Genomic DNA, 54,536 nt, shown 5'->3' with positions numbered 1-54,536 from the left:
TCTCTCTCAGTAGCGATTTGCCAAGACTGAAGTGACCAGGCTGCTGCTCCCTTTGTTATAGGAAAGAAAAAAAAAAGTATTATCATATATAATAGAGTATCCGTACAAATGGGATCCATTGCACAGTCGCGAGCTAAATCCATAGTCGTTCTTATTAGTAGTCCAGTTACATGATCACGTACATTTCGGTTTGAGAAAGTATTTTTGTAGGAGCTAGCTAGGCAAATGGGGGCTCCTTCGCTACTGTCTTGAATCCCATGCACGCCACAGAACAGCACAATTGCAGCTTAACCCTTGATATACTTTGATCGCCACCTCGCCAGTTAATAATCTCCAAATGAAATAGGGTAGGCAGAAATGAATAGCATGTTACAAACTTCAAGCAAAAAGACATGCACCATGCACCATGCACCATGCACCATGCACCATACTGGTTGGCTGGATGATTTGAAGCGAAAATATTATGATAATAGTAATTGTGAAAGATTGTTTTTTTATTTTATTATTATTTTTTGTTTATTCGTCAGTCTCTTGGCAAATCGTAAGTTTATCAGCCTGGTCAGTCCGTCTTGGCAAATCGTGCAGCAGCTACTATCTCTCTCTCTCTCTCTCTCTCTCTCTCAATGCAAGACGACTGCAAAACGCATGGAGAGGAAAGGACGAAAAAAGCCTTTCTCTGTGCAAGCGGATCAATCCGTTCAAGTGTAAAATGGTCATTTTCTCAATAAGAAAGAAAAGATTGTGCTCAAAGGATTGCGAAAGAACAAAATAACACATGAGAAAAGTCTTTATTCCTCACAGACCACCAGCTGGCTAAGTAATTCAATTAAGGGCAAAATCGTCATTTGGGGTGCAAAAGAAAACATTCTGCGGAAAGGCTCGCTAAAAGGAGAAAAAAAAAATCTCACTTGACCAACTGACAAAGGTAATTTAATCAAGGGCATAATGGGCATTTCTCGGTTCAAAACAAAAGGAGTTCACCGTTTTCCAGGTCCAATCAATCATAGCATTCTTGTTGTATATAATAAAAGAAAATAATGCAAAATCAGTTATACAATTTATCTGATTTACGATTAATTCTTAATAATATCAAAATCAAATTGAGTTTATTGAAGTATGTCAAAAACACAATTTGTTTCTTGAACTTAACAAATTATGTCAATATAACACTAATTTAAATACGACACATATCACAAAGATACATCTCTCTTTCTTTAATCATAACAATCCTTTTTTCTTCATTTTACCTTGTTACCTTAAAATACCAAACTGACCTTTTTATTCTTTTTTAATTCTAAAATAATTGAAATACTACCACATATCAAAGACAACTTTTGTAAAAGTAAATTTTTTTTTTTTTTTTTCCTATGTACTCAACTATCGTATTATTTGGCTAATATAGTAGTGTCGATCGGCCTTATTAGATAATTAACATCTAATATAGTAGTGTCGATCGGCCTTATTAGATAATAGCTCAATCCCTCCCCTCGCCCCACCTTTCTTTTTCTTTAGGTATCAAACAAATTTTTTTTTTTTTTTTTATCACATAAATGATAAAACCTAAACTTCATTCACACATAAGAGACACATGTCTTAAGAACCTTCAGGTATCAAATGATTTTTTTTTAATGATTCCTTATTAGATAATTAACATATTATCTTCTATAGTCTGCGTTCAAAATAGCTAAATTTAGAATTTAAATTAATTTTTAACACAATCTTTTACCAGACAAATAGAATATACTATCCTTGTGTTGAAGATATGTGGAAATATATATCACGTTCAAAACTATTAGAAGTTCCAAGTATAAGAATAAATTACACTATGCTACTTGAGGGAAAAAATAAAAAAAAATAAGTTATGTGGATGATGTTGATGAGAATCGAAATTTAACTCCAAAGTTTACAAAGTAACTAAGTAGTTGAATCAGAATTTGAGCAGCCTTCAATTTTCCGGCCACACTTTGTGCAATTAATAGTTGCAGACAATAATAACTGATCTCTCTTGCATACTTATTCTGCAAAATTAGCTTTCCAGCCGGTTTCTAATGAAAGAAATAAAAGGGTTCATCAACAAATTTCAGTAAATTGCAACCACAGCATTACAACTGACAAGATGAATACAAACCAGTATAATAAAAGACCATCAGTAAATGACAAACAAGAGACCTGTTGCTTACCCAACAAACAAAATAAAGCACCTAACTTCAATGTAACAACTATTAATGGGGGGGGGGGGGGGGGGGTGGGCGCTTCCTGACGAAAAACCAACAGCCCCCATATGCGGCACTTCAACAAAAATCAATGCCTTCCAACACCTATTCCTCTCGTAAGCTCACAAGAGATACATTCGTGGACCGTACACGTGTGAGCGAGCAGAACACCAGCATTTTCAAATGGAAAAAAATTGCTCCTTGAACCAGATGGATGAGTTCCTTTAGTCTTCTTTTGCGGGGCTGGAGTATTCAGATGAAGTTACTTCAGATGAAGCACTAGATGATGTTTCACTACTGGCACCTACTACATTCCTAAAGCTTTTTGATGCTAGTGCAGGGTTTCTTTGTGGATCATTAGTTGCAGGCATTTGCCCCTCCTCTGCTAGTCTTTTAAGAAGATTCATGACAGTGGGAAGGAACTTGGAAGACAAGGAGATAAGCCCAGGAAGCTGTTGAGTTGCACGGTTACAAATCGACTTTATTAGAATCTTTTGCAAAAACATAAAATGAATAGTTAAAGACACTCAAATAAACTCAAAAATGAGTTTTCTATGATAATCTGAAGGAAAATGAATTTAAATGTGACTTTATTGGTATATAGCAGTCCTCGCTTTCTAGTGTTGCTATTGTATACATCTCATGTATTTTGTGCTCCCTACTGCTTTATCCAGAAAAGAAAAACGTATTTATTGTTTTACTTTTTTTTTTTTTTTGATGAGTTTCTCTTCTTAAACGAGGGGTGCAACACGAGGACTTCCCAGGTATTTATTGTTTTAATACCAACTGCATGAGCTTATAGCTTTCTTGAATAAAATACTGCTTGGCCCCAAACGGTATATGCATTGATTAAAGTATATAGGGATTAAAATATTATAGATTTCTTAAGATAACTCCAAAATGGAGTTCTTAAAATCTTAATCATTATTTCTAAATTAAATGGTTTAGATTTTATTACTTCAACACTTAGCTGTAAGTGAGATACAATGAATTAATGAAAAAGTAAGATCTTCTACATGTGGAATTGTTGAGATGACATAATACGAAAAAATAATTTAAAAATAATGATTAAGATTTTAAGAACTCCATTGTAAAGGATACCTAGAAAATCTGGTGGATCCTGATCCTTGTATATAGGGTGATTAAGTAGTTGAATTAAAATTTGAGTTACAAGTTCAATTTTCCACACACGTTTTTGAACACAATTAACCAGCTCTAGAGCTTCTTAAAATCTATCTTCCTTGAATTAGACATCAATAGATAATAAAATGGCTTAAAGAAACATAATATAATTTGATACTCACAGCACCGTTGCGAAATTCACCCGAAATGTCCAACTGCACCCATAAGGCTTTCAGGAGTAGAAAAACAACAAAGATTATACCCAAATACAAAGGATTTCTGCCATGAGGAAAAAAAAAAAAAAAAGTTAAACTACTGTACATCTAGATATTCGCATGAAGCCCAACAAAATCAAATTTCAGAATACATGAAAAGAATGTACCTGAGAAGTGTCATAAACTCATTGAAGCCCAAGACTATCAAGGCAACAATTGCCCATGGTGGTGGCAACCAGTTGTTACTCCGCTTGTGGGCTTCCTGAAAAATCATATACAAGTGAGACAGATTTGTGAATCATTTCCTACTAAAGAGAAGATGATCAAGATATTCATCTGTTACATGCATTTATGTACATCTTCAACTATAATATACACAGATTTGAATGAAATAAAAGGCAAATCAACATATTGAATGATGTAGAGCTTGTAGAGCCGATTTTATGAGGCATACTGTACTTCCAATTCCTCGAACAATAATACAAAGCCAGGAGAGATTAACCCTAGTACTTTTCTTTTTAACATCCTTATCCCTTCACTTTTAACATTATTATATCCCACAGGCTTCCCATTACCCAATCTTATAACCAATCACAATAAGAAATTAAGGCAGAAAGAAATCCAGTATTCGGTAATTTTTGTTCTCATCTTTTTAAGAGAATCAATATTTAAATATAAAATGAATCATCAAAATCATTAATATGTAAAATATCATGCCTGTGCAGCAATGGCCTGAGAGACACTATATTCAGTCTCTGCCTTGAATTGCCTCCACAAAGATTTGCACTGGACAGGTGTAATCAATGTTTTTGAGGGTGGAACCTGTATGGAAGAAACCAATCACATTAACTAATTAGAGATGAAATGTAAACATGGCTGTCAAACATTGTGACCGTGCAATAGTGAGAGAGAAGTCGAATCATAATCAAGCATCAAGTCCAATCTGGCAGATTAGTGGCCTAGATTAATCAATTTCTGAAATCAAGACTATATTTGTATATGCAGTACTATCTGTTTTATTTTCCTTTTCCTAATTAGTTTCTGAGAAGCAACCCTTCAGGTGTCACATACTCAACTCTCAACTCAAACTAAGGCTTAATCCCAATTAAATTGGGGCCTGCTCTACGAAATCCCTGTCAACTAATAGGAATTGGGATCGGCCTCATGCAATTTTTTTGCCTCCATTCTGTCCTATCCAACATTTATGTGCACATGTCCCATGTACTAGGCTTGCACCCCTTATTGTGCTTTTTTTATGAGATTTATTGCTTAATAAAAATACACGTCAAATTTGTGCCAAACCAGATCAACCCACTTGCTAGCATAAACCTGTTGACAGATTCCTTTGGGGCTACACAGGTTCAGAAGATTTATGCTTGAGAAACTTCCTTAGAGAAACCCTGTTGTTTCATTCAATTACATCTGTTTTTCAAGAACAAGATACAGTAATAAAAATTTATATACTTCAGAAGAAATAACTTCAGCATAACCAAAAATCACCTCTTCCCAAGTGCTTGATGCCAGTGGATCAAATGTTGTGATGCTCCTATCCTTAACAGCAGCATTGCCGGAATCCACCAAAGCAACAAATAGTGTTTTCTCGATACCATCATTATCATCATCATCCATACGGATGGCAGCCATAACTGACAGCAACTTTAAGGACTGGACAAGTTCATACAAATAATTAACAGAAATGCAATACAAACTTAGAATACAACAAACGATAATGAGGCATACCGCAGAGCGAGCAGTTTTGGTGATTGCTCGAATGTCTTCCTTCCCAGTCCAAACGCGTGGCATTGAATCAGAATCATGACTAAACAATGTTGAAAACCTGTTTGCAACTTAAAGTCAATCCCCACAAGATAAACTGAGAAAGACCAAACAATTGGACTCGGATATGGCCAGCAGTTGCTACCTGTCCTTCATACGGATCAGGGCCCTTCCAGCTTCTTCTCTTGCTTTTGCTTCAACTATTCCTCTTGCATAGTCCTCTATAGTTGCAAGCATTTTATCCTTTGTTTGTTCATCCATGTCAAAACCGGAAAGTGCACCAGAGAGCCCAGAGACAGCAGCTTCAGTCTCACGTCTAAGAAGTTTTCTTATGGCCGGCCAGGTCTCATTACTAGCTCCATCTAAAAGAGCTTCCACAGGCGCTGATAATGCCTCTTTCAGTTTTGCCTGCAAATTTACAATTATCATCAGCAAGGCTACCATAAACTGCTTATTTTGCCAACTCTGTATATCTAAGGACCGAAGACAAAGACAAAGTTCTCCATATTCCATGAAATCCATAACCATGTGAAATAGAGTCATTAAGCATGTAGGCACAACTAGTTTTTATAGGGATAACGGCCTACTGAAGTTTGAAAGAAGGTAAAATTCTGAAAAGAAAAGGGTGGGGATTAATCTGAGATATCAAATGTAAAAGTCTCACGATAAATTTTTTTTTTTTTTAAAAAAAAAAAAAAAAATTGAGAAAATTCAAATATATCTCACAATCTTTAGAAGTACAAACCAAATCAATAGTATTCTCACAAGCACACACAGGAAGACCCTAGAGATGCATTCTAGTTATCCAAGAAATTAACTGTTTGTCTGAAAATTATGCTTATTAAATTGAGTCCGTTAGTTTTCCTTATTTGCATTGGTTGACTTTAGTATTTCAAAAAAAATTCTTCATTTTAAAAACAGTGGTGCTTTGAAAATGAAGAATTTGAAATTATTTTTTGTGGATAAATATCAACAAATGCATCAGGCTTCTTTCAATTACATACAATGTTAAAAACATTGATGCTCTAAAGATAGGTGGGAAGCCAATTTTCGTAGTATTTAATCAAATTGATTATTGATATTACCAGTAACTTATTATTGACTGGTCTTAAAAAGTAAATCCTAGCTCAACAATTTTTGAGTCAGTACACATACAAATGTGGAGAACTTTGTCTTGGTCTTCAGTCCTTAGACATTATCACATCAGACTTGCATAATCTTTTCCCAGGGATTTTTTTTTTTTTTTTTTTTTTTGGTTCGTGTTGGCAAAGTCTTTCTTGAACTTATGATCAGCACTATCGACCAAACTATTTTACAAAATTCCCATCAACTGTAAAGTTACCAAATAGTGTAATTCTGGAATCTTAACATTGCCACTGATCTTCAAGAAGTCAGTTAAGAGTCAAAAAGGCTAATGTAATTATACCTCATGCAGAGTAATAATTTCAGAAAGCTTGGCAGCACGAATGGAAGCAATATGTGCATCTATATCACGTCGAAGTTTATCCCTGACTTTAGACATGTCCCAGTTTACTTGTTCAATAACAGCATCTGCAAGGCTAGCATGTCAGTATACTCAATTGTACTCGGGTGCCATACCTCTAAAGCCCATCCCCTAAAACAACCCTCTCAAACCCCTTCAGACAACCTAGTGTCCAAGTTTTATTGCTTTCATAAAATTGATTCATAGAATTTTTTTGATAAGTAAAAAAACAATTCTATGAAACCAAAAACCTCACGCTTGTGATCTAAAACATGTCTCAAGGGCTATAATTAATCTGTTTCAACTTGTTTTGTCCTCGTAGTCCCGATTTCTTTATTTCTTTATTTTGTTTTGCCTTTATTTCAGTTCATCTTGGGCCTCTTGGCTAATGGAATGGGAATTCAAATTTAAACATACCTGCACATCCTTCATCAAACAGAGCCATACAAAATTGTACGCTGTTACGAGAGGCCAAAGAAAACCCTTCCCCTCCATTCAGAGCTTTATCAAATACTTCCTTGAATTTTTCTAAAGTTCCTGACCTTATGTGTCCCAGCACAGATTGGAATGTCGGTTGGATAAGCTAATAAATCAGAAAATACAAGCAATGAGAAAATAGAAAACATAATTAAATAATTAAATAATTAAATGAATATAACCTGAATTAGAAGTTTTATTGTCCCAAAAAACATATAAAAAAAAAAAAGTTTTGTTGTCCCAAAAAAAAAAAGAAGAAAACTTCACATGTTCTGAGAAGACCTAGAAGCTCCTTTAAAGGTCCCGTCTAGAAATGTGCATCACAGGTTTTTTTTCTTTTTATTTTTATTGTCAATTTGATAAACATGCAATTATTGTTGACCAGCTCAAGGACATACAAGAGCCAATTTACCAACTCGACTGAAAAATGTACTGCAAATAATCAAAAGTCCTAAATTCAAAGTTTCACGTTGATAGTTCAGTCATCTACTCGACTGAATTAAGCCTTTATACCAACTAAATGGGTCACAAACGGTGGAGAAAATACCAAAGCATGCACAAGACTAGCAGAGACGAATTACCTGCAGCAATTTTTCTTCAAGCTGCTTCCGCTTTGCAGATCTGACACCTTCTTCAAAATATGTAGCTTCTGCATCATACCTAGAAAGATAGAAAGTAATAAATACTAAAAATATCATATTTAACAATATTTCAACAGATAGGCATGAGAAGATTGGGAGGGGGAAGGGGGCAATTATGATTTCAAATGATATCACAAGCTACAATTTTTGGCTTGAAGATGCCATGAAAAGATATAGCAACCATATTCGGTGGCCCAACCCGCTAAGGCGCAATCTAAGGGGCCAGGCCCAAATTGGTTTGAGTCCTGGGTTTCAACCCAATGCCAGTACAGGCATAAATCCACTTTCAAGTGGAAAATCAAATCAGGGAGTAGTGGGTTCTCGTACGGGCGAGGAAGCAGGTACAAGTCCCTATTCTGTCGTGCCCGCTGGTTCTTCGGGTGCCTCGCTGTCACCGCCTTCGATGCCAATCGTCCTAGTAGCAACCAGCAGGGGAGTCAAGATGTTTTGAGGGGGATGATTTTGCGACCACTGCCAGTGGTTCTTCATCAACTATGGTTCCCTCAATCACCCAACTGACGACACCACCATCTATCAGAGTTCCTGTTGGTGCGTCAGACCCCGCTGACGCGACTCTGATACTGGAGTTGCGGGTTTTAGCTTGCAATTTGATGGGCAGCTGGTTCTGGGTTCACCTCCGGACAACTCCACTGATGATGAGGCAGGCATTCCTCTTCTTGGAGCTACAAGACCCATGGGCTTTCCTAAGGTCATGGATTGGACATTAGATCTTAGAGACGGGAGGAGTCACGGTCCCAGGATTAAAACCTGGGGCATTTTTTTTCCTCCTTTTGGAAAGAGCTTGGGAGAAAGTAAGAGGAATGAGCAAGAACTTTTGTTGTATCCCTTGTCGGCAGGCAATGATGCTAGGTTAATCCTGGCTAGTTACCGTGGGGTCGAGATGTCTCCTTCCTGAGATTTGGTTCTCCATCCTAGGGAAGAGCCTAGGGATAGCAAGCCCTTGAATATTCACCCCCTTGCAATAATTGAAGAGCCAATTTTGCATGTTGCAGAGGCTTCAAATTGGGTGGTTCAGATGCTGCCCACAAGACTGGCATGTTCTGTCAATTATGACATTAAGGGAGGTCAATCTAGCAGAGGAAAAGACAAGGGAAAGGGTCTAGATGAAGCCTAAGATTTTTTACGTGGAATGTGAGAGGGTTGAATGAGAGGGATAAACGGTTCAGGGTCGAAAATCTTCTTAGAGAATGGAAGGCGGATATTGTTTGTTTACGGGAAAGCAAACTGGAGTTTGTGTCTAGGGCTGTTGTGCGCAGTTTATGGGGTTATATTCATGTGGATTGGGTTCAGTGTTGAGAAGCGGAAGAAGGCTCTTTTGGATAAACTCTGTGATCTTGATGTTATTGCAGAAGAAAGATCCCAATTAGGTGAGGAAAAGGCAAGAAAGGTTGATAGTACTAATGACTTAGAAAGACTACTCTTTTGGAAGAAGTGAGCTAGAGATAGAAATCGAGTGCCCTTTAGTGGTTAATTTGAACAAAAGGAACAACATTGTGGATTCCTTAGTGGTTAATGGCTGTCTCTTTCAGATTCTACATAAATAAGTGAGCATATTCTGAAGTTTTACACTTGTCTTTATTCCAAACAATTTAGTTGGCGGCCTAAACTGGATGGTCTTACTTTTAATTCTGTTGGAGCTGAGGAGATTACGTGGTTGGAAAGAAGAGCCTTTAAGGAGAGTGGGGTCTTCAAGGTGGTGAAAGTTCTAAATGGTGATAAGGCCCTCGCCCTCATGGTTTTTCTTTAGCTTTCTTTCCATCTTGTTGGTAGGTTCTAAAAGAAGATGTGATGAATGTCTTTCATGAGTTCCATGCTCGGGGAAAGTTTGAAAGCAGCCTCAATGCCTCTCTTTTATTGCCCTTATTCCCAAGAAAGTCAAGGTGGTGCATATTAAGTACTTTTACCCTATCAGTCTTGTGGGTAGCATCTGTAAAATCATCTCTATAGTCCTAGCTAAAAGACTGAAATCAGTATTGGATAAGGTTATTTCCAAGTCTTAGAATGCTTTGTATTAGGGGAAGACAGATTTTAGACTTAGTCCTTACTGCAAATGAATGTCTTGACAGTAGAATTAGATCAGGGGTCCCAAGTCTGCTCTGAAAATTTGACCTAGAGAAGGCTTACAATCATGTTGATTGGGACTTCCTGTTGTATCTGTTGAAGAGATGTGATTTCAGGAAGATATGGCATGAATGGATGGCACATTGCATCTCTACAGCGCGCTTCTCTACAGTTCTCGTGGCTTGAGACATGGGATCCTTTATCCCATCTACTGATTGTTGCTGTCATGGAGGCGTTAAGTAGAATGTTGTCCACCACTACGGATAGGAGGCCTTTATCAGGCTTTTAGGTGAGGTCTAAGAATAACAATGTGCTCCTTTTTATCATCTCCTATTTTCGAACAATACCTTAATTTTCTATGAGGCTAATCTTGATCATCTCTGTCATTTGTGTAATCTATTCTCATGCTTTGAAGTTGTATCAGGGTCGAAAATTAACCTGGCTAAAGCATAGTTAGCCTCTATCGGCGTCGTGGAAGATATTAGAGGCTTGGCCAGTATCCTTAGTTGTTGGGTGTCCTCTTTGCCTATAAAGTACATGAGTCATCCATTGGGAGCTCTAAGACAAAATCTATCTAGAATTGAATTATTGAAAAAATGGAATGACATTTGCCAGGTTAGAAGCAGTTTTATCTATCAATAGGTGGTAGGATCACTTTAAATTTTTTTTGATAAGTAGTAGGATCACTTTAAATTGAAAGCACTCTTTCCAATTTAACTACTTATTTTCTGTACCTTTTCCCCATCCCAGTTGTAGTTGCTATAACCAAATCGAGAAAATTCAATGGGAATTCTTGTGGGGCGGAGTCGGTGATGAGTTCAAATTTCATCTTGTCAATTGGTCTAAAATTTGTAATCCAATTTCTCCAAGCGGTTTGAGGGTTAGACACTTGAAACCAAGCTCTCTTGAAAAAATGGCTATGGTACTATGCCAAGGAGAGGAGGTCAGTAGTGGAACCTAAATATGAGAGCATGTGGGGTGGGAAATGTTCCAATGGGTATAAGATTAGGTTTTTGGCATGATGTACGGTGTGGAGATCAAACTTTGAAGGAAGCTTTCCAGGTGTTGTTTAGTATTTTTTGCTTTAAGGAGGCCTCGGTGGCAAAGCATATGTTGTTTTTGAATGACAGATGTATGAGGAATATTACTTTCATCAAATCCATGCATAATTGGGAGATCGAGATGGTCACTTCGTCCTTTAATCTCTTCTATTCTATTAGATTGAGTCGAGGAGGCGAGGATAGGATCTGATGGATCCCTTTCTTTTTCTTTTTTTTGTAAGTAATCGACAAATATCATTAAAAGCGTAAAGGCACCCCTAAGTACATAGAAAGCAAACAAGTGGGAAGCACCTAACTAGAAGGAGCAAAACGAACAAGAAAATCACTGTAACTAATTGTCAAGGGATAAACATAAGCAATTATCCAAAGATATAAAGTTTTGAAGAAAAATGACTTCTTCTCTTCCAAAATCCTCTCACAGTCCTCAAAACTTTTGTCATTCATTTCTCTCCATAAACACCATAAAAGACACGTAGTCACCATCTTCCCCACAGAAGCGCTCTGCATATTGCCAGTAATCCACCAACAAACATATAGGTTGACTACACGTCTAGGCATAACCCAAGATAATCCAAAACGATTGAAGAAAGCAATCTAAATGGCAAAAGTCACATCACAATGAAGAAAAAGATGGTCTACAAACTCCTCATTCCTCTTACACATGCAATATTTGTCCACCACAATGATGTGCCGCTTCCTGGGGTTATCCATGGTGAGAATCTTACCTAAGTTATCCCTTTCAAAAGGCAGATGTTCGAGGTCAAATCTTTTTATCATGCGCTTAGCCCAACTGGTCTTTCTTTCCCTTGGAAGAGCATTTGGAGAAATAAGGCACCTTCAAGAGTGACATTCTACGTGGACAACAGCGTTAGGGAAGATCTTGACCTTGTATAACTCAAGAAAGAAGTACGTCATAGTGATGAATTGGTGTTGCATGTGCAAGAAGAGCACAGAATCCATCAATCATTTCTGCTCCACTGCGAAGTAGCTAGAGATTTGTGGATATCAGTTTTCTGTCTTTTCAAGATAGAGTGGGTAATGCCCCAACGGCTGGTGGAGTTATCGGCTGATAGGAGAGGCTAGTTTGGCAACCACCGTAATTTATAAGTCTGGAGTATGGCTCCCATTTGCGTGATGTGGTGTATCTGGAGATAATGCAACTCTTAAAATTTTGAAAACTGTGAGAAAACGGTGGTAGAGTTAAAAGCTATATTGTTCAAAACTCTTTATTGGTGTATGGCTACTCAACAATTCTAGTTTTTCTAATTTTCTAGAATTTTTGGATTTGAGTTTTTCTTCTTCTCCCTATTGGGTGTCTTTCTTGTATATTCCCCGTATACTTGTACTTGATTTGCGTCCATTTGCGCTTTTTAATGAAGATTGAATTACTGATAAAAAAAAAAAAAAAATACTCAACTCAACAAAGTTTTGTCCTAATAAAATCATATTCTTCGTCACTTCCCTAATTAACATATCCTTATTCTAGGACCCCTCTACCTCTCTTCACACCCTCAACATGAATTGAATTACTCTTTCTAACCAAAGCGTTGATCTCTAAAATTACACGACCAAACAAAACTACCTATCTCTAATATGCCACCACCATCACTAATAGAGCTTTAAGCCATATATATATAGGGCTGGGCAGGGGGCGGTTTCCCGCAAATCCTACCCATGGCCCGGTGAAATTGTTGTGTATCTGGGCAGGGCGGGTTGAACGGGGCAGAGCGGTTTTTTTTTTTTGGGGAGTCGAAGACAGAAATTACCAAAATGCAATGAATTATCCAGATTTTGAAATTTATAAAAAAAAAAATTAAAAATAAAAAAGAGACAAAAACTAAAAAAATAATTTGTTGTCTTCATCAGATGAAATGCAGTTTATTGCACAAATCTGGACTGACCAAACAAACAACAGCCAGAAAACTGAAAAGAAAAACAAGCCACTGCGTAAACTGACGTACCGAAAGACCGTTTCAAATCAAATCCTGCAGCAAAAACTTTTGTAGTTCCTTTCTAGTTTCTTCTATAACTTGAACCCTGTGTTTAAGATCCAGCCTGAGAAAAAAAAAAAATGGAGATGGAGATGGAGCCTTTGCTGCACAAATGGGAGACAGAGAAAGAGATAGGTTTTAGTGAAAGAGAGAGGTTTTGGAGAAAGAGATTGGATGGAGCCAGTGACGGAGGGGCTCTTCTTCCTCAGATATTCTTGACTCAGAATGACGAAGGAGGGATAAGGGGGTCTCGGTAGGGCTAAGCGGCGGCGCAGGGAAAGAATTCGAAGAAGAGGGGGGAAGAAACTAGAAAGAAAGAAAAAGAAGTGAGTTTGGGGGGGGGGGGGGGGGGGGGAATAGGGTTTTCTAAAAACTTTTAATCTTTTAGGGGTATTGTAGTGCGGTGCAGGTACCCAGGGGTTAAAAAATTCTAAACCGGCAACCCGCCCCGCATAGAAATACCCAAATTCGACCCGTACCCGCAAATTTTAACAAAAAAGGGGCAGGCGGGGCATGTTGTGCGGGTTTTGCCCACCCCCTGTATATATATATATATTATTTTATTTTTTTATGACAAGGAACTCCTTTAAAGCAGAGCCACTTTGTGTACCCACACATGTCAGATAAACCTCAGACCTATGTAAAACGCTCCCTCCAGACAAATCGAGTAATACTTTGACTTCACCGGCAGGCTGACTCCAAAGAATTGTTTTCACCCAAAGAGATTCGAATCTTCGACTTGATAGAAATTCTACCAAGACCAAGGCCCTTACCACTTGAGCCAACCTCTTGGGGTTTAAGCCATCTATATTGGTTGTACATGAATATCTATCATCAATCTACACAAGTCAAAAGATCCTCTTGAGGAGCTACTAATCCTTATCAGATGACGTGCTCACTTGAGTTACTACTTTTTCTTTTTCTTTTTTGGGAGGGAAGTTCCCTTTCAAATGAACAATACTCCACTCGTAAGTTAATCTTTCACAATGGTGCCAGGTATGGTGAAAGCAAATTAAAGAACACGCATTAACACCCAACAACTATGCATACAACTGGTTGACTGACCTTTATCTAAGTCCTAAATCTACCCAAATCAGCCAAATGTTTACAAGCAGTAGCTAGGAAGCCTATCTACTGTGACACTTGATATATCTTGGGCCACTGCCAAACCACCAAAAAAGAAAATGAAATATACTTACTGTGATAGAAAAGCATCGAGGATTGAACTGAGCTTCTTCCCAAAGCCAGGGATAGGACCAGACTGTACAGCCTCTACTAAGTGACACCAGTCCTGTGGTCATTTAAAGTAATTTGGATGTTGGCGGTCCATGATATTGACTAAAATTAAGGGGGGGGGGGGGGGGGGGGGGGCAGGCCAAAGAAACCAAAAATTGTAAGCAAAAACATCAGACTATACGAACTGCAGGTACCTCATTTGCAGCAAAAGAGGAATACTTTTCATTGGCGATTTCTTCACAGCGTACAGTAGCCACCATGACCTAGAAATGGATGAATCTTGTGAAATTAACAAGATAAACATATGCTATAAATGGCCTCTGTTGCAAAAATATTACCTTGTGAGCGGGAAGATCGAGGTCCTTGTTCTCCTTGATAACTTTCCAGATTTGTTGTGCACTAAAAGAAAACCCCGAAGCGGGAACTACTCCTCGTCGATCTCCGGCAAGCCCACCAGGCGTTATAGAATGAAAGAATCGTTGTCTCAAGCTAGCAACCTACATTTATGACAAGAAGTCAACAAGAAGAAAAAACGCATGCACGTGGGCACGTGCATACACACAAAAAGATATGTCAGGTAAATTCATCTGGCTAAATTATGGTCCAAAAATGAAACCCAAATTCTATATAATAGGCAACAAAAAAAAATTATTAAAAATTCAATAAAAGGACACTAGTAGAAATTTAGAAATAAAATTATTCAATTTCAATATCTGACCTCACTAATGATTATTAACGCAAAGCACACTCCTAGTGTGTCTCAGTCACTTAAGACTCCTAGTGAGTGTTTTGATAAGACTCCCAGTGAGTGTGTTGATAAGACTCCCGGTTGATCAACATCCTAGTGAGTGTTGATAACACAACTGGCTGATAAGGATTAGATTATCTTGAGGAGGTTTACTTATAATTAGAATTCTATTTAAGAGTTTGTGTTAGATTAAAATACTAGAAGCTGAAGCTTATCATGTAAACTACATTATCTTGTAAACTCTATATATACTTCAATATACGCTCACTAGATGAGCAAGCTAGAAAGCCAAATTATTGTGAGATTCTACATGGTATCAGAGCCACTATAGACTAACATCTTTTTCCTTCAATTTTTTTTTTCCACCATCATCATGACTGAATCCACGACTTCTTCTGCCGCTTCATCACCTACTCATTCTAGTTCCTCTGTGAAACAACCCTCCTCAAATCCTCCTCCTTCAAATGTTTTCTTCACTGTTCCAAATATGAACCACACCTTGAACATCAAACACTCCAACAGCAACTTTCCAAGCTAGAGAACTCAGATTCTGGCTTTTGTTAAAGCCCAAGATGCGTTTGGCTTCCTGGATGGCACTTCTCAGGCTCCAGCCCAGACCATCCTGAATACTGTCACCACTCCCGGTGCCCCTGCAACCATGGTAAATCCGGAATACCTTGTTTGGTGTCAACATGACCAAATGCTGCTCAGCGTGTTGATCCCCACGCTCACCGAACCGCTCGTTGTTCATGTCATCGACTGTGCAACTTCTCACCATCTTTGGACGACATTCGTCTCCATGTTTGCCTCTCAAGCACAATCTCGTGTTATGCAAATCCACTATAGGCTTGCCACGGCCAAGAAAGGTAGCTCTTCCATCACAGAATATTTTCAATCCTTTAAAACCATGTGTGACAATCTTGCTGCTGCCGGACAACATCTCAATGACTTTGAAAGCATCTCCTACCTTCTTGCTGGCCTCAGATCAAAGTATGATCCGTTTGTTACATCCATCACCACTCAGTTGGAACCTCTCTCCTTAGATGAGATATATGGTCATCTTCTTGCCCATGAGATGAGAATAGAACACAACCTTTCGTCCACTGAGCCTTCACTGCCAATGGCTAATTTGTCTACTCGGGCTTCCGTGTTTCGTGGACGAGGATACCATGGACGAGACCACAACACTTATCGAGGCAGAGGACCCACCTCTGGTGGCCGAGGCAGAGGCACTTACTTCTCACAAGACCCTACTGCACCTTCTAGGCCAATCTGCCAACTCTGTGGCAAGATTGGTCACACAGCTCCTCGATGTTACCAACGTCCGGATCCTGCTCTAGCTGCCCCACCTTCTCCAGCATATCCGAATGCTCAAGCCTATTACTCCTCGTCTTCACTTCCTCCTGAAGAAAACTAGTACCCGGATACTGGTGCAACACATCACATGACAAACAATCTCCATAAATTTTTTTTTGATAGGTAAACAATCTCCATAATTTGAACCTCTTCTGAAGAATTAGGGTTGACAATTTTTGAAACGACCCACGAATCCAACACGAACACGAACACGAAAAATACAGGATTTGGGTTTGGCATTACCGGGTTCGAGTCATACCCGATTATAACACATTTATTTATTTTTTATTAAAAAAAAAAAAAAATCACTCAAGAAAGAAAACCCTAGCCGCATCACTTTTCTTTTCCCTTCATCGTATTCACACGGCACGCCTCCTTGACGAGTTGACTCCTTCACACTTTCACCATTTTACAAATTTGAGATTCACAGTTCCACACTTCACAGCTGCACAGCTTCACCTTCGGATCGAACATACTCACGGGGTTCGCACTCACGGCTTCACGCGGCCTTCACTTTCGGGTTCATTGTTCACACTCACGACTTCACGCCGTCTGAGGTTCAGTGCTATCTTTTCAGTTCGCGAACTTGGGAGTCCTAGATTTGGCGATTGTTGGCTATGAACACAGTTTCCCATGCAATCTGGGTTTGGAAACCACGGGGATTGCCGGAGTGGATTGCTTCTCTTTGTGGCGTTGGTTTTCTTCTATTACTGTGGTGCAGATTGGGGGGTTGTGGGGTGGGCCATGCCTTAACTAAACGGGTTCATCGGGTTCGTGTTGGGTAACCCGGTTCACAGTCGGGTCGTGTTCGGGTTACATGTTTTAACTCGATTAACAATCGGGTCAGGGTCGGGTCAAGCTTAAGCGTGTTGGCGAGTCAGTCGGGTTGACCCGAACCCGACTCGTTTACCCGAATTGCCAAGCCTATAAAGAATACTCTAGTCAAGATCAAATTCGCATAGGGAATGGTACATGTTTGCCTATTTCACATTCTGGTTCTGCTTCTTTGTCACTCTCTCATAGTCAATTCCTGCTCAAGCAATTACTTCATGTCCCTAACATATGCAAAAATCTTCTTTCGGTTCATCAATTTGCTCTTGATAATTCTGTTTTCTTTAAATTTCACTCTTCTCATTTTATTATCAAGGATTGCAAGACCGGGACTCCAATTCACCAAGGCCAACTTAACAATGGCCTCTATCAACTCTTTCCTTCGCAAGTGCCTTCATCTCCATCTCAAGCACTCGTTGGTGAGAGGACTACATCACATCATTAGCACACACGTTTGGGACATCCAACCCTTCAGACTGTCAACCTTGTTCTTTCTAAATTTCAGCTTCCAGTTTCAACCAATAAGGCACAATCACCTTGCACTGCCTGTCCTCAGGCCAAGGGTCATCAATTGCCCTTTCCCCGTTCTACTACTACTATTTGTAATCCTCTAGACTCGGTTTATTCGGATGTTCAGGGTCCTTCCCCAACTCTTTCAATAAATGGGAATCGTTTCTATGTTTCTTTTGTGGATGCTTTTAGTAGATTTACTTGGGTGTATCCTATTTCCTCTAAATCTGATGTTATGCCTTTTTTTATCAAGTTTCAAACTATGGTTGAACGTCTACTCAATACCAAAATTAAGAGTGTCCAAACTGATTGGGGTGCGAATATCACAACCTCAACAAATATTTTCAATCAATCAATATTGTTCATCGTGTCTCATGCCCGCACACTCATCAACAACAAGGATGTGTTGAGCGGAAACATCAACATCTCATTGATACAACCTTAGCCCTCTTAACTGAAAGTCCTCTTCCCAAGAAATTTTGGAATGAAGCTTGTCTAACCTCTTGCTACTTAATTAATTGGTTGCCAACTACCTCACTCAAAAATATTTCTCCCTTTGAAAAACTTTTCTCTCAAACCCTTGATTATCATTACCTCAAGGTTTTTGGCTGCACTTGTTTCCCTAATCTTAGACCTTACAATTCTCACAAATTCTCTCTTCGGTCTAAACCATGTGTATTCTTGGGCTATAGCTCCCATCATAAAGGCTATAAATGTTTTCATTCAGAAACTGATCGCATTTTTATCTCTCGGGATGTGATCTTTCATGAAGAGGTTTTTCCTTTTTCTCATAAAAACTCCAGCTCAGAATCCTCCCCACCAGATCCTCCCTCCTACAATCCTGTATCCGTTTCACTTCCATTCTCTACTCCACGTGATTTGGACTCTTATTCTCCAATCACCTTCCCTTCCTCTTCTCCACCCATCTTGCCTTCCACTTCTCCTTCCACTCGCCCTCCTACTACTCCTAGTTCCTCTCCTGCAGAACCGGATGTTAACCCAGCACTGACACCTCCTCGTATTCACCCTATGCGGACTCGATCTTAGAATAATGTCCACATAATACGCAGGTCACCAATGGGACTGTTAGATATCCCCCACCTCGGGCCTTACTTGCGAAATCTGCTCCTACTGAGCTTACTTGCTTCTCCAATGTTGTCAAGGTCAATGAATGGCGCAATGCCATGCAAGTAGAGTTTAATGCTTTACTCAAGAACCAAACCAAACTTGGTATCTTGTTCCTTCTTCAGCAGCCACTAATGTTGTTGGCTGCAAATGGGTTTTTAAAATAAAGCTAAAGGCTGATGGCTCTATAGAACATCACAAGGCAAGGTTATTTGCTAAGGGTTTTCACCAACATGCCGGTATTGATTATGGTGAGACTTTTAGCCCTGTGGTAAAACCAACTACTATTCGAACTGTTTTGTCGCTTGCTTACTCTGCAGGCTGGTCCATGAAGCAAATAGACATTCAAAATGCATTTTTACATGGCCTCTTGACTAAAGATGTCTACATGGCACAACCACCGAGTTTTATCACTCATCTTATCCTCATCATGTATGCAAGTAACAAAAAGCTATTTACGGACTGAAACAGGCACCACAGGCTTGGTTTTCTTGTCTCAGTGGGAAGCTTATTCAACTCGGTTTCATTGGTTCTAAGGCTGATTCCTCATTGTTCAGTTATCGCACAGCAGCTATAACTATGTATTTACTCATATATGTTGATGATATTATCATTCATTCATCAGTTCTTGCTGCTATTACTGAGCTTTTACAGCTGCTAAACATTGACTTTGTGGTTAAAGACTTGGGTTTGTTACACTATTTTCTTGGAATTGAAGTTCTACCCGTGAAGGATGGTCTCCTACTCTCTCAATAGAGGTATATTCAGGACTTACTCAACAAAACCAATATGACATATGCAAAACCAATTACATCTCCAATGGCCTCTTCCTCGGTTTTGTTTGCATTCACGGGTGATCCTATGGAAGACCCATCTTTATACCGCAGAACGGTTGGTTCTCTTCAGAACTTAATCACTCACGCGTCCAGATTTGGCATTTGCTGTCAATCGCGTCTGTCAATTCATGCATCGCCCAACAAAGCTATATTGGCAAGCTATCAAGTGGATCCTTAGACACCTCAAGCATACAATCACTCACGAATTGTTGCTGCACAAGACTTCTTCAACATATCTTCAAGCCTATTCAGATGCTAATTGGGCATGATGCCCTGATGATCAACGCTCTACAGGAGCTTATTGTGTTTTCTTTGGCAAAAACTTGATTTCTTGGGTTCTAGAAAGCAGCCAACTGTTTCCCAATCTTCCACAGAAGCTTAATACAAGTCTGTTGCCAACACTGCCGCTAAGTTAATTTGGATTTGCTCTCTTCTCAAAGAACTTGGTGTTACACTTTCTACTCCACCAAAACTTTGGTGTGACAACATTGGTGCCACTTACTTGTCTGTCAATCCAGTCCTCCATGCATGCACCAAACATATGGCCATTGATTTCCATTTTGTACGAGAATTAGTAGCTTCCAAGTTCTTAGAGATTCACTTTGTTCCGAAATCTGATCAAATTGCAAATGTGTTGACCAAGCCTCTTATTTCCAAACGGTTTCAACTCCTTTCCTCCAAGCTCAACGTCCGCTCACTCCCACTGAGCTTGCGGGCGGATATTAACACACAACACACTCCTAGTGTGTCTCAATCACTTAAGACTCCTAGTGAGTGTGTTGATAAGAATCCCAGTTGATCGACATTCTAGTGAGTGTTGATAACACAACCGGCTGATAAGGATTAGATTATCTTGAGGATGTTCACTTATAATTAGAATTCTATTTAAGAGTTTGTGTTAGATTAGAATACTAGAAGCTGAAGCTTATCATGTAAACTACATTATCTTGTAAACTCTATATATACTTCAATAAACGCTCACTAGATGAGCAAGCTAAAAAGCCAAATTATTGTGAGATTCTACAATGATTTTAAGTGATGTTATCCTAAGGTGCCTACTAACATTGAGTCCGTAGATTTTGAATGCAGCGAATAATAATAAAATAAGTCAAAAACTGCAACAGAAGGAAAATTCATCACCAAGTTGTATACTGATACTATTTAAATCAGATCATTACAATAAATCATGCAATTTCTTAAAGTTATTTAGAAACAATTTAAGAAAAGCAAGTGACCAAATGGACTCATTTGACCTGTTATGAACAAACAAAACAGAATTAACTCATTTCAGGACAATGCCAATAAAAGAAATTGGATGCAGATATGCAAACCTGCTCTTTAAATTGCTCTTCTTTTTCTTCAAAACTAGAAAGAGCAACAACTTCAACCTGACCATCCAATCTTTAATAAGACAAACCATAAAGGTATGATAATTATTCCCCACATAAAGCAGAAGGGCATATCTAAGCTAGAGCATGACATCTTACATTAAAAAATTCACTTAGTGGAGTTTCCTTGTGCGCAAGGGGTTTAGGAACAGCATCCCATATCTGAAGTTAAAAAGAATAAAAAAGGGTCAAAAATCAACAAAGATCATCAAAATAAAGGACATACAATATCTCTTACCTTCTGAATATCTTCCCTTAGAACAGGTTCTAAATTTTCCAGTGGTGTCTATAAACAAAAAAGGTTACACACAAATAAAATTCAGCTCAACTCAATAAAGACCTTAAACCAAGTAACCAAGGGAATTACAGACACCTAAACATGAATAATAGATCAATAAAGAAAGCTCTCCCTCAAGCTTCAGCAGGAATTACACCATAAGAGAGGAACACACCCTTGTTTTATCACGTATGACAAACATCAAAGTTGTTTTGCGTGGACTAAACAATCGCATCATGACCTGTAAGTAGATTAAAAGCTAGTATGAATAAAACTTTTTCGATTCTGATTAACCACTAACATAATCCAGGAAGACGGACATACTTTTTATTTTTTTGATAAGTAATAAAAACTCTTTAAAAAGCGCAGAGAAGACGGACATACTTGGAATACAGTCTTTAGAAGAGGCTTATTTGCCGCTTGCTCACGACCAATATCATGACACCACCTGCATAAAAAAGGCTCAAGAAGATTAAATTTATAAACTACAGAAAGCAACCAAGCAAAACACTTTAAATAAATAAATATATATATATATATATATATATATATATGTGTGTGTGTGTGTGTGTGTGTGTGTGTGTGTGTGTGTGTGTGTGTGTGTGTGTGTGTGTGAGTGTGTGTGTGTGTGTGTGTGCGCGCGCAAGCGTGCGCGCGCAAATTCAAGTTAATGCACCTTACTAGACTGAAATACTAGTAACTTTCTCTAGTTCTAGAACTTACATGTTTATTAGCACTATATCTGAAACAGCAAGAGCGAAAAGGGCACTCTGCTTCTCAAATGCAGTATCATCCTGAAAAGAAGATAAGGACCATTAAGAAGATGCAGCAATAACTGCTACACATATCTCCTGATTTTTTTTTTAATATACCTTTTCTTAATTTTAACAGAAGAAAAAAAATAAGTTAAAGATCAAAAAGCATGCACACACATTCTTATATTTCAATTCGAACTCTATTAATTCTAGCATTGGAATCAAATTTATTTGAATCATATATCTGATTTCCAGTTAGTACTCACTTCCCTAACCATGAATCTTAGTGAAATCGTGTAACACATAATTCATGCATTTTTGTTGGGAATTGAAAAGAAAAGAGAATAACCTCTAAGAACGTTTGTAAAATCGTTTCTCGCTTCTTTTTTTCTTTTAATTGTCTGTGCTGCTTGATACAAGAAAATATCTTGAGAATGACTTTTACTTCATTATACCCATTACAGTTCTTGACAGATATTTAAGAATTTTGGGGTTCCTTTACCAAAAACTCCTAGATCAAATACTTATGCATAATCCTTCCTTGACAAGGAGAATGGTACTGGATTTTATCACCAACATGTACAGGCGGAGGGGGATGTGTGAAGAATACAAAAATTACCATTAAAATAACTGACCATGGGATTTATGACACTTATGAATGTATGTGCAGGAGCAGTGATTTTATACGTTTGTTATATAGATAATCATATAAGAGAACTGGCAATGATGAAAGTTTCCATGCCATGATAGCAACAATTAGAAATGGATAGAGTTATTTAGAACACTTGAGACAAAAAGGCACCTCTCCACGCTCTCTTCCATCTGTACCCTCCAAATCCATAACAAGAGTGCAAGGCTCGATACCACCACATCTTGCCAACCAAATACCTTTAGTTGTTTGGGACCTAAAAGCAGCAGATCCAATCAGTTCAAGATCTCAGATCAAATACAGATATAATGTAATAATAAGAAAATTGTATAACATGCCTTCCTGTATAAGCATCCATCTCCCTAAAGTTGGTCCCAAACAAATGATTTAGTAAAGTGCTCTTCCCTGCTCAGATCATGGAAAATGATGTGAAACTCTTAATTTTCCATACAATAAGACGGATGTCAGCTGTGGCACACATTTTCAATGTCCCAATAATAATAAATTAAATTAAATTGCCGTCATGGCAAAAAAAGGTAAAATACAAAGATCTAAAAGCAAAATACAAAAAGTAACTATACAAATTTGGTAACAGCTCAGCCAAATCAGACAAAAACAAAATTTTTATCTAATATCAGGATGATAGCTACACCTCAGATTGTGTAAGATTCAATTAAACCAACTTTCAGTTTATTAAGCTGCAACCCGTAAAGCACAAAGTCTCAACACGAAACCATGATTCATCTTAATCACAAGAACAAAATTATTACATCTTAAAAGATTAAAAAACCTGCATTCTATTGCATGTAATCCTTCTCTAAACAGCATAAATGGTAAAGAATAAAACTGAAGATCAATGAGCTAAGGGAGAACAGAATGCATACCGCTACTTTGTGGACCCATGATCGAGACTACAGCATATGACAGTCCACATTCGCCTAATCTCACCTCCTTAATAAATTTATCGATTCCATTGACATTGAATTCACCGTCTCCATCAATAAGTTGAGTAGAACAACAGACATCCCTCTTTGCTGTATATGAAAATAGTTCATACATGGGTGACAAAAAGGAAATCAGTCAACACTTCTAAGACTTCGAATTTATCATACAAATGGCTCGGCAAGAAGTCAATTAAACACATAAAACCTCGAAATGAGTATTTTGCTTCGCATTATCATCACAGGCATTGACATAGAATAAGTCTATGAAGACTAAGCTGACACAATATGCTTCCTTATCTTAAACAAAAGAACAACCATCATTTTCAATTTGAAAAGTACGGCCACATTAATGTAAAATACCTCATTGTACAAACATAGATAAAGTACAGCATTCCTTCCTAAAATAGGAAAGTTTAACCATGACCACATCCTCGGACCAACTAAACAGACAAGGCAAGAAGAATCAAAATGTTTTGAATTTAACGCTGTATTTTGTTGCTGAGTAAACTGAAGAAAATCCAGAACCCAGAATAAATTCAAAATGTTTGCCTGTTGTTTGGTTCCTCAACTAAGCCAAATAAATCATGCTAGGCATTAGCCTTAAAATACCATAAATTTGGGGTTCAACAACCTAAAAAGCTACAAAAATTAAAATTCAGAAACCCGATTTCTTATCTTCGTTTCCTACATTTTCACAGAAACCACACAGGTAGAAATGCAATAGAATCCATTTGAGATCCAGAAGCAAAGAGTTCAGCAGCTCGAAACCTTAAACCCAGATGAAATTGGCCCAAAATCAATCCCACCAAAAACTAATTAGACCCATTAAATGAACCTGCTTTTAACAACAATAAAACGTAAACACCAATAAAATTCGACAAACCCGAAACGCTTCTGTATTGTTACTTCCATTCTCCGTTACATTCGACAAAATTGAAACCAATCAGATGCAAAGAAAACGTACAATTGATGGGATTGTGGTATAAATAAGATGGATCAGAGATTCAGAGATTTACCCATGTGGGAGGAATTGATTTTTCTTCGGATTGCGCCTCGGAAATGGGCTCTTTGAAACGTGTGAGACGGCGATCGATTTGGCTCTGTGTGAGAGAGAGAGAGAGACAGAGAGAGAGAGAGAGAACGGAGAGCGATCTCACAGAGCGTTGATCTCTTAATTTGTTCCTTTAACAAAAGTGGGCTTGACTGTCTTTGATTCATAGGATCAAAGTAAAAGACTTTAAAAATGTGTTCTCCTTTGGTTTTTCTTCGCTTTTCTTTTTCTTTTTCTTTTCTTTTTCTTTTTCTTTTTCTTTTTCTTTTTCTTTTTTCTTTTTTGTTTTTGCTATTATTAATATTTAATAAAAAAAGGAAAAAAAAAAAGTGTTAAAGAAGAATGAAGATGGATTTCAAAATAGTTTTAAGCAATTAATTAGCAGTTTAAACAGAAAAAAGATTCGTCTAAGAACAGAAGTTGATTCCGTCCGATAATATTGCTTTATTGTCTGTTAACCAATTAATTTGTGTCAAGCTTTTCCTTTTAATTGAAAAATTGTGTCAAGTGATGAAAAAAAAGAAATCAATAATATAAAAATTGTTTTTGCTAATTAATTGATGTAATCTAATTAGTTAATTAGATTTGTGCTTCCAATTATTGAAAAAAAAAAAAAGAATTAATGTAATAATTTCAAGAGTTAATAAATTACATCCTCAAAGTCTCAAAGTGAAATCACTTCCTACTGTGATCAATTCATTAGAGAAAAATAAAAATTGTTGCTTTTAAATCAGTGTACTTTCCATCAAGATGGGGCCTACGTGGGACCTGCAATGAACATGTAATCCCGAGTTCCATCACTGCACTGAATAGAGCCGGGTGTACTAGATCTTTTCCATCATATTCGTGAGTGCTGATTTGGCAATAGCTAATAGGCTAGATGATGGAGATAGCCCCCGTAGGCGACTAAATGAAGAGAATTCCAACTGTTTAAATCTACGGTTAGGTAGGAAAGATGAGCAATGGGCCCCACTATTCTTAACCGACCCTAATGGGACCACTGGCCGCCCATCTACGCTTTCTAGGAAAAGGTGGACGGTTTGATCGAACGGTGCCCTAGAGTGCGTGGGAATACGCCCCACTTAGAAACGTTCACAGTGCTGCTTTCGGTCTTAAGTTAGCGTGGATCCCGCACGTGCGAATCCAAAGAACCGCAGACCATCATTCCTCTGTATAATCAAATATTAAAAAAAAAAAAAAAAAAAAAATACACACCTATTAAAAATAGGTAATCAATTAAAAGTAATTTGAGAATTCGGATGCCCCATTTTTTGTCCAAAGATGAGGGACATGCATAATAATAGGAAGGGTAAGAAAGGGGTCATGCTCTCCATAAAGGATTTCTTTGTTTTGAGTGTTTCTTGTTGAGTAATTTTAGGAATCTTTCATATGTTATTTTTATGTCCTTCTAAAAAATGATATAGCTTTTAAAATTATCATTTGATCAAAATTCAATAATGATCAATCATAATCTCAATGGTGATTTTAAAAGCCACCTCATTATTAGAGGGACACAAAAATGATAAAAGAGAGACTTATAGCATTACTCGTTCTTATTAGGTAGGTTTTTTGTTTGAGTAAGAGAGCTTCTTCTTATATATTTTTATTCAAAGAAGAAAGGATATAAATTATAAAAGATGTCCTTAATTGCAAGGGATCTATGTCCAATATTTGCGGAATTTTCCATTTTTCTTTAGGTGTATATGTTGTAACAAGTTTTATCATATCAAATACTAGTGTGCAAACAATCAAACTCGTTCATAAATAAATTGGAATTCCACTTGAAAAAAATGCTTGTTTATATTTGTACATTTAACAAACATGTAAGTTTATGTTAAATCTAAGTAGGTGGAGCAAATTCTTCATGATTTCTTTTGAAAAATGAGTGATTTCAATCAATAATAGGCCAATCGGATTAGTATTTGTTTTCCCATACATAAAAGTGTTCTAGGTGTTAAAATTCTAGATATATTGAATCAAGCAGTGACACTCAAATATATGTGCCATATATGTTATAATGTTCATGTTAGTCTATTTAATCTTAGAGTTAAATGCCCTGGACCTGTGGTAAGACAAGTAATGTTAGAAGTTACTCTTGTGTCCATCCAAAAATGATGTGACTTTTAAAATTACCATTAACCTTGTAATTGATCACTATTGAATTTTTATCAAGTAGAGATTTTAAAAATCACATCATTCTTAGAGGGACACAAAAGTGACAAATGAGTAACTTATAAAATTACTCGTGGTAAGACACATTATCAAACGGCTGAGTAATGCTATAAGTCTCTCTTATGTCACTCTTGTGTCCCTCCAAAAATGAGATGGCTTTTAAAATCATCATTGGGCTTGTGATTGATCACTATTGAATTTTGATCAAATAATGATTTTAAAAGCCATGTCATTTTTTAAGGTACATAAGAGTGACACATGAGTGACTAGAATTACTCCAAACAGCTACCTTGATTTCAAAAAATATCACAAATAGTACCTATATACATCCAATAAACGAATATGGTACTTTCGTGCATATTCTATCTAGTGGTGAAGCCAGGATTCTAGTTAGGGGAGGTCAATAATTTTTTTTTTTTTTTTTTTTTGATAAACAAAAAATAAAAAACTAAAGTTAATAAAAAAATTAATTTGAACAAAATTTAAATCTAGAATTTTAATTAATGTAAAAGTTTTTTTTTTTTTTTTTTTTTTTGTGAGTACAAAGTAAACAAAGCAAAACCTAAGCTTATGGAACAAAGAAAGTGGAGGGGGAATCTTTCCCATTAAATGGAGGAAAAGAGCTAGATAAAGGTGAAAGAATGAGAATGCAACCAGAATGTACTCTGGTTACGGCTCAATTTGCCACATGATGGGTATAGAAGTTTGCACTTTGGTTAACATGACTAAACCGTCCAACTTTTGGATGGGATGATAGCATGAATATGGGAGACTGTAGAGGAAATTCTCCAGTCTTGTGTAAGAGTGGGATGTTGTAGAGCCAAAGTGACATTGGGGGAATCACCTTCAATGATATTTTGGCAAACATAAAAGATTTCCAAGATTTCAAAGATAAATTGTGAACTTTGTTATTCGGAAATCCCCACCAAAAGTTTTTGAACGCCTTGTCCAATTGATGACAGAGACCATCTGTAAGCATAAACGAACTCATAGCATATGATGGAATAGCAAAGGCCACCACCTTGATTAGAATAGTTTTCCCTGCTTGAGACAAAGTTTTTGAACGCCAACCTTCAATTTTGCCTTGTTTTTTTTCCAATAAATCAGTGAAAGCCACTGTTTTTGATTTACAAAATAGAATGGGCAGGCCAAGATGTTTAGCAGTAACAGGGGTGAGTGCATATGGTAGAATATTCTGTATGGCTGTGATTGTAGAGGCACTTATATTTTTGCTAAACAAAATATTGGATTTACTAATGTTGACCGTTTGTCCTGACCAAGCATACACTCCTTAATAATAAGAGCTTCACGAGAAGTAGCCATGGTAAAAATTACTAGATCATTAACAAATAGCAAGTCATTCAATGAAGGACAGGACCGAGATATCTTGAAATCGTGTAGGCTATTATGAAGCAAACAAGAAATGACTTCATTTCCAATAATAAAGAGAAAATGTGAAAGAGGATCACCTTATCTGAGACCCCGGGATGGTGAAAATAGTCCAAATGAGTTGCCATTAAGTAACACTGAAAATAATGATGTAAAAATGCATATCTTGATCCAGTTGATCCATATTGGGTGAAAAACAAGTTTCTAAAGAATAGCCAACAAAAAGCTCCATTCCATTTTATCAAAAGCTTTTTACATATCAATACTAACCACCATTAAACCACCTCTTCCATGCTTTGTTTTGAGAGTATGTAGCATTTCATGTGCCAAGATAGAATTATCCTGAATATGCCGATTTGGCACAAAAGCTGTCTGAAATAAGGAAATAATATTAGAGAGGAGAGGCTTTAGAGCATCTCCAGCAGGAGTGCTATTTTAACCAAAAAGTTAAATTTGGCTATTTTTATCTCTTTTTCTTCCTCCAGCAGAATAGCCATTCTAACTTTTTTCCTAACTTCATGAACAGTGAATAGGCACTATTGACTATTCATTGTTCATCTGTTTATACATTTTTTATTAATATTGTCTCTCTCTCTCTCTCTCTCTCTCTCCCCCTCTTCGTCTCTCTCTGATGGCTCTCCGACCCTCTCCGTCCTTCCCTATTGAAGGACATAATCGGAGAGATGGATTAGGAAGATCCGCGAGGCCCAGCACCACAGCCATGAAGACCCCTTCGTTGAAAGACATAACTGTCGGCATCAACAGGTACCCGATGGCCGAGTTCACCCCAAAGAGCACAGCCCCGCCGATCCTCGCCACCGACCACATCCCCCCTCCTCCGAGGGTCTTCCCCTACAGCATAGGCGCCTCAATCTGCGCCAGCGGTTTCCCGAAGGAGACGAGCTTGAGGCACACGCGCCGATCCTTCCAAGTACTAGTAGAAGGCGGAGATGATGAGGAAGGCGAGGAGGATGAGGCAGGCAAGGAGGGCGATGAGACAGTACTAGTCCTCGATGACGTGTGCCAGAAGTCGAACAGTAATCGCTCGGCTCTGTTGGGATTGGGGAGACAAGTTGGGGGTTGGGGGAGATCGGAGAGTGAGAGAGAAATGAAAAAAAAAAAATCAAAGAAAATTATTAGAAAATAATATTTAAAAAAAAGTAGAGAGTGAACTGTTGAAGAGAATATAGGAAAAACAGTGGTTAAAGTAGAGAGTTATACTTTTTCAATAGCTATTTTAACTTTCATTGCTAGAGATGCTCCTAGCCTAATAGAAAGCAGTTTGGATATGATCTTGTAGATGGTGTTACATAGACTAATAGGTCGGTAGAGCTAAACCGAAGAGGCTCCAAGCTTCTTTGGAATCAGAGCAATAAAAGTATGGTTTTGCTTCTTAAGCAAGTGATTGTTCTTGAAAAAAATTCCAGAGAGCCTGTAGAACAGTCAATTTGATACAATCTCAATATTTCATATAAAATAAAGTTGTAAAACCATTAGGACCTGGGGCTTTGTTTGTACCCATACTTGCAAGAGCACCATATATTTCAGATTCTGTTGGAATAGCACATAACACCTATAATACCCCGTATTTTAAGATATTGAATAAAATATCTTAAAATAGGATTTTAGGCCTAATAAACTAAATATGAATATTTATTCATAAATATTTATCAATTTAGGTTTAAAGGAATCAAATACTTAGTGACAATATATTTGAGGTTAAAATGGATTAGAAATTAGACTATTTAAAATCGATCGATCGATAATAGAATCGATTGAGCGATTGTTTAAGTCCCAAAGTCGATCATGCGATTAAGAAATCGAACCCTTATTAGAAGCCAAAAATCGATCGATCGATGAAGTAATCGATCAAGCGATTTAGTTATATAGGTGCTGAAGCGGATGAAAATCTAAGTAAAATAGATCGATCAATTATTTCATAGTGTGAAAAATGGATCGATCGAAATGCGATCGATCGATTATAAATTGGATCGATCAACTTACTGTTCAAATAGATCGATCGATTACTCTTCAGTGTAAAAAGTAGATCGATCCATCGACTTTCTGCAGAAACGCAGAATCTCACTCGAAACAGCTGTCTTTTGATTTTTATCAAAAAATCATTATTCCATTTGATGATTCATCACCCCAGCTCGACATTTGCATGACCATTGATCAACTTGTGATCAATCTTAGCATTCCAAAACATATCATTTTAGATTAGATAAGATTTGGATAGATTTGAAGATCTTTTAAGAGAATATTGATGATTGCTTGATGAGTCACTAAAACTTGCTCTTCAAGTTGGTTTTCCAGCCCTTAGATGAGTTCTTGGTGGTGCAATTTCAGCCTTTGATTTCACTATAAAAGGATGGTTCCTCACTTCAAACAATTCATTCAAAAATTCTCTCAAACTCTCACAGATTGCTCTCTCATTCTTCCTCTTTCTGTTTGTTTTCTTTCTTTTCTGGTTTTTGGTTGTATCAAGGAGATTAGAAGCTCTCTTCTTCCTTCTTCTTCTCTGGTTTCATCTCTCTCAATTGGTAGATGAAAAAACAAGGAAGAATCTTCTCTTTGGTAAGTTTCTTTCTCTCTCTTTTCTTCATCTCCTTAGCTTTGTGTTTTTGTTGCACTTGCAAGGCTTGGTGTTTTAGTTTCACTAACATAATGAGTAGAGGAAAGGAAGATGATGGAAGAATGGAATATGTGTGTGTCGCGTGTGTGTGTGTGTGTTTAATGGTGTGGTGAGTGAGTGTTTGATAAATGAGATATGTGTGTGAGTGTGGGTTATTTAAAAAGGAATATTGTTTTTAGTAAGTTTTACAAAATATCACAGAAGATATTTTGCATATTTACAGTAGATATTTTGAGATATTTTATAAAATATCATAGAAAGATATTTTAGATATTTTGGATAAGATTCTTATCCTTTGATTTTATAACTTATGTTTTAAAATAAGAGTTTTCAAAGCGGAGTGTTAGAAGTATAAATCATGTCGTTGTGATGCCCAAGTAAAAAGAATCATTTTTGTAAAAAAGGTATTTTGGTAATTTTGATAGAAAAATGCATTTTGGTCATTTTAATAAATGTTGTTATAATGCCCGTATTAAATATATGGCATTATACTGAATTAATTTTATATGCCATTACTATGTCAAAATGATAATAGGATTAAGAAATTAGAGATGGGTATAGGGTTAAATTGTATGTTTGATGAATTATACTAATTCACTATTATTTGAATATAATTATATTGCAGTGAACATTTATCTGTGAACACTTTCTGTAGTAGAGAAAAACTGTAAGTATTTATAAAATACTTACTGAGTGATCTTGTTTTGATAGTGTGATGATTTCTACTTTATTTAATTGTATGCATAGGGATAGTGTATTGCATACTGTTAATAATTCTGATGCAGGGTTAATAACAAGTTGGTTGTTGGGATGACCAATGGACAAGCATACTGCCTGTGCGAAAAACGATAATAATTAAGTATTAGTTGGCTGTTGGGATAGTCAATGTGCTAGGCAAGTAATGGCTACTTAATTGACTGTCGGGATGGTCAATATACTTGGTTGTCGAGATGACTAATGTACTAAGTATGTTACTTTGATTACTCGTGTGGAAAAGTTAATAAGACATGGTAAGGGAGTTTGTCCTCCAATATATAGTTGCTTGAACGAATAAGGATTTAATGGCCCTGGTGTGAGAGGAGTGCATAAGAAAGTAACTAAGATTGTGTATATAAAACTGTCATCACCTCATATGTTGCATTTTATATAATTAAGTAAATTAGTATGCCATTATATTATTGAAAACAAAATGACTCATTTGATTACAGTATGGGATTATTGTGCAAGGCAGGAGACAGATCAGAATGCTGGGCTTTTTATTTATAAATAGGACTTTTATGATTTTCAGTTGATATGTAAAAGTTTACATTATGTAGATGAATAATAACTGCATATTTATTAAGTGCCGCATGTAGTACATATGTTTACTGCTTTGAGTGTATTTATTATATAAAGACAAGTTATGCTTATTTATTGAAGTATTTCAGTCGGCTCAAAGTGTGATTGTGTCAATTCCTAAGTTTTTAAAAGAAAAATATATTCCGCTACTAATTTATATTCTGAGGACGTCATTAATGATGTCATAATAATATGTGAAAATCGAAATTTTCACTTATGCCTTTCTGTAAAAGGCGAGTCGTTACAGTATGATTATCTTCATTAGAAATAGAGCAATGAAACATATCCAGTAGTTCATCACTAGCAGAAGGATTTGAAGATGTAAAAATATCTTTGAAATTTGAGATAAAACATCCACCAATATCATTCTTATCATAAATCCACCCATCATTAGCAGATTGCAAATAGTCGATGGCATTCCTTCTTCAATGAATAAGAGTGCTAGTATGGAAAAATCGGGTGTTTAGATCTTTACAAGTAAGCCAAAGTTCCCTTGATTTATTCTTCCAGAGAGATTCCTCTTGAAACAGTTATTCGTTCAATTGAGATTTCAAGTGCAATTCTAAGGCTAAATTGGAATCAAAGGGAATAGCTTGTTGGGTAATATCAAGAAGTTAGAGGGTGGAGTCTAGTTTTCTCCTAATATTACCAAAATGATGTTTATTCCAATACTTTATAGCCTTTTTCTTTTTTTTCTTTTTTTTTTTGTATTTTTGAGTTTTCTGACCAAACAGTAAGTAGGAGAACCTATAATAGCAGAAGACCAGGCCTCTTTTATGACTGTACCATAGGTGGGATCACAAGTTCAAAACTCTTCAAATCTAAAAGGACGAGGAAGGAAAGGAGAAAAGGCTGCAATATCCAAAAGAAGGGGATTGTGATCAGAATTATGTGCTGGCAAATGGGTGGTAGAGAAAGAGGGAAAAAGATAAATCCATTGGGAAGAAGCAACCCCTAGATCAAGTCTTTCCTTAATTAAACTGTGACCTGTCTATGATTTGACCAGGTGAAGGGATTACCAATAAAACCTAAATCAATCATACAAAAAGTATTCATAAAATTGCAGAAATTATTGCTAAAAGAACCATTAAAAGGTCGACCCCCTAGTTTATCACTTTGAGCAGTAATAATATTAAAACGCCCTATGCATAGCCACTGATCCACATTAGAAACACCCAAATCAGCTAACTTGGACCAAAAATCAGAAAGATGCTTCTGATAATGAGGTCTATACACAAAAGATATCATCCATTTTGTATCAAGCAAATCCGAATAGCACCAAACACATATTATATCATTTGATACATAAAAGCTAGTCAACTTAACATTTGTTTTTTAGGCAAGCAAAAGACCACCTCTAGAGTGAGAGGGAGGGGCCTGAAGTAACATAGTGAAACCAAGCTAATGCAGTATAGAGCTAGCAACAATTGATTCAGTCTTAATTTTTGACAAAAACAAAATATCAGGGTTATTTTTCCTGATGATGGCTCTTAGACTACGAATTGTAGAGGATTGAGCCAAACCTTTGATTCCAGCTTAGGATTTTCATGGAACTGGAGGGGACATGGTCAAGCCAGCCGCCTCTATAGTTGTTGGAGTAGAAATAGTACCCTTATGTGCCTCCCTTTCATCCACTAATACCAGCCGAGTAACGCTGTGGGGTTTACGTGCCGATTTAGAAACTTGCCTAGCAATATTTGATGAGGAAGCAGCCAAAGAAAGTACATCATCATGACCTTCAATAGATGGAATATGAGCTGTAATAGAGGCATCAGAGCTGAAAACAACATCACCCAAATTATCATATCCTGAACAAAGCTATAAGGATGTGAAGTTGCAGTAACCATTTCCATGGAGACAGGAACAGTGTAAAGTCTCGAATTTTGAATCACATTATAAGAGTGAAATTTTGGGAATAAACGACTAAGGTTTATAGACGGCAGGAAAATGCAATTGGACACGCGGAAAAATACTTAGTAATCCAAAAAATAAAATAGAAAAGCAATGAAAAAAGAAAATTTAAATAGAAAGTTAAATAAATAAGTTAATAAAAAGTACATATATATAGTATGCAAAAGAATTCTTATTTTACATACCATAATGGTAAAACGAATTCAATTTCGTATTTATCCATTCAAAACATTAAGGAATGCGAATCATTACTTTTTCTTTTTTATTATATATTATAATTATTTATTATTTTATTATTTTATTATTTTCATTTTCAATTTCTTTTTTAAGTATAATAAATTATTATATATTTATTATATATAAATATATAAATTAGAAACGAAATTAAAAATGAAACTAGACTTTTTTTAGAGTCAGAGATAGATTCAGATTATTCCAATGTTTAATTATTTATTTATTTCTTGTTGTACAAAAAAACCTTTTGAATTCCCTGTAGAAAGAGATATATATATATATATATATATATATATATATATGGGCGACCTGTGCCCCACATATCTGATTGAATGAAGGGCCATTCAGCCCTTCTAATGAAAAGAAAACAAAAAGGCCAAATGGCATTTTCCAAAACAAGAGGCGAAAAAAAAAAGTGGGGCAAGTGGCACGTAGACGTGCGCCCCTCATGAGAAAAGAAAAGAGGCAGAAATGCCTCTTTTCAGGACCAGACCGAAAAACAAAGAAGAAGAAAAAATAGGACTCCTCTCTTAGTTTTTCAAGAAGGAAAATTATGATCCACAAAGATCCAACGGTCGGATCTTCAATCCGTCTTCGGAAACGTGATCCTTGCACTTGGATCTACGTTTTCATTGATTGTTTTATGGTAAAATACTAAACTTACGATTTTGTAATTTTTGGGTAAAATCCTAAATGTGAATCTAATCCTCTATATTCTTTAGGCATTTGGGCTTATTGGGGCTTACTTGAGGCTACCCAAACTTTGGGTTGAAGTTTGATGAATTTGGGTAAACTTTTTCTCGAGCCTTAACTTTTGGGTATTTGATTTTTGCGGTATTTTATGAGATTAACACTTAGTAAATGCCATTGGGTTAGTAATATTGTGATTGAGATTAAATTTGGAAAAACACTTATTTGATGGATTAGATTAATTTGGGGTTTTTAAGTATTTAAAAAACCTAGATTGTTAATTGTGGATTAATTATGATTATAGTGATGAGCAATCCCAAATTAACCATGGGTTTTGTAAAAATAAATATTTATGGGGTTAAGTTTTAATGTTAGTAATTTGTATAAAATTAGGGTTTTATTTATAAGCCTAGGAATATTGTTAAGTATGAGTTTAGGCAATTGTCGGGTAAAATAGTTATTGAGCGATTCAAAGTGATAATTAGTGTAATTATTGGATGGAAACTACATGGATGCAATATGTTGTGTTCAACAGCACTTTGTGGATTGAGCTTAGGACTTGTTAGTGTTGATGTGCAAGCAGTCAATGTGATATTTCACTCACTGAAAACCTACTATTTTTATATATTTTAGAATTGCAAAATATATATGTTTCATAAATCTGAACCAACTGTATGTTGAATATATCTGTTTTGGTTGATTTGAGTGTGTGTGTGTGTGCGCGCGCGCGCGCGCGCGTGTTGGGGGGGGCGACCTGCGCCCCACATATCTGATTGAATGAAGGGCCATTCGGCCCTTCTAATGAAAAGCAAACAAAAAGGCCAAATGGCCTTTTCCAAAACAAGAGGCACGACCTCTTTTAAAAAAAATAATAAAAAAGAAAAGAGAAGGTGGCGCACAGACGTGCGCCCCTCATGAGAAAAGAAAAATGCCTCTTTTTTGGACCAAACCGAAAAACAAAGAAGAAAAAAAAAATAGGGCTCCTCTCTTCGTTTTTCAAGAAGAAAAATTGTGATCCATGAAGATCCAACAATCGGATCTTTAATTCGTCTTCGGAAACGTGATCCTTGCACTTGGATCTATGTTTTCACAGATTATTTTAAGGTAAAACAATAAACTCATGATTTTGTAATTTTTGGGTAAAATCTTAAATGTGAGTTTAATCCTCTATATTCTTTAGGTATTTGGGCTTATTGGAGCTTACTTGAGGCTACCCAAACTTTGGATTGAAGTTTGGTGAATTTGGATAAGCTTTTCTTCAAGCCTTAACTTTTGGGTATTTAATTTTTGTGGTATTTTATGAGCTTAACCTTTAGTAAATGCCATTGGGTTAGTAATATTGTGATTGGGGTTAAATTTGGGAAAACTCTAATTTGATGGATTAGATTAATTTGGGGTTTTTAAGTATTTAAAAAACCTAGATTGTTGATTGTGGATTAATTGTGATTATAGTGATGAGCAATCCCAAATTAACCATGGGTTTTGTAAAAATAAATATTTATGGGGTTAAGTTGTAATGTTAGTAATTTGTATAAAATTTGGGTTTTGTATATAAACTTAGGAATATTGTTAAGTATGAGTTTAGGCAGTTGGCGAGTAAAATAGTCCTTGAGCGATTTAAAGTGATAATTAGTGTAATTATTGGATGGAAGCTAAATGGATGCAATATGTTGTGTTCAGCGACACTTTCTGGATTGAGTCTAGGACTTGTTAGTGTTGGTGTGCAAGCAGTCAATGTGATATTTCACTCACTGAGAACCTATTTTTTTTATATATTATAGAATTGCAAAATATATATGTTTCATAAATCCGAAACAACCGTATGTTGAATATATATGTTTTGGTTGATTTGAGTAGTTTCAATTATGTTTAAATAATATCAAAGATGTTATGAAATGATGCATGAATGAAATGTGTTGAATAGATTTAAAGTGTTTGAATGTGTACTACGGTTGGGATTTAAATTATGCAAAGTAGAATGATAAAATTTCATGTTGGTTGGTTTATCGTATTTGAAGAAAGCATGATTTGAAAGGAATAGGAGTATAGAGTATGAATTGTAAAGCATAAAGCATGAACATAATAACGAAAGAAAGGGTAAGTCTCATAATAACAAAAGAGAGGGTAAGCCTCACAATGAATAAAAAGACTATCATGAGTATGCATATCATTGTTTAAGTTGAGTGATGTTTTCATGATATAGAATATTGTAGTTTTTATACTAGACGTGTTAGTATGCCTACGAGTTTTAATAGCAAAGAGCTAATGTATATTTCTATTGTACAAGGGTATTTTCATTGTTCGGGTATGAGTAATACAGTGTCTTGGGAGTAGGTAGATGGATTGTCAATGACATGAGGTTCTAATGCCCTGGGATTCGGTGCTACCCATATTTGGGGAATGATAGTATACTTGTAATAAAGAACAAAATGACATGTTTTAAGCTTGGTGTACTTGGATGTGACGCTATTGGTTGGAGTGTCAGAGTATTTTGGGAGTAGGTAGATGGATTTTCATTGGCACATTAGTAAGACGTGCTTGGATATTGGAGTTTTACTCTAGTAACTGCATGAACAAATATGAGCCATAGACATGAAGTTATAATGCCCTGAGGCACGATGATATCACAGTTGGTAACATTAGATCTCTGTGCATTTGAGCTACCAACATAAAAGTATTATGGTAGATGGGTGTATACGTAGTTGTTTCCAAGCCATTGGAACTTCTACGTATGGGTCTACCTACATAGTATATTTTAAATGTTTTCTAATAGTCGGTGTTTGCTATATCAGTTATGAGGGTTTTCAAACAAAAAGCTGATAAATTGGTAGCTGTTATAGCGTACGGTTTACTAAAAATGAAAAGTTGGTTCATTGCGAAAACTCAGTTAGTTTAATATCACTAAGGTATCAGTATTATGTACTGAGATGGTGAACTCATCATTTCACCTATACAGATGTGGCAAACCTCCACAACCGTATAGATGATGTTCCTATGACTGCAGGTACACCTGACTTAGAGGAGGACCCCATAGCTGCGTATTTGGGTTACTACAATTGAAGCACTCTGCGACAGTCGTATTGAGTTGGACTATGGAGTTTACTCTTTTGGGATATTTTGTATATGGCTAGTGACGTAGGTGTCACATATTCTTTTGTGTAGCCATTCTTTTGTATTAATGGGTAATTGTAACCTTAAGTAGTTAAATAGATATATGGCTCTTTTGTATGGACCACCTGTCATTTTTAGATGTGCTTTCCGTTATGATTTTTAAAATTATGATTATTCCGCTGTTAGATATTACTATGAATATCAGGTACATGATATGGAGCGTGTACGTTATGTTGGTTGAGCGATATGTAGTCGTGCCACTGTGATGACTAGTTTTATGTTTTATAAATGTTTTGTACAAAAAAAAAGGAGGGGGGGTCGTCACAAACATAATGTTTCATTGTAACCAGAGAAAAGGCTGCCATATCCATGTGTTCTTGAAAGTTTTTTTGTGAGCTTGAAGGTGGAGAAGTCCTTCGCTTCAGATAAGGATTAAAAAACTCCACGGTATCTGAGAAATATACCTGCTTCTTCCCTGTAAGGTGGTGAGGTGATTGAGGGGAAGAGGGGAAAGAGCTACTGGAGAGGAATAACCAGTGGTAGGGATGGGCGATGGTGGGCAGTATGGACGAGGAGAGAGGGATTGGGATTTTGGTGGGTATGGGTGGTACCGGGTTTTATGAGGACTGGGAGGGTTTGATTTTCTAGTGATGGAGGGATAGAGTGTATGAGAGGTGCTGAGGGTCGAAAGGGGCCTGTAGACAACATGGGATTGGAGAAACTTATGTCTGTGGCTACTTGAAAAGGTGGGGGAGGGACAATAATAACCGGGTTTGATTGGGCTTGTGTGCAGATTAAAGGATAATGGGCTGTTGGGAAAATAGGAAGGCATGCTGTTTGCCGAAGAGAATGTGACAAAGGCTGGTTAACGTATGTGCTAGTGTTTGTGTGTGAATAATAACTAGGTCCAAACTAGCCAAAGTCGGTGGATCAACAGTAACAACATTAATTACTCCTTTACCTCTATCTGATGTGTTTGACAATTGAACCGGCCCTAGGTTCTGAGAATGGATAGACGTGGCATTTCCCTGTCCATGAGAATGTAGATACGGATTCAGTAGGGGCACGTGGAGAGGACGCATAGGTTGCATGGTAGCTCGAGAAATTTTTGAGTGGTATGAAGTTTGCTCATTAAGCTGGCATGATGCGACTGTGGTGGACAACAGCAGCTGGGAGGAAGCTCCGCTCGATACCACCGACATAGTAGCCTGAATAAGATATGGAGAGGCATGCCCAATCACCGGATGGTCCATATCTTGGAAATCCAGATTACTTGCCAAGTTTTGACGTTAACTAGAGGATGTGTCAGCCCTAAGATTAAGATCATACTGAGGTAAAAACCCCAGTGGAGGTGGAGCTGGGCAGAGATTCCGTTTGTGTCTGATCAAACCATAAAGATGACAATAATCTGCCAAGCGCTCATGTAAAAACCGAACCATATAGGAGCTCTATCAGGACGTGGAAGATTAAATCTCGAAGCAAGAGGTTTGGAAATATCAATTTCAACACAAATACGGAGATGATGGCTATAGATGATACTTGTAACATGACCATTTTCCACCTCCAGTACGTTGCCAAGAGTCTTTCCAATTTTGATAGCATTGCGTTTTATCATGTTATGTAGTGGCAACCCATGGATTTGTACCTAGAATGGGTAGGAGATAAGCTCCACTTTGTCAAAAGACAACTCTAGAGACCACAGTTTTAAGATGAGCAAAGAGCCCCTCACGTTCCATGGCCCTTGTTTCAAGATACGATTGACATGAGATCTTTGGAACACCTTGAACAGGAAATTTTCAGATGGCAGAGTTTGTATTTTAAGCTTTTTGTAAGCTTCTACCATTTATTCATCACTGAGAGGTTCTCCAAGATTTTGTATCTTGAATTTTTCGTTAAGGATTCCTTCGTCAAAATCATCTTGAGATTGAGTTGTTCGTTTTTGTTAGTTTGTGATTGGCCTCATTCTGTTTGGACAAAATCACTTGTTTGTAAAGATGGTGTTCTAACAGAGATTCCGCTATTCAGAAGTGTTTTAGAAGATTCTGCTTGCATGTTAGAAGATTTTCGGTTCCCTGTCAGCCATCCGGACGACCGTGCCATCCCGTCCGGATGTTCATCTGTCCATTGTTCCATCCGTCTGGACGACGTGCCATACCGTTCGGACGCCAGACAGACCAAGCATCATCCGTCCGGACAACGTGGATTTCCGTCCGGACCCTTCACTGCATCGAGAAGCTTCTGTTCCAGCTTGCATCCGTCCGGACGTCTCAGCAGCCCGTCCGGACGACTACCAGTGATCGATCAGCTTCAGATTTTCTTTCCAAAGTTCAAATAAGGGAAGATTGATGCAACCGTCCGGACAACGTGGATTCCCGTCCGGACGCGCTCATACATAAGGCAAGAATTGCAATTCAAATACAACCGTCCGGACGTTCAGCCAGCTTGGTCTGGTCGCGCGTTCAACAGATATGGAAATTGCGCATTCAACTTCAACCGTCCGGACGCCTGCCTATCATGGTCCGGACGCGTGCTCATCTGATATGGAAATTGCGTGTTGAAGATTAACCGTCCGGACGGCCATCCCCCTTGGTCCGGACGCGCGAAAGCCTTAAATGGAAATTACTTGCAGCGGACGTGCGACCGTCCGGAAGACAGTGCCTCACCGTCCGGACGCGGCTCTCAAACAGGAAAGATTTTTCAATATAATCTCAGAAATTCTGTCGCACAGTTGTCCATTCGGACATCCCAGGTTTACCGTCCAGATGACGTCCGTACATATCACTGCAGTTACCCATTTGAACCCTCAACCTATAAATAGAGGCCCCTGGGCATTGAGAACTGCAAGAATTCAGTATTGAATTCCTTCAGAGCTTAGAGAGTTATTTTGTAAAGTTATCGGAGCTGATTTGTTCTCTCTCAAGCCATTGCAAGTGTGTTGTTGCTGCGTTACAACTGAAGTCTATCTTAGGGGTTGCCCTAAGGTAAATGATTCCATTGAAGACCCCTTCAGGTAGGAGACTTGGTTGGGAAGCGTTCGTGTTGGGTTACACGTTAGAGAGCAAGGTACGACCATTACATCAAGGGTATATGAGTGTTACGGCTTTGTATCTAGCTTTGTCTTCTGAATAGTGGATATCCTGGGTTTGGCTGCCCCGGAGTAGTTTTTCTCTTAATTGAGTTTCCACTTCGTCAACAAAATATCTGCCTCTTTTAATTCCGCATTGTGATATTTTGTTGCACACTATAGCACACACTTGTTATTATTTTAGAAGTCAATTTAATTTTTCAGTTTTGTTCATTTAGGGGGTACATCACTACGCTCAGCACACACTCTTGATGATAAGTGGTCTGCTGGTTAGAGGATGTAGCTTCATCTGGAGTCGTAGAGTCATGTACAAGTTGTGGCATTTGCCTAAGGATTCAGATTAATACCTCTTGGGCCGTTAAAGTGATTATTCACAAGAACCATAGTAAGGATACTGATTTATTGATATATATGTTGCATAGAGTCAAGGATACTCCATATTCCAGCTCTTACTATTCTTTTCTTTTTCCATGGAATGTGAAAAATAGATGACTTCTAATTTACCGTATGTGTGCACCATGTGTAACAAAATATTTTAAATGCGGAATTTAAATGACACAAATATTTTGTTAATGAAGTAGAAACTCAGTTAAGAGAAAAACCACTCCGGGGCAGCCAAACCCAGGAAATCCACTATCAGAAGACAAAGCTAGTACATAGACAGTAACACTCACATACCCGATGCAGCGATCGTATCTAGCACTCTGACATGTAACCCAACGTGAACGCCTCCCAACCAAGTCTCTTACTTGAAGAGGTCTCCTATGGATTCCTTTACTTTAGAGCTCCTCCCTAGATAGACTTCAATAACGAGCACAGCAACAGCACACAACGGCAATGGCTTGCAAGCGGATTAACACAACAACTTTTAAAATATACTCTCTAAGCTCTAAAGAATCCAATACCGAATTCTGTAAATAATACATGCCTAGAGGCTTCTATATATAGGCTACAGAAGACCAAAATCGACTTTGATTCGAATTTCTCTAGGCGGCGTCTGGATGCAAGCAGAGGCAGTCCGGATAGTGAACTGTGTAACCGGCTTTCCTTAAAGCGCTAATTTTCTTTCCTGAATAAGGCAGCATCCGGATGGTGTTGCCCTAGCGTCCAGACGGTTGCACTTTTGCTGCACGCAATTTTCATCATAAGGACTAGCGTCCGGATGGTGTTGCCCTGACATCCGGACGGTTGAAAATTCTTCTCCACGTCTTGCCTTATCAAGGATAGCGTCTGAACGGTGTAGACTTAACGTTTGGACGGTTGCAGCTGTCTTCCCATATTTGTGTCTGCGAAGGAAATCATTTTACTTGTCAAATACTGACTGGCGTCAGGATGGTATTGCTACGTCGTCCAGACGGATGCACTTGAATGCTGGATTCTTTTGAAACTCTGAAGAGCATCCGGACGTGTTGCTGAGATGTCTGGACGGATACAATCTTGGGATCTAATTTTTCTAATTTGGAATCTACATAGAATCTTCTTTGAACTTTGAGAAGCACATTTATGAAAGGAGGACTCTGAAATAAATGGTATCTCTGATAATGTAGCAACATTACATAAAAGTGATTTTGTCAAACAGAATGCAGCCAATCACAAACTAATAAACTCCCATTTTGGCCATTCTGGGACAAAAATCACTTGACCGGTTTAAAAATACATTTCCGGTCCAAAACAAAAAAAAAATACTTTCCATTTTTGTCTCAAAAGGACAAAGGGTAAATAGAGTATTAGAAAAACTACAAATAATCCCCTTTAAAGTCTCAATAAGACAAGGGAAACAGAGTATAAATAAAAACCAGAGCTAAAAAGTTTTACAATATTCCAAAATAAAAACAACTGTCTCAAAATAAATCAAAAACATCAAAACAACAATCAAATCAATCCTCATCAGGATGATGATGCTTGAGACACTCCTTGATATCAAGCTAGCACTGCTCTACTCGAGTGCTGATCGAGCAGACCTCCCACTAAATGGAGCTAATATCACCCTGCATCGAACTCAATGCAGCCAATAACTGAGCGTACCCTGCATCATACCGAGGAGTAGGAGCAGTCTAAGAGGATGAGGCTCCTGTAGGTATCTCAACCTGGGCTGGAGGAGGCTAAGGTGCTTCATCGTGACCTTCGAACTTTAGCTAGGCATTAGATTTCAAGAGAATCTGACTGCCAAGGGGGTCCTGAATCCTCATCACTGGCTGGCTAGAGACATCTATCCCAGACTGAATAATGAGCCTGGTGATCAAGCAAGCAAAAGGGAGCCCGGTAGAGTGCTCGCCTCTCATCTCCAGCATCAAATTGAGGATGTGCTTACATAAGCAGAAAGGCATCCTCATATAGAGAGCATATAAGAACTGTGCCATCTTCAGAACAAGATCACTCCTACGAGCTGTGGGACATAGAGCCTTCCCCCGCACCTACTGCTTGTAAAGATTGTGTAGCACAATCTTTACAAGCAGCAGGTGCGGGGGAGAAAAGGCACCGATCTTGATGAAGACATGTGCGCGCTCATGGCCCAGAGGATGGGCATGAAAGCATTCTCTGAGCTGCTCTAATGTAGGGAGCTCCAAGTCCTTTAAGAATGGACTGGCTGAAATGGGCAGGGCCGGAGCATCAATAAGATCACTGATTACTTGAGGATCAATCTAAAGCATGTGGCCCTGAACATAAGTCTGAAGAATGATCCCCCGGTCCTCATCCTGAACCACCTCCAGGTACCCATAAAACTCCCTCACCATCTTAGGATAAACTGCGCAAGCATATTTGTAAAGATAGCCCCAGTGGTTGTCCCTGATGATATCAGCAATAAAATCTAAGGGAGCAACCATCACATCTACTCAGAGGACATTCCTTTCTGGAACAGCCTACTGGTTCTCCACTTTTGCTAAAGAAGTAGTGCGAGCTTCTTCGGTCCTCTGTTGGACCTTATGCTGAGAATATTCCAACACAATCAATTAGATCTGCCAAAGAATATTCAACCATATTGCCAAAAAAAATAATACCAATGAAATTAGATTCTATTAGTCTACAAAAATTACGGCATTATGACGGCAGAAAAATGGACTTCCCAGAAATTACAAACACAATAAATTTCTCAAAACAGTCCAAAAATATGATATAACAATTATTCCATCCTCAACAGCAGAGAAAAAAAAAAATCAATAATGTGCAATATCTAACTCAATATATATCTAAAACATCTAACAGTTAAAAAGAACTGAAAATAATGCAAAAGATAGAGCAAAATACCCGAAATGGAGAGATAAAGCATAGAGGGACAAAATAAGACGAGAACTCGCGAGAAAAAGCAAGCCAAAATATCAAAAAGGAAAGGAAAAACCGAGAAAAGAATGAGGGTATGCAGCGGATATGGAGAAAGAGATGCGATGAAACCCTGTAGGTTAACCGACTAGACGCATCACTTATCCCATCCGAATGCGCGCTGCCGTGTCATCCTTCGGGAGAACCGCGTGTGTCTGGACGTGTCACTTGACCGTCCGGCCGTTTGAACCGTACCCATCCAAATGCAAGAGTATACCATCCGGACACTTCACACTGAAAATTTGAAACTTAAGAAAAAATTGCAAAAAAATATATTTCCTAAAAATAGCTTTAGAATACGCATGTATAATCAAATGATATAGTAGTCAAATAGGATTGCAAAAATATGCAAAGACATAATTGAGAGTTAAGAGTTCAATTCGCATGAATTTCCTTGTAGATAGAAATTTTAAACAGATTACTTAACTCATGCAATGCGTGTGTGTGAAGACTTTCTCAATCAGGTATGAAGTTCATTGATATGACTTAAAGCAACTGAATTTTCTAAACAAGAGAGAAAATCAATAAAATATCAGTCAAAAGTCAAACCATATTTTACTAGGGCCTAGCCACCCTTATTTGATACACTCCCCCTAAGATACAACACTTTTCTTTTACTTAGTCCTTTAGTGACCATCTATTTTCGCAATGATTTGGTCACTGACTGTTTCTATAGAGACAAGGTTAAGAACAGATTTATAGCACAATAAGTAGTGGATATTTTTATTAATCCATATTTATTGATATTTGAATGCTGTTTTATCACTTGGTGCTGCAACCTAAAAAGAATGGCAGAATTTTTAAATTCTAAGTTCAACTAGCAAATTGGTCAATATGACCATCTTACAAAAAAAATCTATCTCATAAGAATCTTCGAAAGCAAAAAGTCAAAGAGAAAAAAATGTACCTTAGGGGAGCCTTGGATAGTGCACAAAATCATCGCATGAGAAAAGTAACTATCCAGCATTAAGATGTACAGGAAAACTTAGCAGATATAATGCATAAACTCTTAATCATATATAAGCATATTCAATTAATACACAGTGAACTGAGATATCAGGCAGAAATACATGCAATATCTGAAAAGCTATCAAAAGAAAATCAAGTTCTCTGTATCTTCTTTCCCAATTTTTTTTTTTTAATGAAAAACAAGAAACAAAAACAACAAAAACATGCTCTAAGAAAAAGAACAAGAAAGTAAACTGAGCATGTGTGGCAAGATCAAACCTGTCCTCAAAGAGAGAGGTTTAGAATTACCAAGACAGAAAAACAGCAGCCTGACGTGCTTTTTCTGTCATCCCCAAAAAGTACCTGCAGTAGTTTCTCAAGAACAACAATAATGGTTCCTAGATTGCAAAGTAAATAAAATATGTCATGGAAGAAAAAAAAAAGCAATGCAATCAAACCTGATGCTCTAGGATTAGGAACCAAATCCTAGGCATGTGTACCCTCACCAGTCACCATCTAGGTGAGTCCATTCCTTCTCAAGGGGTGAATGTATTCATCCTTTCTGACCCATGTCTGCCTTCCCTATGGTTGTTGATGACAAGATTTCATTTGGTGATCCATCTGCTATATCATACTTTGCATCCATATAGGCAACTCTTTACGGAATTGATTGTCATCAAGCTTTTGTAGCTTATTCATGTAGTTCCTTGATTTGTTTTTCTTGGGTTTGCCATTCTGATTGGCAAGAACAAATCGATGTTGATGCCATTGATGCTGAGGAGCCTGATGTTGTGGAACATGATGGCAAGGAGCCTGATGCTATAGAGCTTGATATTGAAGAGCTTGATGTTGGGCCAGAGGTTTAGTGACAAATGTAGCTCGTCTTGGCACATTTTTCATGACCTTTGATCTCTGATCTTTGAGAAGAGAGCACTGAGGTCGGATGTGACCACTTAACCCACAGTGGTGGCATATAAGAGGCCGTTTAATTGTGGGGAGCTTCTGAGTGGCCTCTACAGTAGCCAAAATATCTCCAGCAATAACTTCCTTTCGTTTACCCATGACGGTGGTTGGAGGCTCGGGGACTATGGGCTTGACAAATACAGTCCTAAAAGTAGAGGGGATATCAAAGGGAGAAGCTACATACCTGAGTCCGGTCTTGTCTGTTGGGATTTTCTAGATTGACAGCATATGGGTTAACTTCTCATCATTGGCCTTCTCCAACTGTAGCTGTGTCTCCAGTAGCTTCTCCTCTAGATCCTGTATCTTGAGCAGCAAGGAACTCTTCTCAGTCTGTCAACTGTTCAACTCATAGATGTTCTGCTTGCGAGTCTCTATTAACTTCTCGAACTCTACATAAAGGATTTTATAAGCATCTTTGAGTTCTTCCCTGTCTTCATCATTGTGCTTAGAGTAGTAAGAATTCTCCTCGTCTTCATGTGGAGCCACAAAAGCTAGAAATTAATCTGGAGTAGGAGTTTCTTCTTCTTTGGACTCATCACTGAGAGTCACATTGTAGGCCTTCCCTTTTTCTTGCTTAAGATTCCCACAGTCGACTTGTATATGCCCAAAGCTTGAGTATTCAAAACATCTGGGGCCTCTTGGGTCTTTCTTTTTAGCTTCTTTAGGCTCAGATTCTTTGGGAGCCATCTTCAGTCTTTCAGAGAATTTCTTTTTGAATTTATCATTCTTCATTAATCTCCAGAAATTTTTTACCAGCATTGCCACAACATCTTCTTCATTATCAGAGTCTTCTTCAGTTGAGACTGTAGCCTTTTTCTTGGATGCCTTGAGGGCAATAGTCTTGACTTTCTTGACTGGAGGTAGGGAAAGCTCATAAGTTTGAAGAGATCCCACCAACTTTTCAATCTTCATTTCTTCTAGATCCTTACTTTCTTCAATGGTAGTTACCTTAATTCTGAAACGCTTAGGCAAAGATCTTAGAATTTTTCGGATGAGTTTTACATCCGAGACGGTCTTCCCAAGACTCACTATAGAGTTTCTCAGGTCACTCATCGTAGTGTAAAACTCTCTAAATGTCTCATCTTCAAGCATCTTAATTTCTTCAAATCAAGAAATCAACATTTGGAGTTTGACAGATTTAAAAAGTTTTGTACCCTCATATATTGTTTCTAAGATTTGTCATGCTTCTTGAGCAATTTCACAGTTTGAAATTTTTGCAAATTCAAACAATGAAAGAGCTTGACACAGAGCATGGAGGGCTTTATCGTTAGCAAGACATGCGTTTCTGGCAGGAACTAGTTCCAAAGTTGTATCCTCTGGTTTAGTCCAACCAGTTTAAACAATTTGCCAACAATCAATGGATTTTAAAAAGAAACGCATGCGAGCTTTTCAATAGCCATAGTTCGTACCATCAAAGGCAGGAACAATATTAAAATTTTGAGACATAGCAAGATAAAATAGAAGTTAAAAAAAGGAAAACACTTAAGAAATAAATCTAAACAGAGTGTACCAAGCTCTGATACCAATTGAAAAATAGATGATTTCTATTTACCATGTGTGTGTGCACAATGTGTAACAAAATATTGTAAATGTGAAATTTAAATGACACAAATATTTTGTTAACGAAGTCGAAACTCAGTTAAGAGAAAAATCATTCTGGGGCAGCCAAACCTAGAAAATCCACTATCAGAAAACAAAGCTAGTACATAGACAGTAACACTCACATACCCAATGCAGTGATCATATCTAGCACTCTGACACGTAACCCAACGTCAACGCCTCCCAACCAAGTCTCTTACTTGAAGGAGTCTTCTATGGATTCCTTTACCTTAGGGCTCCTCCCTTAGATAGACTTCAATAACAAGCATAGCAACAACACAGAACGGCAACGGCTTGAGAGAAAGCGGATCAGCACAACAACTCCTAAAATATACTCTCTAAGCTCTAAAGAATTCAATACCGAATTCTGTAAATAATACATGCCTAGAGGCCTCTATATATAGGCTACAAAAGACCAAAATCGACTCTAATTCGGATTTCTCTAAGTAGCGTCCGAACGCAAGCTGAGACCATCTAGACGGTGAACTTTCCATAAAGCACTGATTTTCTTTCCTAAATAAGGTCACGTCCAGATGATGTTGCCCTAGCGTCCGGACGGTTGTACTTCTGCTACATGCAATTTCCATAATAAGGACTGGCGTTCGGACAATGTTGCCCTGACGTCCGGACGGTTGCAATTCTTCTCCACGTCTTGCCTTATCAAGGATAGTGTCCGGATGGTGTAGACCTGACGTTCGTACTGTTGCAGCTGTCTTCCCATATCTGTGTCTGCGAAGGAAATCCTTTTACTTGTCAAATACTGACTGGCATCCGGACGGTGTTGCCACGTCGTTCGGACAGATGCACTTGAACGTTGGATTCTTCTGAAACTCTGAAGAGCATCCGGACGTGTTGCTGAGATGTTCGGACGGATGCAAGCTTGAACAGTAGACACTGATGGGCATCCAGACGCATGACTGGGCCGTCTTGATAGAAGCTTGGGATCTGATTTTTCTGATTTGGAATCTGCACAGAATCTTCTTTGAACTTTGAGAAGCACATTTCTGAAAGGAAGACTCTGAAATAAACGTTATTCCTGATAATGTAGCAACATTACATAAAAGTGATTTTGTCAAACAGAATGCAGCCAATCACAAACTAACAGAAGACATCAGCATAGACATCATTACCTAAGCTTTTTAAGGTAAGGCATGTCAGGAGACAGGAAAGTAAGCACATTCTTACACATACATGGCAAAAACAAATTGTTATGGGAGGAAGATGCATTGCTTTAATCTCTTGGTTTCTACTGGTCTTTTGACAGTACAAACTAACAGAAGGCATCAGCATAGACATCATTACCTAAGCTTTTTAAGGTAAGGCATGTCAGGTGTAGTGACCCACCCCCAATGACACAATATTGTCCGCTTTTGGCTCCCCATACTAGACTTTCCAGGAGGTCACCCATCCTTGGATTGCTCTCGCAGAAGCACGCTTAACTGCGGAGTTCTGATAGGTTCATGACCATCACGGCTTTAAAACGCGTTGTGTCATAAAGGGTGCATTTATACATATAAGCACATCCTCATTCCCAGGCGATGTGGAACGTCACAATCACCCCCTCTTTGGACCCAGCGTCCCCGCTGGCGTCCCTCATTGGGCTTGTGCACGCTCCCACCATCTCAGGCTGGGCAATGGCTCTGATACCATTTGTAGCGACCCACCCCCAATGACACAATATTGTCCGCTTTTGGCTCCCCATACCAGACTTTCCAGGAGGTCACCCATCCTTGGATTGCTCTCGCAGAAGCACGCTTAACTGCGGAGTTCTGATAGGTTCATGACCATCACGGCTTTAAAACGCATTGTGTCATAAAGGGTGCATTTATACATATAAGCACATCCTCATTCCTAGGCGATGTGGGACGTCACATCAGGAGACAGGAAAGTAAGCACATTCTTACACATACATGGCAAAAACAAATTGTTATGGGAGGAAGATGCATTGCTTTAATCTCTTGGTTTCTACTGGTCTTTTGAGCAGCCGCAGACTTATCCATTTATTTTACGGAATGGTGTTTGTGTATTTATCCATTTAAATCATATTCCCAAGCCATTACTAAAAATAAAAAAGGGAAGCCTTTAAATAAGCTTCCAGATAGGGCATGTCGTTGCACTTCTAACAGTTGGCAACTTCCTCTGTTTTAGTTCCCATAAACAGGGTGTAACAAAGTATCATCTTTCTAATTCCATCCAACTCTTATTTTGAGTACTATTCTTCTCTGATTGGGACAATGGGACCCATCACTTCCACGCCATATTATTGTGTGTATAAACAAGCGAGGTAATGAAATTTGCTTAGCATTTGAAGCAATTGGAGAAATAGAAGTGGTTCTTAGGAACTTTGGAGATGAGCAGAGCACATTGTTGGGCCGGTTAGAAAGACTCTCCTTTGAGGTGTAACTAAAACAAGTCATGGTGCACGGAGCCTTTTAGAGCCAACTAAGTCCAAAACTTGATTAACAAGAAACGTGTGTAGCCAACTCCTGGTTTGAATTGCTCTATGTTGTTCACATAATGGCTATGCTGACTTTGTCAGAGGCTGATTCGTTAATGATCCCTAAGGACCATTCTGGTTCTAGTACAAGGGTTGTATCTTCAGGTTTATACTTATTCTTATTGTGACGTCCCACATCGCTTACGTATGAGAATAGGTATGTGCTTATATGTATATTTGCACCCTTCTTGACACAATGCGTTTTAAAGCCGTGATGGCAGTGAACCTATTAGAATTCCACAGCTAAGTGTGCTTCTGCGAGAGTAGAACCATGATGGGTGACGTCCTGGGAAGTATGATTCGGGGGAGCCAAAAGCGGACAATATTGTGTTGTTGGGGTGGGTCATTACACTTATGGCCGCTTTCATATCTGTTTTCAATTCTTTGTGGAGCCAAATCTCACTAAATGGTCTATGTGTTGACTAATGAATAGTCATCTAAATGTCTACCACTAGATTGTAAGAGGGATGTTGTTGATTTGTTACTTAAGGTAGCAGGGTACTTGGAATTTTGTGTCCAGGATGTCTTGGTTCGCAAACGACCAATTATCAAGTATGTAAATAGCTTACAAAACTTTGAATCCTTAAGACATCTTTTATATCAACCTTTATTGGAGTAACTAAGAAATCACATGCATATAACCACAGAAAGGTTGCCTAAATATTTGCAGGATGGTGTACTGGAGGCAATTTCCATTCAAGCACTAGGCCAAGTATTCATTACTCAAGTTCACCAAATTTAGATGTTTGATTTTGTTACTCAAAGTCTGCTGATATCTAGGCTGCATCGTTTGTTCATGATATTTCTTTCTCTACAGTGGTTGTTTTCATATAAGATAATTGCATCACAAGCACAAATCTTAGAAACTAAAAAGCAAAGTGTCTTTCCTTTTCCATCATTTGAAGTGTTTTTGTCTATGGAGTTAAAACAGGCACTGAGAACACTATAAATATTTGAAATTTCAAGCATAAAGCACTGACATGCATGCTAACCCCTCGGTTATTACTTACCCTTAAAAAGGAAAAACAACAACAACATGCACACAGAAGCTCTGAAATTCGACAGCCATGGTTCCATGAGCTTTGTCAAATTTCTCATATCCTTTCGTTAGGATAACCAGCTTCATAAATCTAGCTGCTTCGATTGTCATCGTGAAGTTAGGTATAACATTGAAAGAGCCTTCTGAAAATTGTGAAGGTTCTACTGAGAAGGAGGAGAAGGATCAAGTGTGTCAGGTAGTTTATTTTTTTTAGTAGAGGGGCATAACAGGTAGTTTAGGTTAAGTAAATCACGTGTGTCGCACGTGATGGGGCCTATATCAGGATTTAACAGCAAATCCTGACGGAATACCCTTAAGTGAGAGGTTTTGAAACTTGGCTACCCCAGTTTGAAACGTTTGCTAGTTCGGTAAGCTTTTGTCAAAATGACATATAATTCAATACTCTTTTGTAAAGTTATCCAAAAAAAAAAAGAAGCTAAGTAATTGAATTGAATTGTTGAAGGCTTCAAATAGGAATGAAATATTGTTGAACGGCTTGAAGTAGGCTTGAATTGAATTTTTATATTGTTGAAGGCTTCATAAATATATACTAATATACCTAACTACCTATGTAACCTAGGTCTCTGACCTAAAGAGTTAAAGTCGGTTGTTCAAAGAAGAAGTAAAAAAGGCCTCTTTTAATTGTTTAGCATATGTTCTTAGATTTTTATTTTTATTTTAAAAAAAAACCCCCGAAAAATGAGCCTCTCATAGTGAGAGTCTCACCTAGTTCACCCTTCAATTGAAACGTTGTCAATTGGCCTCTTGTGTCTCATGAGTCATGACTTAACAAACGGTGTCACTTTAAGTCTTTAAGAATAAATCGACAACGTCCAGCAATAAGTGAAATAGTGCGTTTGACTTTTCCACATGCTTAAATGATGCGTTTTACAAAATGAAAAGTTCACCTTCAACCTTTTGTCATCTTCCATTTGAAGATTCAGAACAGGTTGAATAGCTCTGAGCCTTTATCCTAATTTACCAAAACGCCTGAAGTATGAAAGATCGTTGACTTTAGTCGTGAATCTCGGTCCTCCTAAAAAATATTTGCCCCATAATGAGTGGTTGATACTGGGTAACAAAGATATTCAAAAAAATTTAACAGAGAATAAGGGAAACTTTTGGGAGGTGAGGGGCGGAAAACCTCCCTCCACCCCTGGTTCCGTCCAATATTTTAACAATATGCCACGTCAAATCAATTAACAATTGACACCGTCTCATATAATTATTAATATTATTTAAAAATAAAAATAAAAAACATTAAAAACTATTTAAAAAATCTTGGGTGGCTCCCTCTATGTCTAGCCAACCCAAACTACCAAATGGGGGTAGCTCGCAAGCCACACCCAGCTGCCTCTAGGGGTGGCCTGTTGGGCACCCCCACTACTGGGGTGGCTAGCAATGGAGGTTCCCTTTTGGGGTATCTTTTTCTTCTTATTATTATTTAAGTTTTTTTTTTTTTTTTTAAAAAAAAAAAAAAATCTAAATAATATTAAGAGAAATATTTACTTACCTCTAGATATTTCAACATTTTTGTAATCACACCTCAAAAGTTTAAAAATTTTGCAATGTCAAGTAGCCAAGTTTTAAAAAAATTCAATGTCACCCCTCTAGTAGAAGTTTCTATTAAATCCTAACAAAGGCCATCTCATGTGCGTTGCACTTGCTGTTTTTGCCCTGAACTATCCATTATGCCCATTCTCTTGATGAAACCAGACCAGCGGCTTTAAAACTTGAAACCAACAATGAAAAGCTTTCCCAAAACACAATATGAGTCCTCTTGTGACGACCCTATTTTTTTTTTTATTTTTTTATATACAAACATAAACGAGTCATCGCAGTGGCACGACTACATGTCACTCAGCCAACATATAGCACATGCCCCATAACATGCACTTGATAATCAGAGTAACATCTATTTAATTATGCAGCGAAAAACATAAACCTGAATAGCGGAAATTACATCTTATACATCTATCACAAATTAATTACAACAAAGAGCCATTTAACATCTATCTGTTTGAGTCTCATTAACACGATAATTACATAACAATAATGGCTTTACAAAGAATAAGTGAAACAACCGTCACAAGCCATACCAGACCTATAAAATAGCGGATAACCGGTGGTCCAACAATTACAACTGTCGCGGCGAGCTTCAGTCATAATATCCCAAGTACACTGTTACCAAACCATCAACTATACCGAAGTACCTGCAGCCAAACGAATATCATCTACACGGTTGTGGTGGTATGCACATCCGCATAGGTGAAATAATGAGTCCACCGTCTCAGTATAAAACATACTAAGACCTCAGTGATATTAAACTAATTGAGTTTTCACAAAGAACCAACCTTTATTTTATTTTTAGTCATGCGAGCACTACATCAGCCACAATTTACCAATAGCTAATACAGCAAACACCAACTATCCAGAAAACATTTAAAACATACTATATAGCTGTGAACATATGTAGAAGTTCCAATCTACCGCTTGGAAGTTTCTACATATAGACCCCTTTATAATAATACTTTTCAACAGTGGCTTAGACATATGTGCACACGACCACTCCATCACAGATATCACGTCTACACATAAGTCTTAAGCAATAAAACATGGCATCTTACTCTTCCATATTAGGATAACATCCTTCAACAAAACACTTGCAACACCATCTCTAATCGTATTTCAGCTTCGTGCCTTGAACGTCAGTAGATCATGTGAGCACTAGAGTTAAACTCAATTATACTAACACATCTATCCTGAAGAATAATAACAGTCAACCTTCTTACTCATAGACATGCCATTACTCGCACCTGAGTAGTCATGTATCCATGTAC

General features: G+C 37.7%; 1 protein-coding gene across 1 annotated transcript; it reads right to left on the bottom strand.

Moving 5' to 3' along the window:
- Positions 1 to 1,902: 1,902 nt before the first annotated feature.
- On the bottom strand, positions 1,903 to 24,940 carry LOC133862472 (protein ROOT HAIR DEFECTIVE 3). Its single transcript, XM_062298304.1, has 23 exons — positions 24,733 to 24,940; positions 23,657 to 23,806; positions 23,111 to 23,177; positions 22,926 to 23,028; positions 22,092 to 22,162; positions 21,753 to 21,816; positions 21,544 to 21,609; positions 21,330 to 21,377; positions 21,191 to 21,253; positions 21,035 to 21,091; positions 14,636 to 14,794; positions 14,492 to 14,560; positions 14,261 to 14,352; positions 7,868 to 7,946; positions 7,227 to 7,392; positions 6,753 to 6,877; positions 5,472 to 5,734; positions 5,291 to 5,387; positions 5,051 to 5,215; positions 4,268 to 4,372; positions 3,718 to 3,812; positions 3,518 to 3,614; positions 1,903 to 2,665 (listed from the first exon to the last, which is right to left on the bottom strand). Exons 1-23 carry the CDS (start codon positions 24,932 to 24,934, stop codon positions 2,438 to 2,440), a joined length of 2,631 nt encoding a protein of 876 aa, XP_062154288.1. The 5' UTR covers positions 24,935 to 24,940; the 3' UTR covers positions 1,903 to 2,437.
- Between the last annotated feature and the right edge of the window lie 29,596 nt (positions 24,941 to 54,536).

The sequence above is a fragment of the Alnus glutinosa genome, chromosome 3 (genome assembly GCF_958979055.1).
Source record: "Alnus glutinosa chromosome 3, dhAlnGlut1.1, whole genome shotgun sequence".
Classification (NCBI taxonomy): Eukaryota; Viridiplantae; Streptophyta; class Magnoliopsida; order Fagales; family Betulaceae; genus Alnus; species Alnus glutinosa.
This window is presented reverse-complemented; position numbering and strand designations above follow the sequence as displayed.

Bases quoted from the DNA above. Each gene is read 5' to 3' on its own strand.
- LOC133862472 (XM_062298304.1), bottom strand. From the start codon at position 24,934: ATGAATCAAAGACAGTCAAGCCCACTTTTGTTAAAGGAACAAATTAAG. The intron at 23,029-23,110 runs GCATGTTATACA...TGCTGCTTTTAG, and splicing joins ATGGATGCTTATACAGGAAG to GTCCCAAACAACTAAAGGTA. The intron at 5,216-5,290 runs GTATGCCTCATT...GAACTTGTCCAG, and splicing joins CCAAAACTGCTCGCTCTGCG to TCCTTAAAGTTGCTGTCAGT.